Source organism: Macrobrachium nipponense, chromosome 2, assembly GCF_015104395.2.
Source record: "Macrobrachium nipponense isolate FS-2020 chromosome 2, ASM1510439v2, whole genome shotgun sequence".
Lineage (NCBI taxonomy): Eukaryota > Metazoa > Arthropoda > Malacostraca > Decapoda > Palaemonidae > Macrobrachium > Macrobrachium nipponense.
In genome coordinates, this window is record NC_087201.1 from 118,888,092 (window position 1) to 118,960,180 (window position 72,089).

At 40.0% G+C, this 72,089-nt stretch overlaps 1 pseudogene; it reads left to right on the forward strand.

The window, feature by feature from the left end:
• Positions 1 to 11,887: 11,887 nt before the first annotated feature.
• On the forward strand, positions 11,888 to 53,222 carry LOC135221286 (F-box only protein 11-like; annotated as a pseudogene).
• The last annotated feature ends 18,867 nt before the right edge of the window (positions 53,223 to 72,089 follow it).

Consider the following 72,089-nt stretch of genomic DNA (forward strand, 5'->3'; position numbering starts at 1 on the left):
TAGTTTAATTACCCTATAATTACCACAATCCATGACATCTCCCTTCTGCTTGTGTTTGTATATATATATATATATATATATATATATATATATATATATATATATATATGTGTGTGTGTGTATGTATATATGTATGTATGTACTATGTATGTATGCATGTATGTATGTAGTATGTATCGTCAAATGCTAACGTGAATGGAGCATTTACACTTCCAGGCAACACTTTTCTCCAAATACTGTACTTCCTACCTTCAAGTTGATATTTTGATGATGGACAAATATTACAGCTGTTTTCAGCCATTTAGTCATGTCTTTCGTTGTGGTTACACTAGATCTGCAACTGATCTATACTCCAGTGTATAGGTGAAACTATATACGGTTTTTTCCCATCTGTCCACCCGCCTGTGGTGTTTGCGTATGGTAACAATGCGTCCCGGGCTTTAGATCGTTACATTCAGCTTACATTCAACAATAATAACAATGTCCTATTTCGAATATTAACGGTGTAATTCGCTTACAGTAAATTGTTAAAACACTTTTCAGTTGCAAATGTACACCAAGATATCATTTTATTTACCTAAAACTTACACATAGCGTAACTACCTAAAGCCCGGGACGCAGTGTTACCATATGCAAAAACCACAGGTGGGTGGACAGATTGAAAAAAAGAGTACGTATAGTGGAAAGTCTGTAATTACTTACACTTGGTTTCTGGGTGACGATGCTCAATGTTCTACTGTTAAAAGGCGGGCATAGCTGTTGCCTGTAAGGATAACATACGGGCACCTTGTATGGCCCCTTGGTCTCTGTCGGCCAGTATACAACCCCGAAGGTCGTAATAGTGTGCCCGATGTAGTTTTCCCTGTGCGATTTAGACAGGAGAGGTGTTTTTATTTATTTATTTATTTATTTACTTACTTAATTATTTATTTATCTTTTACATTGATATAGCTGCTACAGGCTTGGGCTAACTGTAGCTCCTGAAACGTATTTTCTGGTAAACATAAATAGCAAAACACAAAAAGAAATTTGGCAAAAATTCTGCGGACCAAACGCAAGACCACCAAGACTTCCATTAACGTTTAATAGACAACACGTTCACATATATCTATATGCAGTGCCAAATGTTCCTTGAAAGCTGAGACTAAAATCTTCTGGAATCATACTCGGTATTTTCAGCCAGTCAAAGATCGTTTACGACTCGAAAACCGGAATTTGCCCTTTCCTCTTAATATATTAGCACAACACAGGTGGTCAAGATATCAAATTTCACTCAATAAAACATCGAGCCATCTTAGCCAAAGTTATTTACTTGGATTGATTCTATAACCATCTATAGAATAAGAAACTGTCCTTGACAGAATGACTACACACCATTGTTATGCCAATAATGAAACAAGCAAAGATATAAGTAATCCAACAAACTGCGGATAATCGTCATTACTACCAAACTGTTTGCGCAAACTGATACAAAATATTGCAAACTCATGTGTTAACAAGGTATATGAACAATGATATAATCACCCCAACCTGATGCAAAGCACAAAAATATATTTCTACTTGACCTACAATGTCACTTCAAAAATTCGGAATTCGGAAGGATTTAAACGGGGAGAAATAGCTGTCGTAATACTTTTTGACACCCAACAAGCACATGACACAACTTGGAGCCATGCCCTTGTAAAAGAACTGTACAACACAAGTATTTAAGATCGCCTACCTTTATTCATTAATGGTTCCATAACGGACCGCACCTATCAAGTATGAATAATTAACATTTTGAAATATAAAAAAAATAGAAAAATGGTATCCCACATGATTCGCTCTGAGTAGCGCACTGCATGAAACAAGAAAAAAAAAATAGATCGTAAAGATGACTGCAATATTGTAGTCATCAGCTTGGCACAGGTTGGCTGAAAGCTTCTTTCCATGAACCATTCAGGTCACATGACATTTGGGATCATATTGATGCAACTGGGCCGACCTTTTTACAGTGGTCCCGCTGTGCTGGGTATCCAGATGTCTCTGTTTAAGGTGGCACTGGTTTCCACGTGGTTGGGTCCCAGTCAGAATCACTGTTGCCGGAATTTATGGTAAAGGTCGGGTTTTTTTATATGTTAGTGAGGAGCAAAATTACCTCCTGCGCTACAGTGAGTGATACCTATAGCAAGAGGATGAATACCATCTCAAGGAAGCAAGGAACGGCTACCAAAATAATTTCTTCTTTTTGCATATGGTGATTATTTAGTGACTTTTCATCTGTGACCTCTGTCTTGGATTGGTAATGGATTTCAAAGAGATTTATCTGCTAAAAATGAATGAATTAATCAGCTTTCCAGACACTGAAAATCCTATAAGTGTGAAGAGAAGTTACCATGCAGTATTTCATATTTTCACGACGGAGGTTTGGGAAAATTACATTAGTGAGACGGATAACCCCACAATGAAGTGTTGTTTTTGTTGCACAGCAAAACCACACCCGTACGTACACGAGGTGATCGGCCGTTGGGGGCTTCACTGTCTGTCTGCCGACCTCGGACACTGTTGTTATAGTTGTAGTTGGTTCAAACTGGTCCTTTTAGGAGACAGCGAATGTCAGTCAATTGCTAAGAGTTAAGATGACTCTAGAACAGACAACTCGTTAGCGTTTTCGGCGCAGAAAATCCATACAAATGACCGAGCAACGAACAACAAAAACATAGAGGGCAAACCACAGAATCGTCTCCACTTACGACAGGCTTTCATTTTCAGTCTAGCTTCAAAATAAACTTGTGGCATCCGTCATCCCGAGCGTTGCCCGTAACATGGGTCTAATGGCACGAACGTGGCTTCGTTCTTTGTTGTTTATTTCTTTAGTTGCCAGGTGGCCGATCCAGCCGCCCTGCACACCTACGAGGCATTACATATTTTTAATAACTGTCAATTTCATTATGATTCTTTATTAAAGAGAATTGTAGAATTGCATGAAATTTGTTCATTATTTTTGCAAAGTAATTTATGTCTGTACAAATTTCTATATGATTAATACCGGAGTTTCAATCTACTTTATTGTTTATTGAAATAGGTAATTTGTCTTCTGATCAAAATCACACTGCTCTTAGTTTTATACATACATACATATATATATATATATATATATATATGATATTATATATATATATATATATATATATGTGTGTGTGTGTGTGTGTATTGTGTGTGTGTTTGTGTACATATACAGTGCATCCACACACACACACACACACACACACACACACACACATATATATATATATATAATATATCTATATATATATATTATATATATATATATATATATATATATGTAATATATTATAATATATATAATATATATACACGTATATATGTGTATGTGTGTGGATGCATTGTATATACACACAAACACACACCTATTATCCCAAAATGTTAGGATATCATCCACATATCTCATCCACAGCATGTTTTTGGGTTTTATTGCATTTATTACTGTAGTTTCAAAGTATTCCATGTACAGATTAGCTAAAACAGGACTTAAAGGACTATTCATACTACACGAATTTTTGCTTGTAGAATGATTCCCCGAATGAAAATACGTTATTAGATGCACATAATCAACTAACTTTATTATTGTCAAGCGCCAATGAGAAATGATCTGAATAGGGGGATAATTTTTCCCTTAAAAACTGAAGAACGGCCTCCTTTCCCCTTTTTTAGGCACTTTTTCTCCCAGACACATGAAACATTCGGAAGACTTTTGTCACAAATTCAGAGAAGCACATACACCACTTCACAACATAAAACTTTTAAGCCTTGACGTAGACTCCCTATTCACTAAAGTACCAGTACAGGACGTTCTTCAGTTTTTAAGAGAAAAATTATCCCCCTATTCAGATCATTTCCCATTGGCGCTTGAACTAATAAAGTTAGTTGAATTGTGTGCATCTAATAACGTATTTTCATTCGGGGAATCATTCTACAAGCAAAAATTCGGGTGTAGTATGGGTAGTCCTTTAAGTCCTGTTTTAGCCAATCTGTACATGGAATACTTTGAAACTACAGTAATAAATGCAATAAAACCCAAAAACATGCTGTGGATGAGACATGTGGATGGTATCCTAACATTTTGGGATAATAAGTGGGGCAATTTTAATGAATTCCTCTCGAAATTAAACGATCAAATTTAAAGTTTGAATGGGAAACAGACAACAAAATTCCTTTTCTTGATGTTTTAATAATCAGAGACACGAAAGAACACAAATTTACCATATACAGAAAACCAACGTTCTCACTTTCATACATTCACTACTTTAGCTATCACGACATTACTATCAAGGTAGGTGTAGCTAGCAACCTGTTCTTAAGAGCCTTACGAATTTGTTCCCCAGAATTCCTGGAAAAAGAATTTGAACTAATTCGCAAGCAACTTTCGTCTTTAAAGTATCCTGACCATATAATTGAGAAAGCAATTCAAAAAGCAAACGTAATTTTCTACCGACCCCCTAAAGACAAGACCAGAGATACACCCAACAATAAAATAAAAATTCCTCACCTGGACACGATTAAGAGAGTAACCCACACCCTCGGAAAATCTAACCCTTTTGCATTTACTTACCCAAATACCTTAGCCAAATCCCTGATTAACGTCCAACAAAAGACATCTCCAAAGGACACTGGGTATACGAAATCCCCATGCCAGGTCTGTGACCAATCTTACATCGGATTTACAGGTAAATCACTTCCCCAGAGATTAATACAACACAAACGGTCGGTTAGGTATGGACAACAGAACTCAGCTATTTTCAACCATATAAATGAACAGTAACCATAGAATAAACTGGGAATTTGTCACTTGTAATTTATAGCAGCAAGCAACTGCCGGTACAAGAGTCAAATGATGGAATCGGCCTTAATAAAAGAGAGACAGGTAATGAACATCTCAAAAGAAGCATGGATTTCAGATACGATCGACAAGGTTTCATTCAACCAACACTTAAGAAGATTAAAGGAAGATTATCAGAGGGGGTGACCTAAATTGGCTTGCCTGTGGATGGACCTCTTGGTATAAACACCACCTTTTCTGTAAACTTTTCTCATTCATCTACCTGAAGAGGGAGACAGCAGTCTCTAAAATATAGTACTTTTCTCTCTATATTTTTGGTGTTTTTATGGGCTCCTTTTATTAGATGGAATTCTGTTGCTACAGAACATTTTTACCAGTTCATATATATATATATATAAACTAAACAAAAACCAAGAGCAGTATGACTTTATTAAAAAATAAAATTACCTATTGCAATAACAATTAGATAGTGAACCACTAAAGTATTCGTTATATATAAGAAGTTTGTGCAGGCACATATAAATCGCGTTGCAAAAATGATTAATGAAATTGATTAAATTCTCTTAAAAGAAAAAACGATAAAGGCATTGATGTGATTATTAAAACGAATCTCCCATTAATCTATAATTCTCCTTGCAATCCAACACTCATGAAAATAAATATAAATTCAGCGTTAATCCTGCAAGCTTTTAATTAAGGAAAGCTAGTAAAAGAAGCATAGCAAACGCAATCATGATAGTAATAAGCCTAGTGATTAAGTCATAGTAGGTATGAACACACACACACACACTATATATGTATATATATATATATATATATATATATATATATATATATATATATATATAGATAATATATTATAATATATATATATATAGATATATATATATATCTTATATATATATATATATATTATATAATATATATATTATCTATATTATCTATATATATTATATTTAATATATATATATATATATGTGTGTGTGTGTGTGTGTGTGTATTACTAGAAGGACCTCATTGAAACTGGATGGCATCAAGCGAGATATTTATTCAAAAAAAAGTTACAAGCTTCCCTGGACTAACAGTCCTCATATCTCCGCTGATGCTATCCAGTTTCATTGAGGTCCTGTTAGTAATGTGTGTATATATATATATATATATATATATATATATATATATATATATGTGTGTGTGTGTGTGTGTGTGTGTGTGTGTATATATATATATATATATATATATATATATATATATATATATATATATATATATATATATATATATATATATACATATATATATATATATATATATATATATATATATATATATATATATATATATATATATATAAATGAAAATGGTATGTCTCAGAAAATGCCCAACAATTTCGCCCTCCAATGGATCTCTTCTTGGAGCGTTTATTCCTTAACAAGGCTCCAAGAAGAGGTCCATTGGAGGACGAAATTGTTGAGCATTTTCTGAAACATACCATTTTCACTTTCTCCTATCTGGAATACAACTGAATTACCATATCTTCGTGCCTAAGAAGATTACCAGTACTATATATATATATATATATATATATATATATATATATATATATATATATATATATATATGTATATACCATCAAGCCATTTAACTTTTCCTGACAGGGAGTGGTTGGTTCCCAAGAAAAGGAAAGTCTGTTCTCTGCCACATTCATTCTCATGTAAGCTAAACTGTGGATGACGGCCTTATGCAATAAAATTTTTACTACAGCAACCAATTGATACACACGTATTCTTTCCACCTGATCAAAACATCGAAAGTGACTTATCCATCATTTCATCTGAGTTACCTTGTTTACCACTACTAAGGATCTTCACATTTTCCACGCTTTCAGATCTTATTATGCAACAAACATTACGCAAAGCACATCCTCCGTTTACCTTCCACATCCTATCTTTTATTTGAATTCAATATCAACACTTCACTATTAATCTTATCACACTATTCTAACATACTTATGACCAACACAGAGTCATCATACTTGCGGCTTATGTTCTCAAAATTTCATCCTTGTTGCTGACCAGAAGGCTCATTTCATTGCTCTTCTTCTCATCCAGGGTTGTCAGGTGAGCTCCAAATGTGAGAGACGGATGATGGCAAACAAAAGTTTTTTTTCTATTATATTCAACATTAGGTGTTATCTAGTGCTCAGTCATTCTACTATTATTGTATTAGTCATAAAAAAATCTTCTGGGTTCGCTTTCTTTAATGGTAGATTGCAGAAAATAAGAAAATGAATTGGCTGCAAGAAAAATAATTAGGATTCATTTCCCGTCTTCAGAGGGTTTTCCCTGAGGTCATTTAGAGGTCTTTCGGCTCCGACTCTAAGCACCCAATTGGCCCGGTCCAAGGAGATTAGAGAAATAATATTAACAATGATTAATTAATAGACGGATAAAAGAGAGAGTTAGTTATAAATGGACTTCTCTTTGAATCTTTCGCCGGTACATATGGCTCCAGATACTATATTAGATTCTTATCGATGATCCGTGCATCTGATGTCTAAGCCAGTCCCTTACGACGCTCCTGATTGGCTGCTGATAAGCCAATCACAGGGCTGGAAAATCAGGAGCGTCGTAAGGGACTGGCCTATAGGCAAGATGCACGGCTGATGTGAATCTACTATAGTTTCAAGATCTTAAGAAGCCTTCACAGACGGAATGTGTCTGACTCGAAATCCACAGTAAATAAAGGAGCTCAGGGAAAAGAACAACAGAAGAGGACGACGACGAATCTACTGATTCAAAGGGTTTCGGTGCGAAATAAGCTGAAGACCTGAAGAGCAGATATGAGATGTGCATAGATGGAAATCCTAGAGTGCAGGCATCTCCAAGGCTACATATCAGTAAGAAAGGAATACGCAAGAAAAGGCATTCAAGATATCAGAAGATTTTAAGTTGGTACAAAAAGAAAACAAATGGAAGAGAGAGAGAGAGATGAATTGGAAAGAAGCTGAGTCGTTTTGGAGAAAGAAAAGAAGAAGACGAAGGAATATTTAGAAGACAAGAAATATAATGAAAATAGGATCTTCTAGAAGCAAAAATTATCGAGAAAATGAAATTTCAGATTCAGGATGGAAAATATAAAAAAAAGATAAATATAGGAGGAACACTTAACATATGCAAAAGAAGAGATTGTGAGACGAAAATGGGGATTATTATAACCAACCTTGAGAAATTGTAGGATTGAAGTCAGGAGGGGAATCCTTCCGTAAAATATTTGCCAAATCAATTTCGAAATGAGCAGTTCAGGATAGAACCGGCTGGAGTAGGCTCATAAAAAAGAGAGACATAGACTACGGATTAAGCCAAGAGGGGTAAAATGGTAAGGATGGAGTTTGAAATAAAAATAAAATAAGTGGAAAGAGACAAAACAAAAATTTACAAACCTTCCTCTGCAAAGGAAATTCAGAACATAATAAAACTGAGTGAACCCATTATCTAGTTTGTCAGTGGAAAGGAAAATAATTTAAGGCCAAAATAAGGTTAGACAAAAGCAGTTCTGTCAAGTGAAAAAAAAAAATTACAGCCAGAAGCAATTTGTTTGGTGTTCCCTTTGCCAGGTAAGTAGCCTTTCGTTACACCCATATGCAATCTTTTTGGTGATCCCTTTGCCAGGTAAGTAGACTTCTGGTTAAAACCAGAAGCAATCTGTTTGGTGTTTCCTGAGCCAGGTAAGGAGGCTTCTGGTTATAACCAAAAGCAATCTTTTTTTTGGTGTTCCCTGTGTCAGGCAATTAAACAGTCTTTGATTACACCCAGAATCTTTTTGGTTTTCCCTTTTCCAGGTAAGTTGGCTTCTGTTTATAACCATAGGAAATCTTTTTGGTGTTCCCTTTCCCAGGTCAGTAGACTTCTGGTTATAACTGCGGCTCTAGTTGTGAACCCCCGTCGATTCTTGCATGATTCGTTATGCTTTGAGAAATGGTGAATGTGATAAGTTATCTGTAAATGTAAATGTGCCCAATACCATATCATGTCGAATTTCGTTGTTGATAAAATGTTGTCGCAACATTGACCTTTCTCTTTCAGATACTGTACGTTGAAATATTATAGTCAATAAAACCTTACACAGGCTGTGTGTCTTTCATTTCACACGGCAGTAGGTAAGCTCACTCTTGAGATAATACCAGAGAAAACTTGTCCTCTGGTTGGGTTTGATTCAAAACACTTACATGAAGGTTGAATGAAATGAACGAAGTCATTGGAAATAAATGACAGAACTGACAAAGAGCGGCATTTCAGAGCTTATTTACATTTATCATGACCAAGCGTGCAGTGTTAGAATAAGCTTCCGAGAAAGTTGCTATTTCATGTAGATTTCAGGACCTTAGGAGCTTCAATAACTAGGTTTCATACAAAATTCACAAGTAGCTGGTATTATTTCATTGTTTTTCATTTATTTTTCTTATCACAACTTACCCACGCTCATGTTAGGAATACTTAGTATCTCTAGTTTTGATAATGAAACTATCTTAAAACCCTTATCATTAATAATAAGAATTTTGTGCTAGAGATTCTTGTCTTTTAGATATCACATGATGTTTTCATCATCTATTGTCATATTCACAAGAGTTTGTTATTCTCTTTTCGTTAACAGTAATCGTGATCTCATCTCTTGCTAATGAATTTTGATCTTAACACTTTGTATGTTTCATTTCATAAGAATTGACCGTCTTGTTCCGGTTATAGTCACTCAACTGGAACGTCTGGAGTCGCTGATATCATGCATTATGTTTTCTTTGGTTATGGGTTTTGCAATTATGAAGACTAACTGGATCTTAATTTTTTTGTTGTCGTTGTTGCTTCTCTCATCTCAGTAGATTCAGACACATCTTAACAATGTCATCCATTGCATTCGAGACTCCACGAACAACCTAGGTTAAACATTAAATACTGCTGTGTTCTTAGCTTTCAAATTTGTAACCACACTAGGACACGAATGAATTTGCTGCCACCTCCTTGACTCTACCTACGGCGTTTTTAGCAAAACGAGAGCAGAACGTTGGACTATGCTGTTATAAGAAAAATAAAGCCGCAAAACTCATAAAAAATCTTAAATCAATACAGTTACTACCTATGAACCCATTTTACAAATTTCACCTCGAAACTTCCAGAGTGAATTAGTGAAGTGTCAAACAAAGTCAAATGACTTTTTGTTTTACTCTTCATCATGCTTTATATCATACACAGTAGTTTTTCTGCTCATACTGTGTACAGTGTATTTCTTGAGAAAATCTTTTTTGTGGTTCTTCATACCAAGGTTTCATATTATTTTTTACGTCTGTGTTATCTATCTCTATCAAGCATTTTCTCTCTACTTTTTATGCTTATTTACTTGTGAGTTTGTATGTGCGTCGTTTTTGTTTCATTTGACACAAGATCCATTATACCATATTACAATTACCACCCAGAAGTTGGATCCCTTTTTCTAACAGTTTTTTCTACATTGATTTGCAATTGACATTTTCCTTACCAGTCTATAAATAATCATATTTGCTCTTATGCAAGTGTCACAAGCTATCCCACGATGCCTGAGCAATCTACATCCGCTCACGGCCAGAATCTCGCTATAGATTTAGAAGCTTTTGTCTAGTTTTTTTGTTATTTAGCAATATGTTTGTTTAAATTTGCATATTTTTATATTACAGCGAAGTGATGTCATTATCTGGTATTGCAACAAATGAAAATATGGAATTTAAGTCTGGCGGCAATGTTAAGAAGTGCATTCAGTATGTTTGCTTCATTATCAGAGTTCTTCAGCCGCTCAGCTGATCATTAAAGCCCCGCCCACAGGAAGGCTTAGCTACTTTTAATTATACTGTCATTTTATACAGAACAAAGTCTGACGAATTTAAGCTTCAAGTGGTTAAAAGCTCAATTCCATTATGTACTCATTCTTAAGTTTTAACGTAGACATTTATAGGTCCATTTTTCTTGTTTCCTTCTCGCCAGCAGAACACCGAAAGAAAATTGCTTCTTTGTTTACATGTGTTCTTGACGTTTTCTATGGATTAAAATATGATCAATATATAGCCAGTCTCTGTAGTATGATATGTAATAGGAATATCACCAAACACATCTAAATAGCCTGATCCATACGCTGATGATGTATATTTCTTGACCTTCCTAACACATCCAATAGTAATTAGATTGGAGGAAAATGCACAAAATTATCTGATATTCGAAATCAAGGATGATGTTCCAGTAATTGGCATTTTGATTCGTAAACATTATACAAATTTGTAATAGTTGGCTATCATATACATTTATTTATCAAATTTAATTATATTTTATAGATATAAATACATTTTCCTATGATAAAGTTAATGTTAGGAGCCTAAAAACTGTATTCGAAATCATATGTTTCGCGTTCGGGCTCGCCTAACATTGTCACGTGACCTGAAGACGGCATCTGATTGGTGAATTGCGCTTCCGCCTCTAACAATAATCTTTGTATGCTCGGAGTGCTCACGTAGGAGTGAATAGAAGGCAAAGAGTCGTTCATTTTGAGAGGAAAATTTGTAAATAAACCACGATTCCCTGAAAATAGTTATAAATTAGCTGTCATATTATCATTAAATACAAAAAATATTTCTTTTTAATTAATTCTAAATATTCTTGAGGGATTATTAAGGCTCAGGAGTTTTTAGTACTTTATCTATGCGCTTTGATAGGCATGTTCACAAAATGTGAGCTATCGTCATAAATTTGTTATTTTTAATCATTATTTATAAATTTGATCAGATACATGACATTTCAAAATATATTAAGTTATTATAATTACAAAAAGCGATAATATTTACTTTTATTTTTATTTTTCATTATAAAAACGCACCTTTTCCGACTGAAACGTACCGCGAGGATCAGATGTTTGGAACGCAGCTATATAGGCCCAACAAAATGGCTGGATCAGTGGCTCAGTGTGAGGAGTGAGGTGCCATGGTCTTTGTCTTTGTGCTTGCGAATTTGGACCTAATTTAGAGCTTAAAATAAAATGTCAAATCCCACATTCGAACACGTATATCACAACTGAGAAAACGAAAACTAACCAAAAAGAAAATAGTGAGACGAGGGAATCCTATAAATCGACGAAATAATGGTGAGCAGCGCCCTCTGTGATGGCCAATTGTTTTCATTGCTATCGAATTTGTGTTGAGCAATCGTTCAGATGTTTTTCGTTATTTCACTTAATTTAGATATGCTGTAGGCGGCTCAACTCTTACTACATACATGGTTTCAGCTACGGATGATTTGATTGGGAGTCTAAGGGCTCTGCTACAGGTCAAGATAAATATAAACATTAAAAAATGGAAGTGTGTTTTTACAGTGACTCGTACGACGATGCATCAGAAGAAATTCCTGGAATTCGTTTGTAGTGTATTATGGAGTTCACCCTCTGCTATTTACCTGTATGTTAAAGCACCTGACTCATTTATTTGGTGAATCGTTTCAGTCTAATGTTTTCAGGGACGACGTGCCGTACACGTTATTAGCTAGGTAGAATGCTAGCTATAGGTAGGTACTAGCCTAGGCTACAAAGTATCGTGGCTACTTGATGCAAGGTTTGGCTGCAGTGGTCAGTACCTAGTCCAGCTTGTGGTGGGGTGATGTATTAGGTAGGCAAGGGGGCTTATGTTGTGCCTAGAGTCTCAAAGAACCCACTGCAAAGCTGTTAAGCACCAACAGTTATCAAGCTAATTGACCTACTAGGGTAAAACACCGCATGGCCTTCAGCAGGCCAGCGACTATCAATGCATGCCACTTTCTGAAAAAGTACATTATAGGGGGAAAACATCAGTACAGGCCAACCCTCATCACGGTAGACGGGTCTTATTCACTCGATATTTAATTGGTGAAACATGAATACAATTGCAACTCTAAGCATACCATTTAAAAGACTGAAGTTTCGTCAACACATTATGGATATATGAAAGCCCCATACGAACTAAAATGAGCATGTGAGCTCTTCGTAAAATATGTTTTCAAGGCAGTTTTGAAATCCAATATGGCGGCTACGTTTTTCATGGACGGTTCTCATCAGTGACGGACACCATCTTTCCCCAGCCTTCCCCAGCACTCATTGAACAATGTTAGCGTATGTATGTAACGTTTATTGATCTTACTCAAGATTGCAGTTGTAATCAGCACAATAAAACAACATTTTGTTGCCTATATTAGTGAAAGTATGAAACTTGTTATTCCCGGGGTTATGGTTGGAACTGAATTCATTCTTACCTTGTAATCGGCGGTTTTTATCCTTACTGCCATCACAACTGAAACTCCACAGTGCTTATTTGATTGTTATTATACACATTTTGGTCTCAGTTCACTCCACATTGCACTTTAAACCCGTTGCTGTTCCTGGTTTCTAAAGCGCGCGCGCCATAAACACAATTACAAACAGCAGACGACGACAGACGACGAAACTGCAAAGTTTTATTCCCTAAACTGTTTACTTTACTCGTTATTTAGTTTAAATTTACATTGTTATTTAAAAATTTTGATTTAATTCATGTATATTATCCCTTTTTTTGCAACCAAATTACCCCGAAAAATACAGATATTTCTAATGTAGATAAAATCAAATGTTTCTAACGTTTTCGTACATCTGGCTGCCGAAAACCATAGAGGAACGAATACGGAAAAGTGCATAGAGGAAAGACTACGTTTTTTTTTTTTTTTGCTTTTTTGTTTTTGCTAGCACTTTTCATTGATTTCAGTCTTTATTAGTATTTTGAATTTCTTAAATAATCGTATGCCAGAAATAAATGTAACCTTTAATGTTTGCATGCTTTAATGTTTGCATGCTAAGAATGGCAAAATCATCGTTGCCACATTAGTGGAGGCTTCACACATACGCCGTTCCATTATTATAAACTGTTTCCATGAATTCTAGTTGTCATAGTAATGCAATAATGATAAAATTGCTTTAATATTTATGTATATATACTTCCAATACATAGCCTAATTTCACCAATTTCCAATTCAACGTTTTGTTTATATGTCCTTATACCCAGTGGAGGGTAAGCACATACCGATTGGCCACAGTGAATGTCCCTTCCTATTCCGTCCTCTCTCTCTCTCTCTCTCTCTCTCTCTCTCTCTCTCTCTCTCTCTCTCTCTCTCTCTCTCTCTCTCTCTCTCTCTCTCTCTCTCTCTCTCTCTCATTTTTTAAATTTTACATACCTATGTCCTGCTTAACTATTTTGCGAGCACTAGTAGATGCACCTACATTCATCATTACGACTGAATTAAAAACTTGAAAGTATTTAATTAATGCTATACAAGTATGAAATATATTTTCTTGTGAGGAGAGAGAGAGAGAGAGAGAGAGAGAGAGATCCTACCATTTCTGGATAGAGAGAGAAGAGAGAGAGTGTTCCTATCCATTTCTGGATAATGGAGTTTTGGTCTATTAGTACAAGAACAAGTGTAGTTATTCTTTACGATTAGTGATTCACGATACCCTTATAAATTACGGCACTGGGGGTAATGCACTAAAGAAAAATCTCGCTCTGTTACGAGTGTTCGTTACAGAAATAGGTATTGCCCAAAAAACGTGCTTGCACTGTCTCTGAAACCATAGTAGACATGCGTGCTTAGTTGTCAATCAAGTTTGTTTTTATAACCAAGTATTTTTTACAAGCTAGCTATTGAATAAATTTGTATTTTTCTCAGTCAAAACAAAACATATGCCCCTCAATGCTAACTTTCCTCTTTTTAAACGACTTTCTGGTCATTGCAAATTCGGCCCCATAATTTCTTATGGTGCGAAAACAGACAGAGGCCCATGGACCGAAAACGATTGCGTCACACTACGGCGATAATCCAGCAGTAAAACATCTTACATATCCAAAAAGTAAATAATAAAGATATATATGCGCATTACGATTATAACAATTACATGTATAGCTGATAACAATCTGCACGAATAACTGGTAAACTGTTCTGCAATGACAGTTGAGTATAGCAATTATTTACAATAGGTACGAAAGTCAAGATGTCGTGACGTCATAATACAGAACTTGAAAGAACGTTCTAATTCAGAAAAATAATTACTTAAATTTGAGTCAGAGTCGAGTTACTTTTTCAATAACGAATATTTTCAAATTAATCATCATAAATATGTAAAATATTGATGTTTTACTACTTATTTAAAATTAGCCAAGAGCACGCTTCTCGTCATCTTCTACCCCAACAGCTGTTTACGCCTGGCTTGTTGTTGATGAGAAATCGTGTTTCGATTGTTGTGATAAAAGTGCTCCAGCGTCTGTGGGTACAAGTGGTGTGCTGATTTATCACAGGAAATGGTAGTTTATTGACACAAGCTACTCCGTAAACATCGAGATGGCGTCAATCTTCTAAATACCTCGAGTTGTAAGTAAAAATGTGAACGCGTTTTGGTGAGATTTGCACTACGTTTGAGACCGTTTTCAGTACCCTCTGTTTAAATCTGTTTAAATCTTAAAATTTGGCCTTAATTTCTAACTTTGGGGAAAATACTTACTTCGAAAGGAGAGTAGAGGTCTTTAGCTCCGTTTCTCACCAACAACAAGTCGCGACTGATGCCCATCTCGGGTGTCAGGACGCGTTATAATGTACTTTTTCGGAGGGTGGCTTGCATTGATGGTAGCTGGCGGCTGCGTGGCTTGCTGTGATGATCTACCCTATAACGGGTCCTAACACCGGAGATGGGCATCAGTCGCGACTTCTTGTTGGTGAGAAACAGAGCTAAAGACCTCTACTCTCCTTTCGAAGTAAGTATTTTCTTCAAAGTTAGAAATTAAGGCCAAATTTTAAGATTTACTTTTTACAGAGGGTAGTGAAAAGGGGGTGACACGGCATTCCAAATCTCACCAAAACGCGTTCAACATTTTTTACTTACACCTCAAAATATTTAGAAGATTGACGCCATCTCGATGTTTACGGAGTCGCTTGTGTCAATAAACTTCCCATTTCCTGTGATAGGGTAGAATATCACAGCAGGCCAAGCAGGCCACCTACAATCAACACCTAGCCACCCTCCGAAAAAGTACATTATAACGCGTCCTGACACCGGAGATGGGCATCAGTCGCGACTTCTTGTTGGTGAAAAACGGAGCTAAAGACCTCTACTCTCCTTTCGAAGTAAGTATTTTCTCCAAAGTTAGAAATTAAGGCCAAATTTTAAGATTTAAACAGAGGGTACTGAAAAGGGTGGCCTACTGCAGTGGAAATCTCACCAAAACGCTTTAGAAATTTTACTTACAACTAAAAATGTTTCGAAGATTGACGCTATCTTGATGTTTACGGAGTCGCTTGTGTCAACAAACTTCCCATTTCATGTGCTAAATCTGCACACCACTTGTACCCATAGACGCTGGGGCACTTTCATCACAACAATCGTAAACCCACCTCTTACCAGCACTTATTCGTACTTATTCAAGGGGACTACGGCATTCTTTGCGGCGTTTTGTGCTCTTCAATTGTTTATCAGTGTTGTCAATTGGTATGTGTTTACCCTCCAAACTAGGTATAAGACTTACACAAAACCGGGGAAATAAGTGAAATTAGCGTATCTATTTGTAGTATATATACATATTAGAGCAATTTTTATCATTACTGCATTACTATGACAACTAGAATTCATCGAAAACAGTTTGTAAATGCATCGGCGTATGTGGACGACCTCCACTAGATTGGCAACGATGAGCCATTTTTCCTCACGTCGTCTGCTCGTAAGTATCATCTGAAACATTTGTAATTTTGGGGGGTTAATTTGGTTGCAAAAAAGGGATAATGGACATGAATTAAATAAACATTTTGAAGTAGAGTTAAACTAAATATTGAGTAAAGTAAACAATTAAGGGAATAAAGCTTTGCATCTCATAATCAGTGTTGTCGTCTGCTGCTCGTAACTTTGTTTACGGAGTGAGTGCTTAGGAAACACGAACAGCAATGTGGTTCGAGTGCACTGTGGAGTGAATTTAAGACCAAAATGTGTATAATTACAATCAAATAAGCACTGTGGAGTTTCAGTTGTGATGGCAGTAAGGATAAAACCACTGATTACAAGGTAAGAATGAATTCAGTTCCAACCATAACCCCGGGAATAACAAGTTTCATACTTTCACTAATATAGGCAACAAAATGTTGTTTTATTGTGCTGATTACAACTGCAATCTTGAGTAAGATCAATAAACGTTACATACATACGCTAACATTGTTCAAATGAGTGCTGGGAAGGCTGGGGAAAGATGGTGGCCGTCACTGATGAAAAACCGTCCATGCAAAACGTAGCCGCCATATTGGATTTCAAAAACTGCCTTGAAAACATATTTTACGAAGAGCTCACATGCCTTATTTTTTAATTCGTATGGTGGGGCTTTCATATATCACAATATGTTGAGACGAAACTTCAGTCTTTTAAATGGTATGCTTAGAGTTGCAATTGTATTCATGTTTCACCAATTAAATATCGAGTGAATAAGACCCGTCCACCGTGATGAGGGTTGGCCTGTCGTGATATTCTACCCTAAATCCGCACACCATTTTCACCCACAGACTCTGGTGCACTTTCATCACAACAATCTGAACATGGAAACTTACCAGCTTGTTTGTTAGTAAACAACTGTTTTGGTAGAAGGAGACAACGAAGCGTGCATTTCGATAATTTTTTTAACAAATAGTAAAACATCAATATTTTAAATATTTATGATGATTAATTTGAAAATATTCGTTATTGAAAAAGTAACACTATTCTGACTCAAATTTAAGTAATTATTTTTTGGATTAGAACGTTCGGTTAAGTCCTGTATTATGACGTCACGACATCTTGGCTTTTGTACCTATTGTAAATAATTGCTTTACTCAACTTTCTTGCAGAAGAGTTTACCAGTTATTCATGCAGATTATCAGCTATTCATGTAATTGTTATAATCGTAATGCGCATATATATCTTTATTGTATAATTACTTTTTGGATATATGAATATGTTTTACTGCCGGATTATCGCCATAGTGTGATGCAATCGTTTTCGGTCCCTGGGCCTCTGTCTGTTTTCGCACCATAAGAAATTATGGGGCCGAATTTGCAATGACCAGAAAGTCGTTAAAAGAGGAAAGTTAGCATTGAGGGGCATATGTTTTGATTGAGAAAAATACAAATTTATTCAATAGCTAGCTTGTAAAAAATACTTGATTACAAAAAACTTGAGTGACAACTAAGCAGCATAGCATACCTACTATGGGTTTCTGCGACAGTGCAAGCACATTTTTGGGCAATACCTATTTCTGTATCGAACACTCGTATCAGAACGAGATTTTACTATACGTAGTGCATTACACCCAGTGCTGTAATTTATAAGGGTATCATGAATCAGTAATCGTAAAGAATAACGACACTTGTCCTTGTACCAAGAGTCAAAAACTCCATTATGCAGAAATGGATACGAACACGCGTAAAAAGCTCCACCTACCCTCTCCCCCCTCCACTGCCACCCCTGTCCTTCTTCCTTCGCCTTCCTTTCTCTCTCTCTCTCTCTCTCCCTCTCTCCCTCTGTTGCCATTTGGTATGTGTTGACCCTCCAAACTGGGTATAAGACTACACACAAAACGTTGAAATTGGTGAAATTAGACTGTATTGGAAGTATATATATATATAAGTATTAAAGCAATTTTATCATTATTGCATTACCATGACAACTAGAATTCATGGAAACAGTTTATAACAATGAATCGGCATATGTGTGAAGCCTTCACTAATGTGGCAACGATGATTTTGCCATTCTTAGCATGCAAACATTATAGGTTACATTTATTTCTGGCATACAGTTATTAAAGAAATTCAAAATACTAATATAGACTTAAATCAATGAAAAGTGCTAGCAAAAACAAAAAAGCAAAAAAAATATATATATATAATCCACTTATCTGTAGTCGTTCCTCTATGGTTTTCGGCAGCCAGATGTACAAAAAGGTTAGAAACATTGGATTGTATCTACTTTAGAAATATCTGTAATTTTTCGGGGTAATTTGGTTGCAAAAAATGGATAATATACATGAATTAAATTAAAATTTTTAAATAAAGTAAAGTTGAACTAAATAATGAGTAAGTAAACAATTTAGGGAATAAAACTGCAGTTTCGTCGTCTGCTGTTCGTAACTGTGTTTGTGGCGCGCACGCTTAGGAACCAGGAACAGCAACTTGTTTAAAGTGCAATGTGGAGTGAATTGAGACCAAAATGTGTATAATAACAATCAAATAAGCACTGTGGAGTTTGTGATGGCCGTAAGGATAAAAACCACCGATTACAAGGTCAAAATGAATTCAGTTCAAACCATGACCCTGGGAATAAAAAGTTTCATACTTTCAGTAATATAGGCAACAAAATGTTTTATTGTGCTGATTACAACTGCAATCTTGAGTAAGTCAATAAACGTTACATATATATGCTAACATTGTTCAAATGAGTGCTGGGAAGGCTGGGAAAGATGGTTGTCGTCACTGATCAGAACCTGTACATCCACATGGTAGCCGTCATATTGTATTTCAAAACTGCCTTGAAAACATATTTTACTAAGAGCGTTACATGCATATTTTAGTTCGTATGGGGCTTTCATATATCACATTATGTTGACGAAACTTCAATTTTTTGAATGATATGCTTAGAGTTATAATTGTATTCTTGTTTCACCATTTAAATATTGAGTGAATAAGACCTGTCCACTGTGAAAAGGGTTGGTAGTCGCTGGTGTTTCCCCCTACGCATCAATATTTTAGAAGATTGACGCCATCTCTATGTTTACGGAGTTGCTTGTGTCTACAAACTTCCCATTTCCTGTGATAAATCTGCACACCACTTGTACCCACAGACGCTGGGGCACTTTCATCACAACAATCGGAACATGGTCCCTTACCAGGACGTTTTTAAGTAAACAACTGTTTTCGTAGATGAAGACGACGAAGCGTGCACTTAGATAATTTTTTAAATAAATAGTAAAACATCAATATTTTACATATTTATAATGATTAATTTGAAAATATTCGTTATTGAAAAAGTAACTCGATTCTGACTCAAATTTAAGTAATTATTTTTCGGAATTAGAATGTTCTTTTAAGTCCTTTGTTATGATGTCACGCCATCTTGACTTTCGTACCTAATGTAAATAATTGATATACTCAACTTTCTTGCAGAAGAGTTTACCAGTTATTCATGCAGATTGTTATCAGCTATTCATGTAATTGTTATAATCGTATTGAGCATATACATATATCTTTATTTATTATTTACTTTTTGGATAAATGAAGATGTTTTACTGCCGGATTATCGCCTTAGTGTGACGCAATCGTTTTCGGTCCCTGTTTTCGCACCATAAGAAATCATGGGGCCGAATTTGCAATGACCAGAAAGTCGTTAAAAGAGGGAAGTTAGCATTGAGGGGCATATGTTTTGATTGAGAAAAATACAAATTTATTCAATAGCTAGCTTGTAAAAAATACTTGATTACAAAAAACTTGATTGACAACTAAGCAGCATACATACTGTGGGTTTCAGAGATAGTGCAAGCAAGTTTTTTGGCAATATTTCTGTAACGAACACTCGTATCAGAACGAGATTTTGCTATATGCATTACACCCAGTACCGTAATTTATAAGGGTATCATGAATCACTAATCGTAAAGAATAACGACACTTGTCCTTGTACCAAGAGACAAAAACTCCATTATTCAGAAATGGATATGAACATGCGTAAAAAGCTCCACCCTACCCCTCCCTCCCCCCACCTCCACCGCCACCCCTGTCCTTCCTTCCTTCACCTTCCTTTCTCTCTCTCTTTCTGTTGCCAATTGGTGTGTTCACCCTCCAAATTGGGTATAAGACTTGCACAAAACGTTGAAATTGGTGAAATTAGGCTATGTATTGGAAGTATATATACATAAATATTAAAGCAATTTTATCATTATTGCATTACTATGACAACTAGAATTCATGGAAACAGTTTATGATAATGCATCGGCGTATGTGTGAAGCTCCATTAATGTGGCAACGATGATTTTGCCATTCTTAGCATGCAAACATTAAAGGTTACATTTATTTCTGGCATACAGTTATTAAAGAAAATCAAAATACTAATATAGACTTTAATCAATGAAAAGTGCTGGCAAAAAAAAAAAAAAAAACTTAATCCACTTATCCGTAGTCTGATCCTCTATGGTTTTCGGTAGCCAGATGTACGAAAAGTTTAGAAACATTGGATTGTATCTACTTTAGAAATATCTGTAATTTTTCATGGTAATTTGGTTGCAAAAAAGGGATAATAGACATGAATTAAAATTTTTAAATAACAGAGTAAAGTTGAACTAAGTAACGAGTAAAGTAAACAATTTAGGGAATAAAACTTTGCAGTGTCGTCGTCTGCTGTTCGTAACTGTGTTTGGGGAGTGCGCTTAGGAAACAGGAACAGCAACTTGTTTAAAGTGCAGTGCGGAGTGAATTGAGACCAAAATGTGTATAATAACAATCAAATAAGCACTGTGGAGTTTCAGTTGTGATGGCAGTAAGGATAAAAACCACCGATTACAAGGTCAAAATGAATTCAGTTCAAACCATGACCCCGGGAATAACAAGTTTCATACTTTCAGTAATATAGGCAACAAATTGTTGTTTTATTGTGCTGATTACAACTGCAATCTTGAGTAAGATCAATAAGCGTTACATATATACGCTAACATTGTTCAAATGAGTGCTGGGAAAGATGGTTGTCGTCACTGATCAGAACCTGTACATCCACATGGTAGCCGCCATATTGGAATTCAAAACTGCCTTGAAAACATATTTTACGAAGAGCGTCACATGCTTATTTTAGTTCGTATGGGGCTTTCATATATCACATTATGTTGACGAAACTTCAATCTTTTGAATGGTATGCTTAGAGTTGTAATTGTATTCTTGTTTCACCAATTAAATATCGAGTGAATAAGACCCGTCCAGCGTGATGAGGGTTGGTCGTCCGTAATGTTTTACCCTAGGTACTACTAGGTATGCGTAGGTAGTCCTTTGTAATTACTCAAGTAGAATAGATGACTAGCCTTACTGTGAATATGCCTACAGTACAGATAGCTTAGCTAAAGTGTAAACCTATGCCATTGTAGATGAGGGACACCTCCCGCCATCTTGAGCATAGGTAGGTAGCTAGGCTTATTGGCTTAGCCTAGTACCTAGCTGAGCATACAGTTTGGAAATACTGCATAGCTAGGGTTTAGGCTTGGATAGATTTCTTATGAGATTGTGACTGCAGAATGCTCTTTAGAAGACCTTCATTCTTGCTTTCACATTCACATAGGGTAAACAACCGCAGACGATCCATTGTCATCGTGCTGGCCAGGCCTTATTCACTCAATATTTAATTGGTGAAACAAGAATACAAGTACAACTTTAAGCATACCATTCAAAAGATTGAAGTTTTGTCAACATAATGTGATATATGAAAGCCCCAAATTAACCCCAAAAAATTACAGATATTTGTGAAGTATGATGCATTTACAAACTGTGTCCATGAATTTTAGTTGTTATAGTAATGCAGTAATGATAAAATTGCTGTAATGTGTATATATACTACAAAAAGATATGCTAATTTCACTTATTTCCTTGGTTTTGTGTAAGTCTTCTACCCAGTTTGGAGGGGTATTACCAATTGACAACACTGATAAACAAATGAAGAGTGCAAAATGCTGCAAAGAATGCTGTAGTCCCCCTGAATAAGTACAAATAAGTACTGGTTAGAGGTCGGGTTTACGATTGTTGCGATGAAAGTGCCCCAGCGTCTATGGGTACAAGTGGTGTGCAGATTTAGCACAGGAAATGGGAATGGAAGTTTGGTTGACACAAGCGACTCCACAAACATCGAGATGGCGTCAATCTTCTAAACTTTTTTAATCGTAACTAAAAATTTTGAAAGCGTTTTGGGGTTGTGTGCACTGCGTTGGCCACACTTTTCATTACCCTCTGTTTAAATCTTAAAATATGGCCTTAATTTCTAACTTTGGAGAAAATACTTACTTCAAAAGGAGAGTAGAGGTCATGAGTTCCTGTTATCACTACCAACAACTCATGACTGATGACCATCTCCGGTGTCAGGACGTGTTGAAGTACTTTTTCAGAGGGTGGCCAAAACTGTGGTAGTCAGTGAATTGGCTGGTCCACTCGGTTGTTTACCTTATACTACACATAACTACCCTAGTAGGCTAGGCTATTTTCAGCTTATGAATCACATTGCATAGGTATTCTGTACAGCTTAAATTGACAACACCCCCATAGGTATGTTATTCAAGAAGAATGCTGCTGTAAGCCTGGTTGAGCCCTAATACCAACCTACAGTCAGTTATCAGTTCTACCATAACTAGGCTAGGCCTACACAGAATAGTGATAACTAAAGACTTATCAAATGTATCGGTTTTTGAGTCGAAATGTTTGTTGCCATTGCTGATTGACCAAATTCAAGACATTACCATTTGTACTATCCCCGGTCAGTGTATGTGATTACACTGTTCCTGCTTCCAAAGCTTTGTAGCATCTCAAGGTTACCTATATTTAGTATAATTTTGTCTAGTTTTCTCTCATACCTAAAGTTGATAGGTATACATTTAGCAAAGTATGTAGTAGTTTATGTTCTTTTGTTACATGTTACCATCCCAGTTATTAAGAATATCGTCATTTTTCAACTTTTAATTCTTTCTCATTGTCGTGTAGATGACTCGCTGCCCTAACCAGCTAACCCCTTTTATATGCGGTCAACTCTGGCCCAGGGCAGGTCGCAAGTGGGCTGTGAGAAGCTACTATTGGATCTCTGGCTGAAGTTAGATTACCTAGAAGATACTTTTCGTTATAAAGAAAAGCATTATTTTCATGAGTATCAAAGTAATAACATATCCCTGTTGGGCAAATGCATGAGCAAGGTATTGACATCTGTTGTTACTACCATCGTATCAACAGCTTTCATGCACTGTATGAACATTCCATGCATTATAAAGATATGTTGGTATCTTTTATTCTGTGATATTCAGAGATTATATGAGTAAACAGTATTATATGCTACATGTAATCATTCATATATTGTAAGCAAATAGTAATCGTATTGTTGAAAAAGTAGGTAGTACTATATTTTACTTTTCATAAATGATTTTGATATTGGAGCTTGTTTGCTTTTTGATAACTCCATAATATGACGAATACAAAAAGCATGCTAAGAACTTTTACAAATTTACCAAGATATTTGCCATCGTTTGTTTCAGTGCTCATACCCTTGGGGTAGAGGCAAATTGTAAGAATGGTTCATGTGTGTGGACCTGGTCTAAAAAACTTTATCTTGAGATATTTTTTATTTTATTCTTTTTCTTTAGTGTAGAGGTTAGTGTCTTGGAATTTTACTTGAAGATGAAGGGTTTGTGCCTCCCCCAGGGTTGCAGAAATCATTAGCTCACTATCATTGCCAGTTACTGGTATATAGTGTGGGAGCTTGGAAAAAATTGCGGACATGCTTCATTGCCGTAAGGTAGATATTACCAATGAAATTGGCAATTTTAACATTAGATATGGAATTAGGATATTTCCAATTGTTGTCACTCTGGTTAGGTCACACAGTCAGCGCATGACATATCCTGTCATCATTCGCATGAATAACCAGCCTTTCAGATTCCATGTTCATTTTATTACGTGATGTGGGCACTCTTATCTAAGGCAGGTTTATCCACAAGTAAGTTTCGTTCTATTGGAGCTGTCATCTTCCTCATTACAATTTCTAGTATGTAATTCCTTTTTCATGATATCATCAATACTTGAGTTACTTTTAAGTGATTTACTTTTTTCGAAAGAGTATCAGTTTTTAGGTGTGTCCCAGGCAAATTGGCAACTAGTTTTTAGGAGAGTCCCAGGCAAATTGGCTTAGTTGCCAACTCTCTTGGAGCTCAGCTTTATCCCTCGAAACAAACTCAGCACATTTATACCCTACCTAATTTTTTGGTTATTTCCTTATTGGAGCTACCATGAGGGTAAGTCATCATTTCCCATTTAGTGTCCAGTGTCGGATTTTTTTTTTTTTTTTTTCTCTCTCTCTCTCTCTCCTGTATACAGCATAACCAGTTTTGCAAAGGAAGACAAAAAATCATGGTTATCTTGTTCTGCTCAGGATGAAAGAGCACTTAGCAAGCATAGCCACATGTATGCTTTGCACTCCACGACCTTTTTTTTTTTTTTTTTTTTACTGTCTTAGGGTTAATCACTTAGTTTGAGTTGATGAACCTCCTTAAGTAGTATATGTCCTAGCCTAGGTGAGTTTTACTTTTAGGCTTTACCTATTCCAATTTGGTTAGCTTAGTGTTTGGAATATGACAGTAGTTATGGTGTAAGATAGTATTATAGCTTAATTTCATGCTGAATACATGTGCCTAATGTTTGTTTTAACAATTTAGGCTTTATTGTGTTTTAGGAGTAGTACATACTGTTGTTATTGCGTTTCCCGATCCCTAAAGCTTAGGCTATCTAAAAATATTGTAGGACACCATTGAGAAACGAAATTTTTGGCTGGGGCAAAACCAGAGATAAGTAAATTGCTGCAACCAAGTGGCAATAAAAAAAAAAAAAAAAAAAAAAAAAATCATTTAAAAAAAAAAAAAATGCTTAAATGAAAGTGCAGTGACAGACGTAACATCTTACCCTGACTCCTTTATTAAACCTAGAGGTACCTGATCCTACAGGCCAGGGGTTGAACCCTCAAACCTGCCTGACCTTGAAGGAAAGGTTTGATGCATCTTAACTCTATGGTGCTGGTTTTACCTGATCATGGGGTTTTTATCCCCCCTCCCCCCTATTCAAGTTCTTCCTTGAAATTATTTTTCATGATCTACCGTTGGTTTTTATGTTATTTTGAGGGAAATAATTTTTTAGTGTATGAAAACTAAAACCAACTAAGTTGCATTATGAGTTAGTGCCAGCAGAGAAAACTCTGTCTGTATTGCCATAATTGATTAAAGAAAATGGATAAATTTTCCATCTAATAATACATACAGTAGCTACTGTTTTTGCATAGTTTCTGAAAGAATAGGAAAAAGTTGCACAGAATTTGATTGAACTCGGTTAGTAGAAGTTATCTCAAGCTATTTTTTTTTTTTATTGTAAATCAGAAGCTCAGGAATGAAATTTACATGAAACCTTATAACTTCCTAAGAAACTCATAGGGTTAAGTTTGGGAGCTAGAGGGCTGTTTAAGGGGCCTGTCCGCTATGGCGGATGACTTATCAACTTGAAAAAATAAAAAATCGAGTTATTATTTCTATCTATGCAGAAACATGCCGTACATGCTTCATAGAAGTTTCAGCCAATTATTGATACAAATAATGAAGATGTAGCGATTTTTAAATGATGACGTCATCATAACTGCATCGTCTGTATGACTTGAGTTTGACAGGATCGTCTTAGCGTGTTTATTTTTGCATATATACAGCGATTTTTTCAGATTTGTTTCGAAATTCTCACGTCTGGCAGTGATGAAAGGTAGTGTGAGAGCTCGGGCAGTTTTAGGCGAGACTCAACTTCACTCAAGTGAACAACTCAGTTACTCCACAGACGTCAGAGTGGTTGCATGCACATGCGTTTGTTTACTTGTTGTTTACGTTGTTTTTATAACTTCCTAGTGAACTTATAGCAATGCCGAAGTTACCTAAGATCAAGAAGGCTACTAAGCAACTAAGGCTAGCAAAATTAGCGAAGGACAGGAGTGTACTGAAAGAAAAACACGAAAATTCATTGTTATCAGCTCCCTCATTGTCTCATGTCACGCTGTCAATATCATTGTCTCGTGTCACGCTTAGGGTATTAATACCACTTTTAGGGGGAGGACCAGGATCCTTGATGTAGAAATCAACAATAAAAGTACAAATAAAGTAATTATAATAATGTTGTTTTGACTTTTCTAAGAAAAAGCAAAAATTTACATAGCAAATCTTTGGGAGCTCATAACTCAAAAACATACTTATTCGCATGTTGGTAGCCATTACTCGGTTATTTATTATCCAATTTTAGAGAGAAAGATACCATTGTAAAGAGGAATAAAAATCCCATAATTCCTTGTGAGCCAATTTTTTCTTTCTTTCTCTCTTCTTTTTTATGATTTTTTGAGTGTCTAGACAAAAAAAATTCATAAAAAAAAAAATCTGTTCTCACAGAATTATTCTGTATGTAAAGTAGTTTTTATGGTATGATTTTCAATACAACTGAAGTCATATTAGCGGAGAAATCGCTACCTAAATTTTTTTTAAATAATAATTTTTGCTAATGAAACTAAAAGTTTTGCTCAAATGACTTGAAATTTTTGTATGATGAAGGTATTATATATATCTAAAACATATATGGAAAGTATGTATTTTGTATAATAAAAAAAAATACACAACATAGTGGACGGTCCCCTTAAAAGTTCATAGTTTGATGATTTCCATAAGAATTAGTGCAGCTAGTCTTCTCTCGTGTGTTTTCTCTGTTTTCCTCAAGAGTACCCTAACATACAGTAAGGGGAAAAAAAATACTTATGATTTTTGCCTTGATGAGAATTTTCACAGAATTAACTTGAACAGCAATTTACTTGAGGTCTAAAATTAAATGAAATGGCTTTTTTGGTCATTTTTTAACCCCATGGCAAAGACACATTGTTCAGAAATCATATTTCCTCTCTTCTGGTCATTAGATTTGCTATTTGCTAATGATGGGCATTCATTTTTAAAGTAGTCATTTGAATGGAATACGTAGAAAGATACAAGTTTAATAGAGAAATGAGTGAGACATGCTGAAAATCTTTATGGGAGGAAATTATATTTTCCTTATGATTGGAAAATACTAGGAAAATGCAGTAGTCAAGGCTAGTGAATGTGTATTGTAAAGATATGTCTGTTAATCGTTTTAAACTAGAGAATGAGCACATTTTTGTTGTGCTTCATTTACCCAAGTACTCACCAACCTGATCTAACAATTATTGGAAATAACTGAGAAACGAGGTACTACAGTATTTTGGGTTGCATAACCCATCTAACCTAGTGCTCAATAAATCATGGAGAGTGAATTAGGTATGCATTCTGCCCAACCCAGGACAGAGGATTCTATCTGGATTAGTGAAGTTTACTTGCATCTTGGACCTTTCAGCTAACTTAGGCCAGGTAGCCTGAAATTGGAAGAATATTTAGTTGATTTTTTAAAGATTTTTACCCTGCACCAGGGTAAATGTACTATGTATGTATATTCTGAAGGCATGCAAATTTGTAAACTGGACATTTATATCTAGGATGCAGTAGCAGTTAATTTTAAAAATTGGATAATACATATATACTGTGATTTTGCCAATTTTGAAATGCAGTCTTTTTAGTAAAGACACCTTTTCCCTAATATAAGAATAATAATCAAAACAATTTGGCTGAAAATGGCCCTAAGTACAGTATAAACAGCCAATAATGATGCTGCGTTGAGTAAACCGACAAAATGAAACTTTTAATTTTTCATATTAAAAAAATTACTGTAAAACTGCTGTAAAGTTGAAAATTACATTATCTGAGACACCTCAAGGCAAGTAAAATATGACTTAACTGATAAAGATGACATATATGCTGAAAGGTACTGCGTACTATATTATATATATGTTATTTATATATATATATATATATATATATATATATATATATATATATATATATATATATATATATTATATATATATATATATATATTATATCTAGATATATATATATATACGTATATATACATACACACACAGTGGTCCCCCCGTATTCAGGGATGTGTGCCAGACCCCCCCCCCCCCCCCCCCCCCCAGTGAATAGTTAGAACCCGCAAATGTTTGGAACCCCTATAAAAACACTAAAAACAGCCTATTTTGTAGTTGTGCGAATTTTCCGCGAATAATGCTGGGAAATGTTCCACAGAGAAATCCGCGAATACGGGGGTCCACTGTATATATAAGCATGTACTAGTATCTTTCAGCATATGTGTCATCTTTATCAGTTAAGTCATATCCTACTTGCCTTGAGGTGTCTCAGAGTAAGTAATTTTGAACTTTACAGTTGTTTTTTTTTTTTTTTTTTTTTTAATAATGGGAAACATTAAGAGTTCCAATTTGTCGGTTTACTCAACACAGCATCATTATTGGCTGTTTATACTGTACAGGGCCGTTTGCTGCTGAATTGTTTTGATTACTATTCTTATACGTATTAGTATAAGGGAAAACGTGTCTACTAAAAAGATTGCATTTCAAAATTGGCAAAATCACAGTATGTATTATCCAGTTTTTAAAATTAACTGCTACTGCATCCTAGATAAATGACCAGTTTCTAAATTTGCATATCTTCAGAATATACGTACATAGTACATTTACCCTCGTACAAGGTAAAAATCTTTAAAAAATCACAAAGTGATGGCAGTCAGACTTTAATCTGAAAGGCTTTGTAAGGTCATTACATATATTGTACTGAATAGGACATGATTACTTGTCCCAAATAACATGTCTTCTATGTAAACATCAGGTCATAATTGTTCATCCTATTAATAATTAGTAAATATACATAGCAAAATAAATGTCGTCATAAAAGAAAATGGTCTTATAATATATTAAGAAAGCCATTTATCACATATTATTTATATGATTTTAGAAGTGTACTGTTCTACGATCAACGCAGCAAAAAAGTTTCCAAAATATTCAATAAAATGGATATAGAAAAGAGCAGTCATGACAAAAAAATGGGAAACAGTTCCAGGATCAGAGAGAGAGAAAAAAGACTATTCTAAAATCAAGTTGACCCAACAGGAACAACTGCTGTACAGAAGTAAGCATAATGTCAGGGGTTCATGAAGTTCCAGTAGAAAGCACAAAGCAGAATAATCTATAAACAGTGAGTTAATAAGATGGAGAAAAGGGAAAAAGTAAATCTAACTTATGAAAATGGGAAAAAAATCCAAAGCCATTATAGCTTTATACCATAGAAAATGAGGAGAGAACAGTATAGAATAAATGAATGATAAGAATTTAGAACCAAAAGGTATGACAGAATTTTAAATTCTTCCAAAAGTTTGCTACACTAAAATCATAGGTGAAAGGAATGAAACATTGCATTAGAATATGCTCCCCATAAACAAAGAATACAGGTAGTCCCCGGGTTACGATGGGGGTTCCGTTCTTGAGATGCGTCGCAAGCCAAAAATCGTCGTAAGCCAGAACATCGTGAAAAATCCTAAGAAAACCTTACTTTTAATGCTTTGGGTGCATTGAAAACTATTTAAACTGCATTCTGATTTAATTTTTCATAAAAAAAACCTTCAATTGTTGATTATTTCGCATTTTTGGTGTCATATTTCATCTGGCAGATCAGTGTTGTAGGCGTCGTAACCCTGGAACATACATCCTAACCCTGGAAATAATATCTGGTGAATATAATTGAAAAGCGTCGTAAGCCAAACCCGTCGTAACCCGGGGGACTGCCTGTACATTGGAATACATGATAAGCTATTTATGTCTAGTAAGGTTTGCAGTGTGTGTGACAGTTACTATACATTGCAATGCTTCAAATGCCAAAAATTTAGGCATATGCAGGACAAATGTACTGGAGAACTTTCATGCCCATAGTTTGGGACAGACCACATGTTCAAAGATTCTTGTTGAGATGGGACAGTGTAAAAATTTCAAAGGTCCACAGGGGTTATGCCAGAAATAGAGAGTTTACTTTGAATTTAGTAACAACTCTAAAATAAAGCAAGAAATAAATCTACCAAAATACTCGAACATAGGTAAAAAAAATGAGATAATGAAGACATTATAAAAAGAACCTTCCAGTACGTACACATCATCCATACTTGAAGGAGGCAGTGAGACAGTGTGACCTTTAAAGAAATGGACAAGGAAACTTATTGACATTAAAGAAGAGACTAGACATGTACAGTGCATTCAAAAAGGCTACATTGCAATTGGCAAATAAATAAGTCTCACCATTTGGAGCTGATGATATTTAACATGAGGACTTCAAAAAAGTAAAGTACTATTATGAGAATTTGCATTTCACACCTTAAGGAAAAATTTTCAGTGTGGAAATTTTTTGATTGGTGTCAGGAAAACTTGCAAAAGTTTCTAATTCATTAGATCCAGCATGTGTTCCCAAAAATGGATGGGGCAAGTTCTTCAGGGATGTATTCAAGTAATTCTTACTAGACAACTTTCTATAGTAAATGTTTTTCGTTATTATCATAATAAGATGTTAGGTGGTGAAGAGGGAGTAAGTGCAGAAGGATGAAATAACAATCAATAGAGAATTAATGGGAATAATGATATCCTGTACAATTCCCATACCAATCTGGGGGATGTGCCCTTATGATCACAAGACATAACTTTAATAGATTTACCTGTTTATGCACCCAAACAGTTTTGGGATTATTCAAGATGAAAATAATTTGTTTCATTCAACACTGCATTGCAGAAATCATTTTGATGTAGACTGGAAATGCAGATGAACACGTTTAAGGCATTCTTGGTGTCTGACCTGAATTTCAACATATCTCCTCGACTTCTGGGAAGTCACCAAAGGCCTGTTGAGTCATAATTGAAATACTGTATGCTTCGTCTTTCATTGTTTGGAATTACTTGCCTTGTTGGCAAAAAAATTTTTTTTTTACGGTGTACGTATAGCAGATATTGACACTGCTGTATATACCAGAACATTTATATTTATTTACCTTGTTTGCTTTCTTTTTTACATATGCTTGGTTTATGAAGCGCTCATAATGGCTTTTTCTTGAGCTATGATGTATATGTGCTGCTGTTGGACATATATATTTGTTTGATGTAACTGTTACAATGTCATATAAGGAGAGAATGGGGATGGAGAAAACTTGTGATAAAGCAGACATAAGGGGAGAATAGGGGAGGAGAACACTTGTGACAAAGAATGTTAGAGTTAGAGAGGGAAACAGAAATATGTATTTGACAGATATCTTTTGAAGCCTGTTTTATAATTAAATATCCTGAATTAGTATGTGGAGAAAGTGGACAGCCTAAGTGTAAATAAGAAAATAAATAAACAAAAGCTGTTATCTACCTGTGTGTAATTGCAAATCTCCTGTACAGGTTTTCTCAGGGGAGCTGGTGCAGAATGCAAGGAACAGTAGCTGTAAGACTAAGGAGAATTGGTAATAAGAATGAAGAGTGTGAAGTGAGATTAATGAAAGAGAGGAGGGGACCAGAAATGCCAATATGATTAAAGAAAAATTTAAACATTCTTAAAGATACTTATATATTGCTTTAGTAATTAAGAGCTGGGGTAACTTTAAGGTCTGCCAATTTAAGAAAAGAAATCAATGGAAAGAGGAAGATATGCAAATGCACATGGTATAGGAAAAAAAATTCTAAAAAATTTTCATTATTTCCATGAGAAGTTGAGAATTGCTATATACCCCTTGTGGGCCCTCTTTTACAAGACAATTGTAAATTTATTTTTCTTATGTTTCTGGTCTCAAGCAAGGCCTTTTAGGAGTGCCAGTAAGGCATTTCCACTGTTTTCAGACACAGAGAACGAGAAAAAATAATAATAAAATCTATGGTAGAAGGCCTGTATCAATGGAGGGAAAATGATATAAAATTCAAGAGATTTAGTTTAACTGAAATATATTTACACTAAATTACATGAGTAAGCAATTTACACCTTAAGGGTGACAGGAACTTGAACGGGTCCAGAAATTAAATGGAAGGTGGTTGATTGCAGGTCATCCAGGACACATGGCTGGAAAATGATCCAGGCACAGAAATAAGGTTTGTGCACAGTGAATTGCTTCATTGTTCCAGGCGCTGCTTCCAAGGGGTTCCAATTTTCTCTCATAACTAGACGAGATATTTGCATCTTGTTTGTTAGCTATGAAAAATAGAAATTGATTAAAAAATTTGTCATATTTATTTATATATAGCATTGGGGACTGCGTTACAGTAACCAAATAAGGGGAATGCGATTCTGAGCCAATAGGGGAAAAGTCTCCTTGGGAAAATAAATAGGAAGTACAGACAAGAGATAAAAAGAAACCAACTGACTCCATAACAGTACCTGGGTATCCGTGGTCTTGGCTTCTTCCAAATTGCTTAGCAGTACTATTTCTTTCACTGTGGGCAATAAATGAACACATGGGGGTCCCCAGAGGAGAGGGAGAGCAAAAGGGGGAGAGGTGCAATCACAACGGCAGCTGGGAAGTTCTAAGAAAGTCCGTCTGTTGTGTACTTCGCTCTGCCCGAGGTCTGTCCACTTTCTCCTTCCAGTATAAACCCTGCCCAAAGTGAATCACGGGGCCCTGCTGCATTCCTGCAAGGATTAATTTCAAAGGCAGCCAATTGGAAGGGACAAAGAGGCACTCAAAGAGAACAGAGGCTGGTGAAGAATGGCAAATAAAAAATGTCTGACTGATGAGAAACTTCTCTGTCTTGCCATCACAGGGACCTTGGTCTATAGAAGGCATTTGACTCGTGTAATGTGCATATACCATGTGAGAATCATCATCTTGCCTCTCAACATCGTTGGTGGAGAAGGTAGACGATTTGCATGGTTTGTTCTCATCATCACCCTTCAAAAGGCGGGTGTAAGATTGTGACTCTGTCCTGGATCCACAATCATTCAAGATTTGTTGACGAGTCTTAATCCTTCATGGTCTGCTCTTTGGACTTTGTATTGGTTGATCCAGTTCAGTCATTACTTTGTCTTTTTGGTGTTTTGTGCCTACGAAGAATCGACACCCTTCATTTTGTGTTGATACCTTTATCCACTGCTGACTTCTAATGCAGTGTCTAACAACACGTCTTCCTCAGAGTCATGAGAAACTCCTCTGCAGTTGGATACGTCCGTTGTACGCTCTCAGAGAGTGAACAGTGCCAAGTTGAAGAATATGTCGGATTGGAAGACCACATTTCAAACATCTAACTCACCTGGTAGTTATATATATAGCTTACGTCCCTGACGTCACGGCAGAATTTCAAAACTCGCGGCAATCGCCGATTGGGTAGTCAGGTGCACCACCTGTGCGCCCTCTACCAGGTACGTAGCACCATACCAACTATTCCTCAGATCTTCCCTGCCGCCGCTACGGTGACATCGTTGGAACTTCGCTCGTTATAGCCCGTGTCTTTTGCAGTATTATTTGGTGAAGTACACTTTGGCTTTGGCTTTCGCTTGATTGGATTTTGATTTCGTTTCGATATTGTTGGTTTGACCTTTGCTTGTTTTTGATCTCTCTTTTTGATTTCTCATCATGTCTGATTCTGCTTCAAGTTTGAGAATGTGGTGTGAAAGGTTGCAAGACTAGACTTGCTAAATCTAAATCTCTTTAGATCCTCATTCTATTTGTAGTAAATGCAGAGGAAAAGTTTGTGAGATAGGTGATAGATGTGATGAATGTGTGGGCTTGCCTGAGACTGAATGGATTGAATATTACCGCTATGTGCGTAAATTAGAGAAGGATAGGATAAGGAGAGCGAAGAAGACCTTGTCTCGCTCCTCCATAGACAGTCAAGGAATAGATAGTTCTCTATCCCTCGATAATCCTATTGATCCTCCTCCTGTTGTATCATTACCAAACTCCAGTTTTTTTTTTCAAAGAAAAAACAGGTAAAAGTCCATCATTACAGGACATGATGACGGCCAATTCAAGCCCTTGGTCAACGGGTAGAATCCCTGGCACAAGACAGGGATAAATTATGGTCTAATAGAGAGATATTAAAGTGAATAGTGAAATTAGTGCAACTGCAGTGGAGGGTGCGGCCGCTCGGACTTGTCGTGCTCCTAGTCCTAGACCTCTTCCAAGCTCACCAACCCCTGTGAGAAGGAAAGTCGACCGACGAAGGGAGGCGAGAGGTTTTAGCTCCCGAGCGGTCGCCCCTCGAGCGTACCTGTAGACGATCCCCAGGACGCTCACCCTCGCTATAGGAAAGGCGAGGTTAAAGTGTTTTCTTCGTCTTCTGACGACGCAGTACCCAGACGGGGCTGGCGTCAGACTTCTAAATCCAGACCCATAAAAGGAAATCCCAGGACGCCGAGCGTCTTGATACTGGACGCCAGGACGATATACGTCAAGAGCGTCCAGGATGTAGTCATTGGAGCAGCCCCGAGCGCTTCCCTTCAGGTTCCGATATTTGCTCTCCTACCAAATTAAGACGTAAGACGTCGCACAGGCGACCATCGTCTTTGGTAGGAGGCAAGGAAATATTGGAAAGGGGGAAACCTTCGGTGCAAACTGCAACTCCGGATCGTTTCTCTTTCGATTCCGATGCTTGCTCTCCTGCCAAATCAAGACGCATGATGTCGCACAAGCGGCCGTCGTCTTTGGCAGGAAGTAAGGAAGGATCGGACGAAGGGAGACTTTCGGTGCGTGCTACAACTCCTGTTCGCTTCCGTTTCGTCTCCGATGTTTGCTCTCCTACCAATATAAGACGTAAGATACCGCACAGGCGGCCGTCGTCTTTGGTAGGAGTAAAGGAAGCATCGGACGATTGGATGCCTTCAGTGCATGCTCCTGCTCCTCCTTCGGATTGGCGTTCTTCAGGCCTTTCATCTCAAGACGAACAGAATGAAGAGAGAGAGATTGACTTTGCAACTTCTCTAGTCTGTTCCCAGCAGCAAGAAGCTCCACAGTTTTCCGTACTGCAAGATTTTAAGCAGAAACTCTCCTCTCTTATGCAGTCATATCAACCTGCTACTCTTACTGTTAAACGCCAGGACGAAAAACGTTTTAAAGCACGACGACAGGACGAAAAATGTCTTGAAACAAGACGCCAGGATGAAAAACATCTTGAAGCAAGACAGCAGGACGATAAGCGTCTTGAAGCAAGACGCCAGGACGAAAGAAGTCTTGAAGGAAGACACCAGGACGAAAAACGTCTTGAAACAAGACGCCAGGACGAAAAACGTCTTGAAGCAAGACGCAAGGACGAAAAACGTCTTGAAGCAAGACGCCAGGACGAAAAACGTCTTGAAGCAAGACGCCAGGACGAAAATCGTCATGAGACAGGACGCCAGGACACCAGGCATCAAGGTACTGGACGACAAGACTCCAGGCATCAAGAAACTGGACAGCAGGATGCACAAACGCAACATGACATCGCTACATCAGTTGTGTCTCAATCAGAAGAAAGGAATGAAGACATCCCCCATTCTCCTTTTGATCAGATGCAAGTCGTTTCCGAGGAAGAATATCAAACAGATCTACAACCTTCAGCAGATCTTAAAAGGCTTATGAAAGTTTTTGCGGAACTTTTTCCAGAAAGTTTTGTGCCAGCTGCCCCTCGTTCTCCACCTTCAGAGTTCACTTTAGGGAAGGCTTCTAAAGAATCCGACTTTACGAAGATGGTATTATCGCGCTCTTCGAAAAGAGCCTTGAAATTAATGAAGGAATGGATGGACTCTAAGAAAGACCAGGGAAAAACAGCTTTCTCATTTCCTCCGGCCAGATTAGCTTCCAGACCAGCATCTGGTACGACACTGGAGAAGTCCTAGGTTTGGGAGTTCCAGCTTCTTCCCATGGGGACTTCTCTAGTCTTGTCGACTCTTCTCGTCGGACGGCCATAGAGAAGACGAAAGTGTTTTGGTCTTCCTCTGAAATGGACCACCTCCTCAAAGCGATTTTTAGAGCCTTCGAAGTCTTTAACTTCCTAGACTGGACTCTGGGTTCGTTCGTTGGGAAAGAAAATTGAAAACTTGAAGTCTACCAAAACGGAAGAACTCGTTCACCTTATGTCATGCATTGACAAAGCGCTTCGAGACGGGTCGAACGAGCTAGCGCAGCCTTTTTCTCAGCTGGAATCTGAAGAAAAGGGCCCAATTTTGTTCTTTCTTTCGAGTGGAGTAACGCTCACTCAGAGAGCGGAACTGCTTTTCGCTCCCCTTTCGACTCATCTTTTTCCGCATAGTTTGGTAAAAGAAGTATCCTCAGCTCTGACTCAAAAAGCGACACAAGATCTGATGACTAAAGCAGCAAGGAGAGTTGTTCCGTCAAGTTTTGCAGGACAGAAACTTAAAGAAACCACTCCTCTACCACGTAGTTCTCGGCCCTTTCGAGGTAGATCCCTCAGGAGAGGGAATGCAAGACCTATTACAAAAAACTCCAAGAAAAGAGGCTTCAGAGGAGGAAGTAATAAAGTCTGACAAAGTTCTTCTTCAGACAGTGGTAGGAGCCAGACTCAAAAATTTCTGGCAAACATGGGAGAAAAAGGGAGCAGATCCTTGGTCTATTCAGCTTCTCAAAGAAGGATACAAGATCCCTTTCTGGAAAAAACCCCCCTTAGCAGAAAGACCGATCGATCTGTCAGCCAAGTACAGAGAGGAGTCCAAGACTCTAGCGATACAACAAGAGGTTTCTATGCTAATTCAGAAGGAAGCAATAGAAAGAGTTCAGAACCTGGAATCTCCGGGGTTTTACAATCGATATTCCTGGTCCCCAAGAACTCGGGCGGATGGAGACCGATTTTGGACGTGAGTTCCCTGAATTTTTTCGTGAAGAAAACAAAATTCACTATGGAGACAACGAAATCAGTTCTTGCTGCAGTCAGACGAGACGACTGGATGGTTTCGTTGGATCTCCAGGATGCTTATTTTCACGTCCCGATCCACCCAAACTCCAGAAAGTACCTAAGATTTGTTTACAAGACAGAAACATTTCAATTCCGAGCTCTTTGTTTCGGTCTAAATACCGCACCTCAAATTTTCACAAAACTTATGAGCAACGTAGCAGCAATGCTACACAAGAAACGCATCAGAGCCTCATTGTATCTGGACGATTGGCTCCTCAGAGCCCATTCCTACGCCGACTGTCTGGAGAATCTTCAGAAAACAATTCGATTATCAGAAGACCTAGGCCTTCTGATAAACCACCAGAAATCCCAACTGATCCCATCCCAGGAAATCTTGTACTTGGGGATGAGGATTCAGAGTCAGGTTTTTCGGGCTTTTCCGTCCACATGAGAACGGAACAAGCGTTAGAGAAAATAAGAAACTTCCTAAAGAAACAGAAGTGCTTCTGCGAGGGAATGGATGAGTCTGCTGGGGAAACCTTTTCCTCGCTAGAACAGTTTGTCTCCTTGGGAAGACTGAACTACGCCCTCTGCAGTTTCATCTAAATCAGCATTGGGACAAGAACGAAGACACTAGAGTCAATGTGTATTCCCGTTTCGAACGACATGAAACACTATTTACAGTGGTGGAACGATCCCGTCAAGCTCCAGGAAGGCCTCTCCCTAGAGCAGAGGAACCCAGACCTAGTGTTGTTTTCCGACGCCTCGGACTCGGGCTGGGGAGCAACACTGGGGAAGTTAGAAGTCTCGGGCTTCTGGAACAAGGAGCAAGTAAAGTTCCACATCAATCTGAAAGAATTGACTGCAGTTTTCCTAGCTCTCAAGGAATTAGAGAGCGTAGTCCGGAACAAAGTGGTACAGGTCAACTCCGACAACACAACGGCGTTGGCCTACATCAGCAAACAAGGCGGGACTCACTCAGTCTCTCTGTACAGAGCAGCAAGAGAACTGCTCCTCTGACAAAAGGAAAAAACGTGATTCTGGTAACACGCTTCATTCAGGGAGAAAAGAATGTGAGAGCAGACATCCTGAGCAGAAAACATCAAGTCTTGACAACAGAATGGACTCTCCATCAGGAAGTTTGCAAGAGTCTATGGCGAATCTGGGGGCGCCCTTGCATAGATCTCTTTGCAACAGCGCAGACAAGACGGATGGAGACTTACTGTTCTCCAGTCCCAGACCCCGAAGCAATCCACATAGATGCGTTCCTTCTGAATTGGACACATCTAGACGTGTACGCCTTTCCCCCATTCAAAGTGGTACACAGAGTGTTACAAAAGTTTGTGGCTCACGAAGGAACCAGGATGACTCTAGTGGCACCCTTCTGGCCGACAAGAGAATGGTTCACAGAGGTACTGGAATGGATGGTGGACACCCCAAGAAGCCTTCCGTTAAGAGTAGATCTACTCAAACAGCCCCACTTGGAAAGGTATCACCAAAACCTCCAAGCTCTTCAGCTAACTGCCTTCAGACTATCGAAAAAAACTCACAAAGGCTAGAGGATTTTCGAGGGAGGCAGCGAGTGCAATTGCAAGAGCAAGGAGGTCTTCAACCATTAAGGTATACCAAATCGAAGTGGGAGACTTTTAGAGGATGGTGCAGGGACAACTCTATTTCCTCTTCCAGTACCTCTGTGACTCAGATAGCAGATTTTCTGCTATACCTCAAGAAGAGACGTAACTTTTCTGCTTCTACTATCAAGGGTTATAGGAGCATGCTAGCAGCTGTCTTCAGGCATAGAAACCTTAATCTATCTGATAATAAGGATCTACAAGATCTTCTTAGATCCTTCGAGACAACTAAGGAAAGAATACAATCCTCAACATCTTGGAATTTGGATGTAGTCCTCAAGTTTCTCATGAGTGACAGGTTCGAACCCTTACAGGAAACATCCCTTAAGGACCTCACCATGAAAACTCTCTTCCTGATTAGCCTAGCAACAGCAAGAGGGTCAGCGAAATCCATGCCTTCAGCAAAACTGTAGGTTTCAGACAGGGCAAAGCCATCTGCTCGCTACAGTTGGGATTCCTAGCCAAAAACGAACGCCCCTCTCAACCCTGGCCCAAGTCATTCGAAATTCCGAACCTCTCGGATCTCACGGGTGAGGAAGTAGAGAGAGTTCTTTGTCCGGTAAGGTCTCTGAGGCATTACTTGGAGAGAACGAGACAATTACGTGGCACTTCAGAAGGGCTTTGGTGTTCGGTCAAGAAACCCTCTCTGCAAATGTCGAAGAATGCGCTATCCTTTTTTATAAGGCAATTAATTAGGGAAGCGCATTCAGCATGTACTGAAGCAGATATGAAGCTACGTAAAGTTAAGACTCACGAGGTTAGAGCTGTAGCAACCTCGGTAGCATTTAAACAAAATAGATCTCTTCAGAATATCCTGGACGCAACATTCTGGAGGAGCAAGTCAGTTTTTGCGTCGCACTATCTTACGCAAGTGCAAACTTTGTATGAAGACTGCTACACACTGGGTCCGTTTGTAGCAGCTCTTTCAGTAGTGGGAAAAGGGTCTACCCCTTAAAACCCATAATCCAATACTCTTTTTCTTCTCTTGGAACTATTGAAAAGTTATGGTTGTTTGTGGAGACTGGATGCAGTCTTCCACAATCATTGATCTTTAGTCAGGTGATCAACTTTTTCCTTAGTAGTGCCCGGAACAAGAGTATTGTAGGGAGTCTAGTCACATAGAGGTTTGACCATGTTGACAGTCTCCAAGAGGTCTTCAGCCCCCTGGGTGGATCGCTGGACCTCATAAGGAAAGCAGACACAATGAGACAGGATATCATTAAAAGTCAGCTTCCTTAACAGGTACGAACCCGTAAGTTTGTTTTTATTAACACTTATGTCAATTCCAAACGATGATAGCTGTTTCTGACCCTCCACCAAAGGTGTTAATCAGCTATATATATAACTACCAGGTGAGTTAGATGTTTGAAAATGTTATTTTCATGATAAAATAAATTTTTGAACATACTCACCTGGTAGTTATATATAATTAAATTCCCACCCTCCTCCCCTCTAGAAACTATGGGCATGGAAGATCTGAGGAATAGTTGGTTATGGTGCTACGTACCTGGATAGAGGGCGCACAGGTGGTGCACCTGACTACCCAATCGGCGATTGCCGCGAGTTTTGAAATTCTGCCGTGACGTCAGGGACGTAAGCTATATATATAACTACCAGGTGAGTATGTTCAAAAATTTATTTTATCATGAAAATAACATTTTATATCTTACTTTCTTCGGGTCTGCCCGCAGGTCCTTGGAACCTCTTTTCCTTGGACCGGTAGTGGATGCTCACAAGTTGTGTTTATTTACCCATTTCTTTAAGAGGACAATTTGCGTCTCGCCTAAGGTAGGATAGGACTTAGTCGAGCGTTTGATGTGGTATGCTTGCACATCAAGTTTACTTTATATTTTTATTAACCCTCTTACGCCGACTGGATGTATTTTACGTCTACATTTTTTGTCTCCCGTGTGCCGACTGGACGTATTTTACGTCGACTTACAAAAGTTTTTTTTTTAAATTCGCGGAAAAATACTTATAGGCCTACCAGCCTAAAACTTTTGAATCACGCGCCTTGGGGGATGCTGGGAGTTCACAGATCAAGGTGTTGTTTTGTTTATAATCATTACGCAGGCGCGCAAGCGCGAATTTCTTTCTTGCCGCACTAAAAAGTATCTGACACATCTCGGAAATTATTTTGTCACTTTGACAATTTTTGTACCATTGTAAATTAGCCGTTACATGAAGTATTATATATGAAAACGTGCAAATTTTTATGTAGAATACAACAATAAAATACTCATGATTGTAGCTTTTATCAGTTTTGAGATATTTTCATATAGATAACGATAATTGCCAAAATTTCAACCTTCGGTCAACTTTGACTCTACCGAAATGGTCAGAAAACGCAATTGTAAGCTAAAACTTACAGTCTAGTAATATTCAATCATTTATCTTCATCTTGAAACAAATTCGAAGTCTCTAGCACAATATTTCGATTTATGGTGGATTTATGAAAAAAATAACATTTTCCTTACGTCCGCGCAGTAACTCTTCCGAAAAAATCATACGTGCGATTGTGGTAATGTTTGCACCATTTTAAATTAGCCGTAACATAAAGTTTTATGTGGAAATGTGCGCAATTTCATGTAGAATAGAAAAAAAATAATTGAAGGTTGTAGCTTTTCTCATTTTTGAAATATTTGCATATAAATCACGATAAATAGAAAAAAACCACGTTCGGTCAACTTTGACTATCGAAATGGTCGAAAAACGCAATTGTAAGCTAAAACTCTTACAGTCTAGTAATATTCAGTCATTTATCTTCATCTTGAAACAAATTCGAAGTCTCTAGCAAAATATTTAGATTTATGGTGAATTTAAAAAAAATCTTTCCTTCCCTCGCGCGCGGATTCTCCGCCACAAATCTCCGAAATACGTACGTCCCATTCTCGGAATATTTGCTCCGTTTCATATTAGGCATTTCATAGAGTTTTATATATGAAAATGTGCGCAATTTGATGTAGAATAAAACTAAAAAGATTTGAAGGTTGTAGCTTTTCTTATTTCCGAAATAATTGCATATAAAAAAAATATATATAAAAAAATTCGACATTCGGTCAACTTTAATTCGTCAGATATGGTCAAAAACTGCAATTGTAAGCTAATACTCTTACAGTATAGTAATATTCAATCATTTGTCTTCATTTTGAAAGAAAAGAAATTGAAAGTCTCTAGGACAATATTTAGATTTTATGGTGAATTTTGAAAAAAATATTTGTTTACGTCCGCGCGTTATGAATTCATGCATTATTTTGTGATAATATTTTCTCTGTGTTGCTTTAGGCATTTCATTAGAGTTTTATATATGAAAATGTGCGCCATTTGGATGTATAATAAAAAACTAAAAAGATTTGAAGGTTGTAGTCTTTCTTATTTCCCGAAATAATTGCATATAAAAAAAATATATATAAAAAAATTCGACATTCGGTCAACTTTAATTCGTCAGATATGGTCAAAAACTGCAATTGTAAGCTAATACTCTTACAGTATAGTAATATTCAATCATTTGTCTTCATTTTGAAAGAAATTGAAAGTCTCTAGGACAATATTTAGATTTATGGTGAATTTTATGAAAACAAAAAATATTTGTTTACGTCCGCGTCGCGTTACGAATTCATGCATTATTTTGTGATAATATTTTCTCTGTGTTGCTTTTATCGTTTTACAATGTGTTATATACCAAAATGATCGCAATTTAAAGTACATTACAACGAAAAAAAAAGTAATTTGTTACCTTTAACCGTTTTGCGTACCGCGATTTGAATACAATTATATATGAAATTTCGTTTTTGCGCTATCATATATCGCATTAATTGTATATGATAATGATAATTTTTTTCATTTCTGATGCTTGCATACTAAACTTCAGCCAATGACAAAAAAAGGAGCCAAAAATGAATTCTTAATCTTGAAAACTAAGCGCGCTGTGATTTTTTGAAAAAAATATTTTTTCCTCTTCCGCGCTCGCTCTGAAACACCTCCGCCACACAGGAGACATTTTTTTTTTACCGCTTCGGCGTAAAAGGGTTAACAGAATCATAGAAGCAATCCCTCTTCTTCCTCTAGCTAGGGAAAGCACTTTGCATTAATGTCTCTTGACTCTAAATAGTCTTCCCAGCCCTTTTTCGGATGAGTTACGATTCCTCACTCTTTTCAAAAAGCCCAGAAGTCTGGCGATTGATCATGCAGCTCCTATACTTCGATCAAGTTGTCAGAGCCAGGGCACTCCTCCTTGCTCATACAACCAAGAGTAATAGCCCAGGTGTGCTGAACTCCAGTCAGTTTTAGAGACTCACTCACATTCCTCCCAAAGGTTTGTATATCATGTAGGAACAAATCACAATTTTTGTAAAGTAATTTGTATTTTTCCGCGTTATACAAACCTGAGGTCCTTTACATTGATGCCCACCTTGTGCCCCCCCTTTATCTGAAACCTGGGCTGAAAGGCAAAGTGGAGTGTTAACATCCGGGTAAGCATACCTACCTGCTTACCAGACGGTATTTACTGCTTAACCACCTTGTTCAATAATTTAATGGCCGTATTCCAGCCCATGCTGAAAGTAATTCCTAATGTAAAGGACCTCAGGTTTGTATAGTTAGGAAAAATAAAATTTATTTTTTAAAAATTGTTATATAACTATATGCAGATTATTTGCTATACCTTGTGAGCAGTAGTACTTAAAGTAATTAGTACATATGCTTCAGGTAATTATATAGCATGGTGCTATATATAAACAAGATATACCTACCACAGTATTATTAGAAAGGATTTGTCCTGAAGTGAGGTGAAAATTTGCACGAGGTTTTGACTGCTTGGTATAAAGATTGAAGAGAGCACATGAAAAGGAACGGGCAGAAGCACTGCAATTTGGGCCAAATTAGAGGACCATAAATTTGCATAAAAAGCTTCCACAAGGTAGAATTCCAGTTTGAAGAAAAATGAAAAGAGCAGAGATGTTAGAAGTACAAAAGAAAAATTACCTTTGATTATTTCTTGCCCACTAGGAAGTACAAATGTGTTGGGAAGGAAGGAAGGCACTTTAATGATTTGAAAATTACTAGATCTTGTCTGGTCATGCCCAACATAGTCTTGGTTTTTCAGGATTTAGCAGGCTGGTGCCATCAGTTCACCTCACATGGTGTACTGTAGGCATTACTTAATGTTCTTCTGAAGTGTGAAGTGTTTGGGACAATGAAGAACTGGTTATCGAACCAAGACATGTAAAACACCTTTTTGCTTGCTCCATCCTGAGCAAGGCCCCTGGTTTTCTTACTGTCATAAGCCTAGGGCTCAGAAGCTGGAGTTTGGTTCCAGGGAAAGATGCAATAAGCAAAGAGCAAGACAAATAACAGTGCCAGGAACTTCAGTTCTCCTTCAAACAATCCTGCACTGAGAGATGTCTTTGTTTGAGAGATAATTTCTTACTTTGCTTAGAATAAATGGCACTTTGACAGATAAGAGGACTGCTGTTGTCCAGGCAAGCAGAGAGGTCTTGGATGGCAGCATCCCACATTTTCAATAATACAACAGAACAAATCAGAGCCAGACGAATGTGGGGAATCGAAGCTCTACTGAAAGACACAATCATACATCATACTATGTTGATAAAGTCTTCCTGGGAGTGCTCCTCATCTGTTACAAGGACACTGGCACCATGAGAACCTGCTTTGGCCTGGTTAGGATAATTGAGGGAGATAATTTTCTTCTTCAAGACAGCTACATATTTCAGTATCCCTGTAGGATCCATTTCCATAGGAATGAGCCTAACGTATGACCATGGGATACCAGGCAACTCACAGTCTGTGAGGAGTCACAATGTAGAGGGTCTTGAAAGTCAGGAATGCCAACAGTCACGCAGAATAACTTAGTGCCTTCTGTGATAGGTTGCAGGCATGAGACTTGAATATGTCAATGATCAGACCTAGCAGAGAAGAATGAATTCGTGTGAGAACTTTCACTTTTTTCATTTATTTCTTAGTGCAACTGTGTGGATTTCTCCTAGTTCCACCTTGAGGTCTTTGTACTTCATCCTTATTTTTTGGAGTTTGTATCTTGGTGCCCAGCCACTCCAACACCTTTTTTTTCCCACCATCCCAAGTGTTGAATAGTCAAAATTGCCCTGGGGCTCGGCTTGACAGTAAATTTTGTAAAATTATGTCAGTCCAGCAAAGAAGAATGATCAGCCTGAGATGCCTCTATAATCCCACAAGGTGGAGGATGAGCTTCCACCACTGCACGGGCTACAGACACTAGGGAAATCAGCTAGGAATGTCATGCGATGCAGCTGGAGCTCAGGAACAGCCCCATCAAATGGGCTGTGGGGCATTCAGTACCAAAGGAGACTCTTGAATGGGTTGTGGAGTCCCCAGTATCCAAGGACGGACCACAACTGGCTTTGAATCAGTGAAAAACTTGCTGTTAAGGGAATCTGTCAAGGTTAGGTCAGAGTGTGGAAACACTGTTAAAGGGAATCTGGCTGTTGAAACTTCTCAGTGGAGCAGATTGGAAGAGGCATAGCGTCATAAAATCGGCAATTTATGACGCCGTAAGGGCCAAGTTTTGTTTATCGGTGCCATAAGGTGCCGGTAATAGAGTTATGGCGCCATAACATATACCTAACAGAAGTGCCATTAACTGAAACTTTGCACCATAAGCACCATAAATTGCTGAGTTTCGGTTAATGGTGGTTTTTGCTTATCAGCACCCGCTGAAAACAGAACCCCTTCCGATAACCGGGGACTGCCTGTATATTTATAAAACCTAATTTTATTATAAAAACATATTTAAACCTGTTTTTTTAAATAGTTTTATTGCAAAAAGTGCATTTAATCCTGAAAATTATATGAAAACAGTAATTAGTGGATATTTTTCATAGAAAAATACTGTGAATATGTGAATTTTCTGCAAATAATGGGTAGGTATGGTCCATAGAAAATTCACGAACACAGGGGTCCACTGTATATACCATATTTGTTTCAACAGTTTCTTCAAAATTTGTGTTATGATATATGGTTCACACATTTGGTATTGTTCCGAAGCTTAGCCACAAATTTCAATATTTTGTAAGTGTGCAGTGGATTAAGAAAAAAAACCTGGTGCTGAAGGAAAGTGTTTTTTCCTTTGTGCCCTGTCTAAATATAAAGAAACCTTTTTCATACATATAAGTACAAGCCATCTTATTCTCTTATTTACTTTTTTGTAGGCCATCTAATTACAGATAAGGCTATTCCTGGTTTATATGAATGCCAGTGACAAGAAGTGAGTGCCCTCTGATGGCTAAGCTGGATTGAAAAACAATGAAGAAGTGACAGTGTAGTGTGTGTGACCTTTCCTTGAAGGCTATACGTAGATAATATACAAATTAGTGCATAGTTTAAAAGGCTATAATACAGATTTTTAACGTTGCATTTTTGTTGCATTTCAGACGATGACTGTGAGGCCCCTTTAGTAGGTGGACCACCACTGGCTCTTTTTGATCTGGTGGGCGGGGGAGCGGCTGCTGCAGCGGCAGGTGCAGGCCCCTCTTCCGTTCCCACTGCCTCCTCCTCCTCTACCACCTCATCATTACACCATCACCCGCCATACCACTTACGTAGAAAGTCACCCACTCACCCTGTTAGTCCCCCTACTACCTTAGGAGCCATCTCAGTCACAGACACTCCAAGCACAGCCGCTTCAGCGGGAGCGTCGGCAGTGACAGCTGGTTTACCTTCTGCTGCTACAAGTAACACACCTGTATTATCACCTCCTGTTGCATTAACAGCAACGACTGCATACTGTCCTTCCATGTTACCTGCCCGCAAAAGACCCCGAAGAACGTATTCTACGGGGGAATCTTCCACAGGTGAGTTTTGTCTCTGTTGAATTTCAGTAAGTTCAGGAGTGAGTCTCCTAGGAATCATCAGCTTGTTTGAACATGAGCTTACAGTATCCCCAACTTACAACCAAGTTATTTACCTGATTTCCAAATGTAAATTGAAATATAAAAAAATAAGAGATTACAGTTGATGTACAAATGTAATGTTGTACCTTAGAAGTCACTGTAACTTTTATCAGATGTGATTTTATATATTAATGGGTATTTAAATTATTTATTTTAAAAAAATGCATACATAATGCCTTCTAAATATAGAATATTGGGCAGTTTAAAAAAATGTATACATAATGTCTTCTAAATATAGAATATAGAGCAGTTTTCATCTTCCTCATTTCATTTTGTTCTTGATTGAAGTTGTGTAAGATTCAAATAAAGAAAATCATGTTGGGGTGAGGAACTGTAGCACCAAAGCCTCAAAATCTTCCTTTTACTTTATTTGGTCTACGTATATTGTACATCATTTCATGTCCATCTTCAGGTTCGGTTAGGAATATGCATTTATAATACACCAAGTAAAAGAAAATAGTAAACCATAAAATATATCATATACAATATTGAAATTTAGTTGAAATACTTTCCTGCTGAAGGGAGAGTTGTGTAAATTCAACCAGGGTTTAATCATCTTTGTAGTCTCATTAATTGTATAGGGGTTACATACCACATTTTACTTAAAATGTTATTGTAAAAGCCATGACAGCATTCTTTCATGGATTTATGATCGACTGAGGTTACATACCCACCAGTAGGGATATTGCCAAGAGGGACTACATGTACTGCAAACTGAAACTGATGAGAGATAAACTTGACAAATTCTTTCTTTAGAGATGCCTTTAGTATATAGTCCAGTTCAAACTGTAGGAGAATACTATAGCAAAGTTACTTCAAAGACTTTCAGAAGTTTTTTATTGACTAGAAGCTTCAAGGAAAAAATTAAATAATCAAATTGCACTGGGATCTACTGTCATTTTATGGTTTTGTAAAAAGGTAAATCTATACTAGAGTATTCATAAGAATGGCAAAGTAAACAAAAAAAGTTGCTAATCCATTAAAAAAAAACTATTCAAACTACTTGGTTTCTATAACCACTATCGCTTGACATTAATAGTTATTCATAACTTGACTGGATACCTCAGATGAGGAGAGGGAGGACCATCTTTTGGATTTGGCTTCAGCTTCAAAACTGAACCTGATCATAATAGAATTAAATTATTTTATATATTTTTAGAACTATTTGCAAACTAAGTTAGATAAAGCGTCACTGTCTGTATAGATAGAAAATTGTACTGAAGGATGTAGGTAAAAACTAGGAAATCATAAAGCAATCTAAAAATTCACCAAATATTTCTATATGACCAGGATTCTCTCTCATTAAACCAGTTATTTTGTACTTTCTAAGTAAACCAACTTTCAGCATGATAAGATTTATGATTTTTTTTTCAGAGGAATTGGTAGGTTTTGTATACTGCAGTATGCCAAAATTTACTGTACCATAGGGAAAATCTAATGCATATCCAGTGTTTTAGTACTCAGTTAATGGCAGATTTGCAAAGTATTTTGAAAATTGTTAAATTGTATTTTTTTCTCCTTTTGCTTACTGTTTGTTAGAAGTGTTAATACAATATACATTCATGATTTATAGGGTTGGGATGCACTTTATCCACAGCAGCGCATTACCTTCTATATGAACTTCCTGACGAGGTGCTACTCACTATATTTTCTTACCTGTATGAGAGGGACCTCTGTCATGTAGCACAAGTATGCAAGCGTTTCTACACAATAGCAAATGATAATGAACTTTGGTAAGTGTCCCCAGTGACTAAATTAGTCTTAATGAAAACTTCTTTTATTTTTGTCCCATTATGTGTTCATAATGCAATAATAGATTTTGAGTGTGAGAAATTTATTTCACTTATAGAATGATAATGAAAATTTCAAGAAAATTGGGCAAATTGTATAATTTTAAAGTTAGGCGAATCCAATGTAATTATGCATAGTTTATTGCTGTTCATGTTACTTAATACCATACTGTATTTCTTTGAGCTCTGAAAATTAAATCTGGTAATTTTTATTGTTGTCATTACAGGAAAAACCTATATCAGAGTTTATATGAGTATGACCTACCATTATTTAACCCAGCCCCTTGCAAGTTTGACTTTGTCCAGCCAGAGGACTGTGATTATGATAACCCATGGAAAGAAAGCTTTAAGCAGTTATATCATGGGGTACATGTTCGGCCAGGACATCAAAAACACGTTGCCAAGGTTTGTAATTGAGTACTATTTTATATTTTGGAAATCGATACGTTTCATGTGGATCTGACCCTTAATTTTTGTCTTTTTCATCCTTCCTTAATTTTTGTCTTTTTCATCCTTTGTTTAGTGCAGACTATTTGAAAGGTCAGACTGAGGGTAAAGATCTTTATTTAGAATGCCTTAGAATAAAAAGTGCTACCCATACGGTCTCAGTTTCCACTGGGGATATGTATTTTGAGTTTTTGTGTACTGCTAGAGTGCTAACAAACGAATTTACATGGCTGATTGATTGGCCACAGTTGTTCTGTTGGGCTTGTTTTCCTTTGTTTTGAAGCTTTGGCATGTGAGTACTATTTGAATTTCCATATAGTTTGGGTCTTATCATGGTGATATCTAGAAGGACTATATATATATATATATATATATATATATATATATATATATATATATATATATATATATATATATATATATATATATATATATATATATATATATATATATACACAATATATGCCAGCACCAATCTATTCATTGCTGTATTTTTAGAACTCATGAATTATTCTAGTCCAATCCTAAGTCAGTGAAGTCTTTATATGAGGAACACATATAGGGTGAGGAGAATTTTGTGCTATAGCCACAAGGCAGGGTCAAGTACATAACATCTCAAACCAAAGTTTCTCTCTCTCCTCTCTCCTCTCTCTCTCTTCTCTCTATCTCTCTTCTCTCTCTCTCTCTCTCTCTCTCTCGTCTCCTCATCTCTCTCTCTCTCTCTCATCACTGTATTATTTACAGTAAGTTTATATAATTACAAGTCAGCACAAAAGTAAAGACCTTAACTTATAAGAAAAATATTAAAACAATATCTTACAATAAAAAATGGGTTGAATAAGAAATGTTGACTACCAAAGTTTTATTTCTCTTCCACAAGAGACATTTTCTTAACTCAAATAAAAGGAAAAACAAAGCTAAAAATCTGCTTGAATAACATTAAAAAAAAAAAAAAAGCATTGTAATTTCTATATATTCTTACCTTTTGTGAGGATATCATTGAATCTCAAACAAACTTTTCAGAGTTCATGTCATTTCCACTAGCAAAAGTGATTGCCTTAGCCTTGGTTAGCACTGAAAAAAAAATTGCACATGAAAAATAAGAAAACAATACCATTAATACATTAATAGTTTTCTTCATATTAATTAACTCAAACATTGTTAATTACATAATTATAGCTGGTTTTTCATAAAACACTGTCTGTCATACTTGTTGAGAAATTCTCATGAGTAAAACATATCTCCTCTCTTGGAAAGAATATGGCTAAACCTGATTGATGGACTTTAGTTACCATAGAACTCTGTTAGCCTTTTACTTCCGCGATATAAAACACGAGTGGAAGGCGTTAAGTTTGAGCTTCCCCATGATTATGGCAATTAACTTCTTTCAGCAATTGTTTGATTATAGCATTTTTGGGCATAATACGTAATGAACATGTTAATATAGTTTCAGTTGGGTTACTGTATAATTGATTTTTTAATTGCCAGAAGGGACTTTTAATAAACTTGAATGAATTTTATAGTGATACTGTACATGTGTGTGTGTGTGTGTGTACATTTATGTGTCTGCATGTACATCAAGCAGTAGGTGTAATATTTTGTGATATTTGTTTTTACAGGAAGCCGGTCGATCTGTTGCGTACTTCGACACTATACAGTCCGCTTTTGATTATTGTGATGATGCCGAGAGACCTCTGGTTTTAATTCACTCAGGTGTTTATTGTGGAGAACTTATTGTTATTGAAACCAATATTGCCTTCATTGGAGCTGCACCTGGTATGTTAATTTATGTCTGAGTATAGAATTTTTGTCCTTTACAATTTGTCATAATGAAATGAATATCAGTGTTTCATAGGTACAGGTATAAAGAAAAATATTTGGCTCATTTTCCAAACGTGTTCAGAGCTATAATAGAACTATTTCTTCAGGAAATGTGGCAGAAAATGTCATTTTGGAACGAGAATGTGAATCTACAGTAATGTTTATGGAAGGGGCTCAACGGGCATATCTAGGCTATGTGACCATCAAGTTTTCACCGCCAAGTGCACTGATACTATGCAGCACCACAAACACTATGCGTTAGAAATTCAAGAAAATTGTTCACCTACCATAGAGCATTGCATTATTCGAAGTTTCTCTCATTGTAAGTATTTTTTTTTAAGAGTACATCTCTCTCTCTCTCTCTCTCTCTCTCTCTCTCTCTCTCTCTCTCTCTCTCTCTCTCTCTCTCTCTCTCTCCTCTCTCTCTCTCTTTTGTTGGTATAACGAGCAAATTGGACATGTGTTGGTAGACCTCAGTTGGGGATGGTAAAGAATTTGACAAACTAGATTTCTGTATGAGGGGTTTGTTACAGAATAAGATGTAAAGGGTCCTTTATTTTTGTACAACTTACAATTAAAACTTCCCAGAGGTAATTTGAAACTACATCACACATGTTATTGATTAATTAAGAAATATATAAACTTTCCTAAACCTCTGATATGATAACTTATTCAGTATACTGCATTTCCTATAGAAATGTAAATAAAATTGAGATTTCTTCATTTTTAAGATAGGAGAAAATGTGTAAAGGTTACTGGAATATTTTGAGTTTTCAAATACAATTTTGTGTACTAAAAGATACATTTCAAAGGTTGCAATCAATTGGTAGATTGTAACATCATTTAGCAGAAATGTCTTGATTTTGGGTTTTGACATCTTGTAGGTGCTGGTAATCTTACATGTGCATGTGTATTTTGGTATAACAGTCAGTTGTAAACCTTAGAGTTTTCCAGCCTGACCTACACACACTTCTTATGTTTGCTGTTATGAGGGTGTTTTAGATGAAATACTGCAAACTTGTGGTTCCATTTTTTGCATAATCAATAGCAGGGACAAAGTCATAGATGAAATTGGTATTCAGATTAGAATTAATATAAGGAGGAGGCTTAAGGTTTGGTCCATTGCTTTAGTTAAAACTTTCAAGTTGCTCCTTGTTCAGTAGTAGTTGTTGCAGATTTAAGTTAAACAGGAAAGACAGAAAAATAACTGAAAGAGTAGGGTGTGTTTGTGAGGATTCTGGGTGCACATGATGGCCTCGCTTATCTGAGTAGCTGGGAACATTTGGGCTTCTGAAACATCTCCTGAGGGCTTCCCTGGGTTGAGTCTTGTTGGGGGGAGGTGAATATGAAGTTGGCTTCCATGTCTGCTTCAAGGGTGGGGGGGGGGAGGGGTGTCACGGTTAGGGGGCTTTCTCATTGGTTTCACATCAGGACTTTCCCATTGGAGGGCTTTCTGAGAGATTATTCCTCAACTTCTTACATATGACGCTTATATGGATTTCTCTCTCCCTTTGTTCTTTGTAATTTTGATTGTTATCTAATTGATTTTTGTTTTAAGTTGAAATTGACCGCTAAGCTCTGATTCAGCACTGAATGACATAATATTGAAGATCTGTTATTGCAAATTTAGAAAACAACTATGTTATTAGTTGCTAGAATTTTATACATTTTATATAGTGAGTTTTGCACCGATTTACATGGTTTATTTACTCTTGCAGTGTTGATAACAAGGGTTTAAACTTTCATTTATTTATATATATATATATATATATTATATATATATATATATATATTATATATATGTATATATAAAATTTTGTCATAACTTTTATAGATTATACTACTTATGTTGAAATGGAAGCTTCAACAGAATTCTCTTTAATGGTTTGTATTAGTATGCTCAGTAAAATTGTTTGATAAAATCCACTTAATTTTTCTATACATTTTAGTGGGAGCAGCTGTAAGTGTTAGCGGTCCAGGTGCAGAACCATAATTCGGTAATTGTGAAATCAGTGATTGTGAAAACGTTGGGCTCTATCATCAGGACACAGAGCACAGGTCACTATGAGGACAAAGGAACGAAATTAGCCGGAATGCATTAGCTGGAATTTGGGTCAAGAATTTTTGCCCAATCCTATAATGAGAAGAAAAACCATATCCACGGAAGGATGTTGGTATTTTCTGTTTTGATGGGGGCCAAGTAAGTACAGTATCTCCTGTATGTTTTATTCCTTTTAATTCATAGTTGTCAAAGATCTTTAATAACAGTGGTGAGGTATTAGCTAACATGAACTATAGTGGAAATGCTTCTGAAAATTACTAGCTCAATTATATTATGATAGGAAAAATCATGAGGTATTGTATGTGGATCTTCATTTTGATATCTGTTTGCAAATGAAGATCAGTGAATCCTATTGCTTTAGAAGTGATTGGTATTTATTGATGATGTAGTGCATATAGTAATTATTAACTTCACAAATGATAGTAATTTTAATTTGTTTTATTTCATGCTGTGCATACTTGCTGTGTAGTAGATTATATAATTATTAAGCTTATCCATGACTTGTAATTAAACTATCAAGTTGTTCACTATAGACCATGCTACAGGGTTGAAATTTGATTTTGTGTTAGGTAAATGCACTGACTATTGCATGGATGTAGGTCCTTTTAACTAATACAAAGAAAATTAGTTATACATAGAATGTGATGTTTGTTCTATCTCAACTCCTTTAATCATACAAGAGTTTATATTTGTGTTGAGTGTTTCTTGGGTCACTTTTTTTTTTCCAAATATATTGGACAACAGAAGAAAAAGGCAGTTACACTACTTATAAGCCCTCTTATAAATTCTGTTGATAGCGCTATCACATTCCTTATATATTTCCTTTGCAGGTTGGTTCTCCAGCACTGGCTAATAATTTGTTTGATGATTTTTCATTAAAAAATAAAAAAAAATTATTTATTTATTTTTTTAAAGTGAGTTTTTTTATCTACTGTATTAGTTACAATTCTGTTAATGGCATTGTCTTTTCATTGGGTGATGTAAGCAGAAAATACTGTGAATAGCTGGCTTATTATTATAAAAAGATTCAGCATGTTCTTTTTACCTGTGTTCATATGCGGAACAAATCTTTAGTCTTAACAATAGAATAACTTTCTAAGTGCCAGCTGGTAACCGGTTAACACAATAAAAAATGGTAAAGCAAGGAATTTGTGAGATCTGGCAACTCCAGTGCGTATGAGGTGATAGCTGGTCAGAGACCGCACACCACCTCTTGAGCTCCAGTCTTTTCCTTAACTGCCTTGGGAGGTAAACACTATCACTTTTGCCCTCCTTCCAAGCCGATTGTTTTGTGCCTGTGTTCTTTCCTTTCAGTGTGTTGTGTGTAATTGTTTAGGCTTATTATGGATTCCTGTCTTCACGGCCTCATCAACGCATATCCCCAGGCATTCAGGGTTTTCTGTGCTGAAGGTTTCTAGCGTCTATGTCTACGGAGTCTCATACGACTTGCAGTAGGTGCAAAGCCAGTTATTGTACTATTATGAATCCTTGCCCAGAATGTCGTTCCTGGCCTAAGTCGCAGTGGAGGGTGTTTTATAAGAAGAGGGAACATTGCAGAGTTTCGACTCTTCCTTTTTGGGAGAGGTTTTCTTCACCTTGTCTGGACGATTCGTCTGCTCCCTCTTCCACAATCGCTCTCCCTGTGGCTAGTTCTAGTGTTCCCGTGTCACCATCCTTTTCTTCCATTGATTCGTTGATGGAAGTAATGGGAGTGCCACAGGGTGATGTTATGTTTAATGTAACCCCCTCTCCCGCAGGTTCCAGGAGGTTACGCCCTCTAATTCCTTTGTTTCAGGTTCAGAGTAATCCAAGATGGCGGCTGGTTGGGCGTCGCTTGGGCTACAGGGTTCACCTTCCTAGGATGGACTGTTGTCGCATTTCTTGGAGGCTCGTACCCCCCCTTCAAACCCCCAGGACTCCTTTACGTTAGCTCTCGCGTGCTGCCATCTTGCAGAGTCTTGGCAACATTTTCTGGGTCACTCCGCCAGTGAGGCCATCGCCTAGCGCTGGTCTTAAAGATGTCATGACATCACCTCAGTGACCTCTCGGCCAATGACGTCATCGTCCTCTCTCACTGAGCCATCCGAGGTGTTGTTTCAAGCAGTCTTCAAGAGGCTAGACCCTTATATGGAATAGAGGTGTTCTGCCTTCGCTACAAAGAAGGATCGTAAACTTAAGGTCTCTTCTCCACCTCCTGCTTCTATGAGACTTTGTAGAGAAGGGAGTTTTACTCCTCCTTCTCCATCACCACCTCGTATCGTGTCAGACGGAGGATCAAGGACTCTGTGGTTTTGTCTTCTGAGAGTGGAGGGAGTGCATCGCCACCTGCCTTTCACGGGACCATGTCTCCCCCACCCCATGCATGTCCGTGTTCGTTCTTTGTTTTTTTTTTTTTTTTTTTTTTTTTTCTTTCTGATACGAGTACAAACCTTCGGTCCTTTAACAATAGGAATTACTTATGGCGTAGCTGGCATTACGGCCGTTGAATCTTGAACAAGGTGGTTAGGCATAGCTAGCCTGCCGGATGTAAACACTCCACTTTGCTTTTTGGCCGTCTTCCGATGAAGACGTATGTTTGTGAGCTCCGGTGACTGTTGTCGTGATCTTTTTTCCCGGTGGAATCCTTGGTTTTTTTGTTTGTTCCGATACGTAATACAAACCATCGGTCCTTTAACAATAGGAAGTAGCTAGCGGCAGCTGGAACGGTCGTAAGCTTCGAACAAGGGAGAACGGTAGTTAACTGCTTGTCCGATCGTCGCGCGCCGCGCGACTGGGAGGTAAACAAATCACTTTTGTTTCTTTTCGGCCGTGTGAGGATAGGACGTGCTCGTCATCGCTCTGCCCGCTTGTCGTTTGCTTTGAGTATTAGCCCTCTTTTTCCTGTGTGATTGAGAGTATATGTTTGTAAGTACTTTGGCATTTCTTTTTTCATTGAAATAATGAGTGATCAAGAAATGGAGATTTCGCGCGCGCCCCCCAGTCGCCCGTAGAGTGTGCCCCTGGGCTGGAGGGCGTAGATGCGGCGGCGGATTCAGATCATTGTGGATGTGGATCCACACGAAGTATGTACTCGTTGTCGGGGGCGAGAATGCTCCCGCAACGAGCCATGTGTAACATGTATGAATTGGTCCGAGGCGCAGTGGGTTCTGTACGAGGGCAGGAAGAGACTTAGGCCGCCAAAGAAGTCATCGGAAAGTCCAGTGACTCCTTTGGTAACGGACACTTTGTCTTCTTTCCTGCCCCCCGGCCAGCCCCCACGTTTCGCGCCTTCCCCTGCGGGGGGGGTGGTAGCGGAGTCCTTCTCTCTCGATCCGCAGGTGTGCCATCACGCAAGGACGACCTGGGACAGGTGTGGGAGTCGCTGGGACTGCAGGGAGTGCCTAGCATACAGGGGTTGATTCAGCGGTTGGCGGGGTCGGCAGTGGTCACTCATGGTACGGTAACCACTACCACCACCACAATATCGACACCAGCTTATGAGATGCCACCGCACTTGGTGTATACACCACCATGTAATGTCGGTGTCACCCACGGCTGCAATACAAAAACCGATTGCTGCCGTACCAAAGAGGACGGTGCCACCGCCACCTGGGTTCTTTGTGTTGCCGACCCCGGAACTTTCCGCTGCCCAAGAGTACCCCCCTGGACCTGCCCGCCAGTGCCGAGGATGACGGTAGCTGCCGACAGGACGCCTGGCTCTCCTGTGGTACCTGCGTGCCTGCCGTACCTGTTGCTGTCCCTGCTGCTCATTCCCTTTCAGATAACGCGCATGCTGTTCCTGCTGTTCCTGCTGTTCCTGGACCTGTTCCTGTTGTTCCTGCTGTTGGTGGTGCTGTCACAGTCTCAGGTCTTTCCGGACAGGTGCAGTCGGGCCCTGTTGCTTCGGCAACTGCCCCGGCTCCCTCCTGGATGGAAGACCTGAACGTCTGTCCTGCGGAGCTGGCGAAGAAGAAGAGGAAGAAGAGGAAGATGTCTTCGTCGTCTTCTTCGTCGTCTGCTGCCTCCTCTTCCCCTTCGACTTCTAAGGCTAAACAGCCGAAGAAGAAGAAGGCTGCCTCCTCCCCCCCTAAGAAGACTCCTTCGGGATCTTCTAAGGGCCCGGCTCGCACAGGCGAGTCGGGGAGCTCTTCTGCTGGTCCTCCTGTTCCTTCGGGAACGGGGCCCGTCTCTTCTTCTTCTGCAAAGAAGAAGACGACGGGGACCAGAGTGCACCGCCTCGGCTGGTGCGTCCTCACCTGGTGTTAGCGGTTCTGCCGCTAAACCAGGTTCCGTCTCTCGGCCGCTTCTGTTCGCGAGAAAGTACCGAGTGGACGCTCTTCCACGGGAGACCGTCCAGCCAAAGTCTTGACGTCCGAGCTTGCTCGCCGTCAAGACAGCGGCGCGGAGCAGAAGACTGGCGGAGAGTCGCGCACACGGGACTCTCGCCAGGTCCAGTGGGACGATCACTTCGCAGCGATCAACTGGCTGCTCCGGGTCTGAACGTGACGGTCGGTGACCAGCCACGGGTTGAGGCGAGGAAGGGGTCCCCGCGGCCGTCGGTACCAGCCACGGCTGGTACCAGCGGCTCGACGCGCCGAGAGGACGCTGGCCGGTCTCGACGCGACAGAGAGCCTAGCAGGTCACCTGACCGCCGCTCCCGTAGGGACCGGGCGGAGACGGTGACCAGCAGCAGCTCGCCTGACGCTAGAGATCGGTCTCGACGTTCTCAGCCGAGCCTATCGCCCCAGGCGAGCGGCAAGGCTAGGCCTGCTGCTCGATCGCCAGGCTATCGCAAGGCTAGGCCTGCTGCTCAGATCGCCACCGCGGTTTGACGATCTCAGCAGCAGCCCTCCACGCACGCTGGTCCTGCCAGCGATGCGAGGGGGGAGCGTCAGGTCTGCCTCTCCCGTACCTTCAAACCTCCTCGGGCTATACCGGGAGGAGCGAGGTACCGAGGAGTGATCACGAGAGGTGCGCCGCTCGTGACCCAGCTATGACGCCGTATGGCTCAGGCACGGTTTTAGGACCGACCAGAACATACGCGCAAGTAGTTGGAGGCGACCGTCAGGGGTCTGTCGCTGTTCCTCCTTCTGAAGGAGGAGTATCGCGGGACCTGTTCTTGCTGGAGGGACTGGACGGTCCTACTCCACAAGACGCAGTAACTCCCGAGATACAGAGGAACTTTGCAGAGGTCATTAAGCTGATTCGTCAGCATAATGACCTTGCGGCAAGGATCGCCGCTACACCGGCAGAGCCCACGTCCCGGCTCGAATCATTTTGGGGTCCCAAGAGGAACCCAAAATGATGGTGGGGGTTACCGCGATCAGAGCTTGCAGAACTCAGTCCTGGATCAAGTGGAGAATCTCGTCTCAGGACGGGAGGATTCGCTGAAGTCCGGACGGTCTTCTAAGCTGCTTCCTCCCCCTCTACAGCGTCAGAGGCGATTCTACGTGCCTTCGGAAGACCCGATACTGCCTAAACAGGTTAACCCGGAGTTTAGCGAGGCTGACTCCAGTGTGTCCCTGCAGCAGCTCCTGTCGGAGAACCTATGGTTCTCGCAGCAGGAGGCACTTGCCCTGGAATCTACCGCTATGGCAGCGTTCCTGGCAGTCTCTTGGTTGGATTTGTGGTCCCTCACAATATCCAAATAGCGGCCGGCTCCGGGAGTTCTGCTCCCGAAGACGACGCTTCTTTCAGGAGACTGTGCCAGTCTGGAGGAAGAGCGATCTCTTACCTCGCCCATCAGACTGCTAACCTGTGGGCCAACTTGGTTCTTCGACGTAGGGACGCAGTCCTTACCCGAGTGACCAAGGGGGGCCGGGCGTGAGGCGGCACTCGGGCTTCGAAATGGACCCATTAGGAGTTCCCCAGCTCTCTTTCCCGGAGAGAGGTGGTGGACGCTGCGGTGGAAAGGCGGCGCACTGACGACAGTGACCGCTTAGTTCACCAGGCAGTCTCGAAGGTTTTCTGGGCAATCTCGAGCGACTGCGGCCAAGCCAAAGAGCTTGGCTAGCGCTTCCACGGCGGCACCGTCCAAGCCCCGTGCGAAGACTCCTGCTGTTTCGACTTCTGCTAGAGGAGGCCGTAATCAGCCCTCCTCCCAACCCTCCTTTCCCCGAGGAGGTGGTGGAAAGAAGTCGAAACGAGGAGGGAAACGCTAGGGACGGCGTTTTCCCCCTCACCTGCTGCCGGAAGGGGGGGGGTGCCTGGCGAGCCATTGGGCGACCTTGCAGCGCTACGCGCCGGAGAACTGTAGTAGACGTCTTTCGGGACGGGGTATCTACTACCCTTCGAGTCTCGGCCCCCCCTCATCTCCAAACCGGTCCATCTACAGACCTATGTCCGGGGATCAGCAAAGAACAACGCTCTTCGACAGGAGATCAAGACCATGCTGGCGAAACGAGCTGTAGAAATCGTGGAGGACCAGTCACCGGGCTTTTACAGCCGCCATCTTCCTAGTGGGACGAAGGCATCGGGGGGCTGGTCGTCCGGTGATGGAACCTCTCTCCCCATGAAACCGCTGTTTTTTCGTTTCGCACGACGCGGTTCACGATGGAGTCGGCACGCTCGGTGCTCGACTCGATCAGGGGAACGATTTCATGCTTTCAGTGGACTTGAAGGATGCGTATTTTCAAATACCCATCCATCAGTCCTCCAGAAAGTACCTCCGCTTCATCTTCGACGGGACGGTGTACCAATTCAGGGCACTTTGTTTCGGTCTCTCAACCGCCCCACAGGTGTTCACGCGAGTGTTCACTCTGGTGTCAGCTTGGGCCCATTCGCACGGGATACGTCTTCTGAGGTATCTCGACGATTGGCTAGTCCTGGCGACTCCCGCTCGCAGTTGCTACAGGACAGAGATCGACTCCTCAAGTTTTGTCGCGATCTGGGGATCGTGATAAACTACGAGAAGTCCGATATCGAAACACCCCAAGCAGAAGATGAAGTACCTGGGTATGCTGATAGACACGGTAGCAGGGAGGGTCTTTCCCGCAGACTTGCGTATCAGCAAATTCAGGGAGGCAGCCGGCCGGTTCCTGTCTCAGCAGGGAACAGGCAGCACAGCAATGGCAAGTCGTGATCGGCCATCTGTCGTCACTCGAGAAGTTAGTCCCTCACGGGCGTCTTCACTGCGGTCTCTCCAGTGGAGGCTAAGGGAGAGTTGGTCTCAGGCCAAGGATCCTCCTTACTTTCCCGTGGCTCTCACGGACAAGGTGAGGCAGGACCTAGCCTGGTGGCTCGACGACAAGAACCTCTCATAAGAGGAGTGCCCATACGCACTCCCCCCCTGGAGATGCTTCTGTTCTCAGACGCATCGACCGAGGATGGGGTGGGGTGCACACCTGGAGGGAGTTGCTGACTGCAGGTGTGTGGGTCCATCACGAAAAGCACCTTCACATCAATGTCCTGGAACTCATGGCGGCGTTCAACGCTCTCCGAGAATTTCAGGACCGCTTGGTGGGACACTCAGTGGTGTTGATGTGCGACAACACCACAGTAGTGGCATATGTCAACAAGCAGGGGGGGCTAGTGTCTCTTCCGCTCCATCAGTTGACGGTGCAGGTGCACGAGTGGGCCACGGCTCACTCGATAGAGCTGTCAGCACGCTACCATTCCATTGGCAAGAGAAATGTAGTAGCGGACAAGCTCAGCCGTCGGGATCAGGTGATAGGGACCGAATGGTCTCTACACCAGGACGTGGCGGAAAGGGCTCTTCAAACCTGTGTGGGGGCGACCGGTCGTAGACCTGTTCGCCACCCACCCGGCACACAGAAAAACTTCAGGTTTTCTTTTCAGCCGTGCCGGAACCCCATGGGCAGCTGCAGAGGACGCTCTCCAACACCCCTGGGACAACCTCTTCGCCTACGCCTTTCCTCCCTTCTGTCTGGATTCGGAAAGTGATCAGTCGAGCGCTGGTCACTCCCAATCTCAGAATGATCCTGGTGGCTCCCAAACGGCCTCAAGCCGTTTGGTATCCGGACCTGCTGGCTCTTCTTGCGGACGCACCGAGAGAGCTACCCAATTGGCACAACCTTCTAGCCCAGCCACACGTAGAACGGTACCACCAAGCAGTCCAGTCCCTTCAACTTCACGGCTGGCTGTTATCCACCATCTCTTGCGAACGAGAGGCTTTTCTCGTAGCGCAGCAACAGAGATGGCTGGACACGTCCGACAGTCCTCTGCAGCTGTGTACCAGAGGAAGTGGGCCGTCTTCTGTGGTTGGTGTCGTAGACAGGGTCTGTCTCCTCTCAGAGCCACTCTTCAGCAGGTAGCGGATTTCCTCGTGTTTCTTCGCCGAGAGAAGCTCCTCTCAGTACCCACACAGTTAAAGGATATAGAGCAGCACTGGCGCTCGTCCATAAAACTGAGGGGAACTGGACATCTCGAACTCGTTCGAGATTTCCTTGCTAATGAAGGAGCTTCGAAAGGTCTTGCCCACCCAGGGAACTCAGGCCCCCTGCGTGGGATGTGACTCTCGTCCTTAGGAGTTTGACTCGAAGACCCTTCGAGCCACTCCGAGAGTCGTCAGAACAGGGATCTGACCCTCAAGACCCTCTTCTTGCTGGCCCTGCATCGGCGAAGAGAGTAGGGGAACTACATGGTCTGTCTTATGATGTTAAACACACCAGAGGCTGGGGATCTGTGACGCTCGATTTCGTCCCGAACTTCGTAGCCAAGACTCAGAATCCGTCGATCCCTGACGACAGGTTCGAGTCTTTCACGATCCCCTCCCTTCTGGACTTCACCGATAATGATGCGGATGAGATGCTGCTTTGTCCTGTGAGGGCGCTACGGCGCTATCTGAAGAGAACTTCGACATCTCAGGCCTGAGTGTCGACGCCTCTTCGTTAGCAACTGGGGGTTACCAAGGAAAGAAGTGGTTCCAAGAACACCGTGCTTTCTTTCTGGCTGCGTGAGGTGATCAGGAGAGCGTACGATGGCTGATGGTTGCGACGACATCCGTACGCTCCGACCGAGAGCCCACGAAGTCAGAGGTATCGGACCCTCCTTAGCGTTCCGTAAGAACTTCTCCGTGGCGCAGGTCCTGAAGGCAGGTGTCTGGGCCAACCAGACCACCTTCACGTCCTTATACCTTCGGGATCTTGCCCCACAAGTCCTTGGATACTTTTTCCTTGGGACCTGTGGTGGCTGCTCAACACGTTGTGTAAGCTTACCCAGCACCCGAGCAGGCAGAACAGCATCGATTCCTGGTATGACTGGGAGAATGAATGTGCGAATGAGAGTGACTGGCTTCTCTTCACCATCTTTCTCTACCTCTACCTGTGGGCAGAGGGATACGGTCGTTACCACGCTGGAAAGGAGTCAGATGCAGGTAAGCTATTCAACAGAGCTCCATCCTATCTCTTTAACTAGAGGATAGGAGTGGTATATCCACCACTTTCTCCAACAAGGGGGAGAAAGTGGATGCCTACATGAGTCAAACCCATTACTTTATATTTGCTCATGTACAGGAAAAAGTTCTTACAATGCTGGTACGAAGAGATACGCTTGCCTCTCTCTTAGTACTCGGCCCAGAGGTCTGACCATTGATCCTGCGGTGCACACCCGATCAATCGGACAGAGGCTTGGATCCCCTCCCCGCTCTTACGACCAGGGAGGCATTCCAGGGATGGACGAACACCAGTCTGTTCATCAAAAGACTCAGATTCCTCCCACCAAGAAGTGAGTCTTCCTATTGTTAAAGGACCGATGGTTTGTATTACGTATCGGAACAAATGACAATTTGTCGAAAATTGCATTTTTCCTAACTATACAAAACCTGAGGTCCTTTACATATAGTCCCTCCTCATGCCACCCCTCACTCTGCGTATTTTGCATGGGCCAAAAGCAAAAGTGATTTGTTTACCTCCCAGACGATCGGACAAGCAGTTAACTACCGTTCTCCCCTTGTTCGAAGCTTACGACCGTTCCAGCTGCTGCTAGCATACTTCCTATTGTTAAAGGACCTCAGGTTTGTATAGTTAGGAAAAATGCAATTTTCGACAAATTGTCATATTTAAATAGTTATAAATATACGGTGTTTGATATTAATACCAAACAAAGGTTTGTCCTTGGTTTTTCAATTAATAATACAAACCCATTTTTGTGATAGCCTTTGTAACTGCCCCTCTACTTGTGTTAAGAGTCAGCGGCTAAGGTATGCTAACATATTATTTACATTCTTTCGCCCTTTAACACTGGGTCAGACCTGCATGAAAGATGAGATATGTATTTATCGTGAGGATGAGACATGTATTTAACGTAAGTGATATTGATCCTGTATGGGACATGTATTCCATCCGAATTGCGCTTACGCTTGGGAATTTACCAAGGGAACTTCAAAGGGTTGTCGTGTTTTGTTGTTATAGTAATTTATCTTCTTCTTCCTTTCCACTTACTATCAGAAGAGGGTAGAAGGATGGGCGCGCGGTGTTGTGTTTGGGGATCTCCTCTCACTCGGAGGGCGGCGCCCTTGGATGTGTGAGGAGTATCCTTATTACTTTAATCATTTTTTTTTTCTTTATTTTACAGACTAGTGGTGATTGTGTTTTCAGCAGTATTGGTTGGATGCTCTTCGTGTTGGTTATCCTAACCTTGGACTTGTACCTATGACTCGTAGCATGTTGCGAACCGATCCTCGGGTGTGTGTACTGATTCCCTGCTGATAATCATTTTAATTTTCATTACATACCCTCCCCGGGGAGTTATGTCACTGGACGAAGCTGTTGCGCTGCCCTGTGAGGTTATCTACTCCTGATGGTAGAAGTCTGGCAGAAGGAGAACCGAAGAGGACGAGAGCTCGTCAAGTGTCGTCATCCTCCTCTGCGAGATCTTCATATCTTCATGCCTCCCCCCCCTTCAAATTTTAGGCTTTGCCGTAAGAGAAGGTGGTCTCCCCCCCCTAAGAAGTCTCGTCACAGGACTTCTAAGGGTCTGTCTCGCTCCCGGTAAGACAGGGGGTCTTCCGCCTGGTCCCCCCTTCCCCCCGGGGCCGGTCTCTCTTCCTCAGGGAGGAAGCAGACGGGGACCATGGCGGTACCGGCCACCGCTGGTATCTCCTCTCCCAGTTCCGAAGGTTCCACCTCCGGACCAGGAACCGTCTCAGCCGCCCGCTTGCGATCGTTACCGAGTGTACTGTCACCTACGGGTGACCGTGCAGCCAGGGTCCAGACTGCGGAGTTTGCTCCCCTGTCAGGACTCAGGCACGGAGTGGAAGATGGTAGGAGTCGCTTGGGTGACTCTCGCCAGACCGGCGATCGCTCTTGCAGTGATTGTCTGGTGCCCAGGGTTGACGTGACGTTCCCGCTGGTCCGTGCACGTAGAGGCCGGTGGAGGCGGGCTATCCAGCCCTCTTTTAATTAATCCTTTTCTTTCAGAGACAGCCCCAACCAGACGACGGTCGCGTTCGCACGACCGACCAGTCTCAGGGGTGGCAGACACTTCACCTGCCAGGTAGGAGTTCGTAGCCCTCCTTGAGGAAGCGTTCTCTCCACTGTTACTCCCACAGGTCCCTCCGGACAGGTGCAGTTGGGCCGTGTTGCTTCGGCAATTGCCCCAACTCCGTCCTGAGTGGAGGACCTGTCGGTTGTCCTGAAGAACTGGCGAAGAGGAGGTCTAGGAAGAAGAGGAAGGTGTCGCCGTCGTCTTCTGCTGCCTCTTCCCCTTCGACTTCTGAGGCCCCCCAGCCGAAGAAGAAGAAGGTAGCCTCTTCCCCCCCAAGAAGTCTCGCTCAGAGACCTCTAAGGGTCTGTCCCACTCCAGTTAGACAATTGGGGCTTCCGCTGGTGCTCCTGTTCCTTCAGGAACGGGGCCCATCTCTCCTTCCGCAAGGAAGAAGATGACGGGGACTGGAGGGGTACCGGCTAACACCGGTACCACCTCTCCTGGCGCCAGAGGTTCCACCTCGACGCCAGGTACCGTCTCGGCCTCTCGTTCGCGAGAGGTGCCGAATGTACGGTCACCTGCGGGTGACCGTGCAGCCAAGACCCAGGCAACCGAGTTCACTCGGCGCCAGGATCCAGGCACGGAGCGGAAGACTGGTGGGAGTCGCCCAGGTGACTCCCATCAGGCCAGCGATCACTTTCGTGGCGAGTCGCCGGTACCCAGGGTTGACGCGACGGTCCCAGACCAGCCGTGGGCTGAGGCAAGGAAGCGGTCCCCTTGGTTGGCCTAGACCAGCAGGTCCAAGGTACTGGATGTGGGGTGTATATCTAGGTTGTACCCCTAGGGTGCCCCAGTAAGGGAATTGCATCCTCTAAATGTGGCTCCATGGTGGGTATGGGGAAAACCTAGACGAATTTGCTATATATCATTCTATGAGGAACTTGAAACCCCAAAATCCTGATGACCATTGCACGGAACCAGACATGGGAAGGACTATTCAGTCCAGTGTGGTTACACTGGCACCATATACTCCCCATCAAGGGAGAAGAAATTTTGTAGGAAGAAAATCATTAGAAGAATCTGGAGGATGTGTCCCTAATGAGTTTGATAAATATCTAACCATTACATTTGAGGATAAAGTATGAATATTTTTGAAGTACATAGGGATATTGTAAAATGCGTGGGAGGGAACCTAAGATATTGCCACATGGTAGAAATAAGCTTTTAGTAGAGACTAGATCAGTAGAAGAAGTGAGAAATTGAAATCTCTGAGTTTACTGGGAGGAGTTCAGAGTGAATGTAAACCACACGATACCTTCAATCATACCAAAGGAATTATATATGCTCCTCACCTTATGATTCATCCTGAAGAGGAACTGGAAGATGAACTTAAAGATCAGGGGGTATTGAAGGTGGAAAGACTGAAAAGAAAGTAAACGGGGCATTGTGTCCTATGCCACAGTTGTTATTAACCTTTAATTCTTTGAGGTTACCAAATTTTATTAAAGCAGCTTGGTACAGATATAAAGTGAAACAGTACGTGCCGAGACCAAGGAGGTGTTTTTACTGTCAGGAATACGGGCATATTATTGGATCCTGTAGATCCAAGTTGCAAGGAAACCCTGCAATTTGTATAAATTGTGGAGAAGTTGAGCATGGTGATTGCCATGCTGAACCAAATGCATTCATTGTGGGGAAGCACACCAGTCCTCCTCGAACTCGTGTGATGTTTTCCTTTTTGAGAAAGAAATACAATATACTAGAGTCCTTGAGAAAGTTACTTTTGCAGAAGCCAGAAGAATAGTACTGAACAAATATATAAGACCAGGAGTATCTTTTGCAAGTGTTGCTGCAAATAGACAACAATTGAGAAGGAGGAAAGTTAATTCAAATACTGCTTCAAATTCATTTAGAACAGGTGGAAAAAACTCAAAAAATCAAACCCATGTAACAGAAAATAGCAACAAAAACAACTTGGGTAAAGCTCAAAATAAAATGTCTACAACTTCAATAGCATCAGCTTTGGCTGGTGCACCGGCTCTTTGGAGGCAGCATCAGCTTTGGCTGGAGCACTGGCCTCTTCAGAGGCAGCATCAGCTTTGGCTGGTGCACCAGCCTCTTCGGAGGCCAGCATCAGCTTTGGCTGGAGCACTGGCCTTTTCCGGAGGCAGCATCAGCTTTGTCTGGTGCACCGGCCTCTTTGGAGGTCAGCATCAGTTTTGGCTGGGGCATCAGCCTCTTTGGAGGCAGCTTCAGCCTGGCTGATGCATCAACCTCTTTGGAGCAGCATCAGCTTTGGCTGGTGCATCAATTCTTTAGAAGCAGCATCAGTTTTGACTGGTGTGAGTAATTTGGAATTTACGTCTGTCCTTGCTGATGTCATGCCGCTTGTGGGGAGTCGCCCTCCTTAGCTGATGCAATGGCTTCTTGGGAGCCTGGAACACCAGCTACGGAGGCAGCCAACCAAGAACCAGAAGTTGCTTCCTGTATGCAGGTAGCAATGCCAGTCCCAAAAAGAAAGGAGGCTGAGGGTGGCAGGCAGTCTCCCTCTAAGAAAAAACAAAGTAGGATTCCCCAAATTCCTGGCAACCCTACGAAGACAAAATATCTTCAAAGAGGCCCTATTATCAAGGCCTCTAAACTCAAGTAATTTCTTAAATTTTCTTCAGTGGAATTGTCAGGGCCTGAGAGCTAAATGGGAGGAGCTCAAATGTTAATTTTTGAGCTGTCTCCTGTTTGTATAGCTTTGCAGGAGACTATGCTCAGCAGTGATCTTATTCCTTGCCCTAAAGATATGTTGCTTACCATTCACATCTAAATCAAAACAATAGAAACCGGGGTGGAGCAATGTTATATGTTCGCCATGATACTCCACACAAGCATTTTCCTGTTAATTCTTCTTTGCAAGCTGTTCAGTGCAAGTGTTTCTGGCACGTAAATATACAAATTTGTTTCTTGTATATCTTCCACCAAATGTAGCTTTCCCTAGTACTGATTTTTGTAATCTCATCAGACAGCTTCCTCTGCCTTTCATCATCCTAGGTGATATGAATGGAAGAAATCCTTTATGGGGGGATTTAATTACTAATGAGAGAGGAAACTGCCTGTCATCCATTATTGAAAGTGAAAATGTTGGTGTTCTAAACACACTGGAGAACCCACCCCCCATTTCCATGTACAGACCGGTACTTTAACAGCCATAGACTTGTCAATATAGTGCCGATGCCATTATGGACTTTAATTGGCGAGTGATCGATGATAGGTATAGTAGTGATCACTTTCCAATTGTTTTAAGCACTGGATCAAGTCCTCCATGTTCAAGATTACCCCGTTGGAGTGTAAAAAGAGCTGACTGGGCAAATTTTGAAGAGCATAGTTCAATCGAAGCTACAGCAGATGAATTTGGATGCATTGAGGATGCTATGGAATTGTTAAATTACTACTTTATTTGCAGCTGGACGTTCAGTCAATTCCAAGAACATCAGGTCTATTTATGCGCCGACCAGTTCCATGGTGGTCAAAGAAATGCCATGAAACCCATAGAACTATGAGATCTTGTTTTACTAGGTATAAAAGACGGAAATGTAAACAATATTATCTGGTAGAATTTCGTAAGGCTAGGGCAAAGTTTAGGTTTGAAATTAAAAATGGCACGAAGAAAATCTTGGATAAACTTCATTTCTTCCATAAATTGCAAAACTCCATCACATTAGTGTGGAAGAAGATAAGGAAAATAGCAGAAAGTTTGTACCTAGCCAACCACCTGTGTTAAAAATAAATGGGCATAAATGGTAGGAGATCCAAAAGTAGTGTCAAATGAGTTTGCCCTACATTTTGCTAAAATATCTAAAAAGATAATGAGAAACCGTATGCAACAGCAGAAAGCAAATGGAACAGCATTATCTTGATTTACAACAAAAAATAAAAGAGGAGTCATATAATATTCCATTTACTATGAGAGAATTTGAATGGGCTCTCTCAAAGTGTAAAGAATCTGCTCCTGGTCTGATGAAATTTCATATTCTATGATCAGCATGCTGCTCAGAATACTAAAAGATTTATCCCTCAGTATAATAAACAGAATTTATAAAGAACATTACTACCCTTTATGTTGGGAACTAGCAAGAGTCCTTCCTTTTGTCAAGCCTGGAAAGGATAGTTCTTTCGTAGGAAATTATCGTCCAATTGCCCTAACATCTTGTTTGTGTAAACTAATGGAGAAAATGGTGAATGCTCGTTTAGTGTGGTATTTAGAGCGAGGAAACTTTTTCTCTCCGGCCCCAATGTGGTTTCCGCAGTATGCGATCCACTGTTGATATCTTGGTTAGAATGGAGTCTGCAATATGTGAAGCCTTTGCCTCTAAGCACCACTTTATCACGGTTTTCTTCGACTTGGAAAAAGCGTATGATACTACGTGGCGGTATGGAATTCTGAAAGTAGTCCATGAATATGGTTTAAGAGGAGAATTAGCTATTTTTATCAAGCTATTCTTAAAAAATCGTTATTTTCAAGTACAAATAGGAGCAGTTCTGTCTGAAGTCTGTAAACAAGAAGAAGGTGTTCCTCAGGGCAGTGTGTTGAGTGTAACGCTTTTTGCTCTAGCAATTAATGACATAGTAAAGCAAATACCTGCTGATGTTATGCACACACTCTTTGTGGATCACTTTTCCTTTATCTTTTGCAGCTGCACGTATGTCAGTAGCAGAACGTCATCTACAAATAGTAATAAATAAGGTAGTGAAATGGGCTGAAGTGCATGGTTTTCAGATTTCTTCATCAAAGACTGTAGCCATGCATTTCTGTAGAATTAGAGGGATACATGCAGATCCAGATTTATATGTAAATGGCCAGAGAATATCTTGTGTTAACGAAACAAGGTTTTTAGGAATGATTTTTGATACTCGGTTGACCTGGCTTCCCCATATCCTAAATCTCAGGGCTAAGTGCAGAAAATCCTTGGATATTCTTGAAAGTTTTGTCAAGTACCATCTTGGGGAGCAGATAGACTCCAGTTATTGAGATTGTATAAAGCCTTGGTTTTATCAAAATTAACATATGGATGTGAAGTTTACACCTCGGCTACCCCAAGTCGCCTCAAGATTTTAGACTCCATTCACCATACTGGAATTAGGATTGCTACTGGAGCTTTTAGGACTTCCCCTATAGAGAGTATGTTAGTAGATGCTGGGGAAATGCCCCTAGCCTTACATTACCAGACTCTTCTGGCTCGAAGCTGGTTCAGATTCCAAAGACTTCCAGGATCCCTAGTATGCCAGTCGCTAAGAAATGGAAGATTTGATAGCTTTTATGAAAGTCATCCAAAGATGCCACGTCCATATGCCTTCAGACTGAAATCAACCCTCCAAGACCTGAACATTCCAGACAACTGTTGGTACTACCGGTCAAGGGCATCTGTAACTCCCCCTTGGAAATTCCCAGCAGTAGAGTTTTGTAACTACTTCAATCAACCAAAAAGAATGTCTCTGATAAAATATTACGTTATACCTTTTTAGATCATATGTCACAACATGACAATTTATCCAGTTTTTACTGATGGATCCAAAACCAGTGCAGGCCGCTGGTTTTGGCATAGTTTTTCCGTCCTTTGAGCGTAGTGGAAGGCTTTCAAGTAATGCATCTGCATTTACTGCAGAATTATATGGAATTTTAAATACTGTCAAAGAAGTTTTAAAAAGTAATGATAAGAATTTTATTGTGTACTGTGACTCTAGAAGCGCTCTAGAGTCACTGAAAGATTTTTATTCCAAACATCCAGTAGTTTTAAGTATTCTGGAATGGTTATTTTTAGCTAAGCGGAGGGGTTTTTAATATTGAATTTTGTTGGGTTCCAGCACACGTTGGAATATCTGGAAATGAACGCGCTGATGCAATTGCCAAGGAGGCTGTTTCTCGTATTGAGCCCAGATCATTTAAGCTGCCGTGCAGAGATTTATATACTCCAATTAGAGAGAAGCATAAAGTACTTTGGCAAATATTTGGTCAAATATAACTACAAATGTAAAAATGAGAACAATTGCACCTGCAATCAATCCTTGGCAGTACGATTTTATGCCCAGAAGGTTTGAAACAGCTCTGTGCCGCCTGCGTATTGGACAACTACTATGGCTGACACATTCCTACTTGATGAGTCGTGATCACGAACCATACTGTGAGGATTGCCTAGTTCCACTGACTGTTATGCACTTGCTGGTTGAGTGCCCCAGTTTGGTGGAACAGCGCAATCAATATCTATACTATGGGAAGGAGAATAATGTTTTTAAGTTATCAAAAATTTTAGGAGCAAATGGGATTTTTAACATGACTGGCTTGTTTGGATTTCTTTTTAACTCTGGTATTTTAGATAAACTGTAATGCTTGTGTGCGCCTTGCTTTTATTCTTATTGAAATTGTGTGTATGTATGCGAGTGTGCATGTACGTATGTTTATGGTATGTATGTATGTGTGTGTGTATATGTATGTATGTATGTATGTAATAATATATAATTTATTTTTATATTTGTTTTATAATTGCCAGTATCTTTTATCATATTTTAAAATAATTCTGTTAAATTATTATTATTAAAATTTATAGGGTCTTTTTATATATAGTTCGGCATCAATGACCTAGTTGTCACGATGCTAGATTAATATAGTATCAATCAATCAATCAATCGCTCTTGCAGCGATTGTCTGGTGCCCAGGGTTGACGTGACGTTTCCCGCTGGTCCGTGCACGTAGAGGCCGGTGGAGGCGGGCTATCCAGCCCATCTTTTAATTAATCCTTTTCTTTCAGAGACAGCCCCAACCAGACGACGGTCGCGTTCGCACGACCGACCAGTCTCAGGGGTGGCAGACACTTCACCTGCCAGGTAGGAGTTCGTAGCCCTCCTTGAGGAAGCGTTCTCTCCACTGTTACTCCCACAGGTCCCTCCGGACAGGTGCAGTTGGGCCGTGTTGCTTCGGCAAGTTGCCCAAAACTCCGTCCTGAATGGAGGACCTGTCGGTTGTCCTGAAGAACTGGCGAAGAGGAGGTCTAGGAAGAAGAGGAAGGTGTCGCCGTCGTCTTCTGCTGCCTCTTCCCCTTCGACTTCTGAGGCCCCCCAGCCGAAGAAGAAGAAGGTACCTCTTCTTCCCCCCCAAGAAGTCTCGCTCAGAGACCTCTAAGGGTCTGTCCCACTCCAGTTAGACAAGTGGGGCTTCCGCTGGTGCTCCTGTTCCTTCAGGAACGGGGCCCATCTCTCCTTCCGCAAGGAAGAAGATGACGGGGACTGGAGGGGTACCGGCTAACACCGGTACCACCTCTCCTGGCGCCAGAGGTTCCACCTCGACGCCAGGTACCGTCTCGGCCTCTCGTTCGCGAGAGGTGCCGAATGTACGGTCACCTGCGGGTGACCTTGCAGCCAAGACCCAGGCAACCGAGTTCACTCGGCGCCAGGATCCAGGCACGGAGCGGAAGACTGGTGGGAGTCGCCCAGGTGACTCCCATCAGGCCAGCAATCGCTTTCGTGGCGAGTCGCCGGTACCCAGGGTTGACGCGACGGTCCCAGACCAGCCGGGGGCTGAGGCAGGAAGCAAGGGTC